The sequence below is a fragment of the Cornus florida genome, unplaced genomic scaffold (assembly GCF_030987335.1).
Source record: "Cornus florida cultivar Cherokee Brave unplaced genomic scaffold, ASM3098733v1 CherokeeBrave_3.0.0_Hap2_Chr01, whole genome shotgun sequence".
Lineage (NCBI taxonomy): Eukaryota > Viridiplantae > Streptophyta > Magnoliopsida > Cornales > Cornaceae > Cornus > Cornus florida.
The window spans coordinates 85,483,047-85,543,994 of NW_026775571.1; the positions used below are offsets into that span (position 1 = coordinate 85,483,047).

Consider the following 60,948-nt stretch of genomic DNA (forward strand, 5'->3'; position numbering starts at 1 on the left):
GTCTCGAATCAAGGGACCTTGCTGGCCAAACCCATAGCAAGCCTTTGTAGCTGAAGAAACTGAAGATGATCTCATAGGGCAACTAGACTTGTAATGCCCTGGCTGCTGACACTAGAAACATACGACTCCACTCTTGTCAGACCCAGCTAGCATAGGAGTGGTAGGAGCGGATCGTGCGGACTGCTGCCCCTGAAACTGAAACGAACCACCCTTGTTCTTTTTCCAAGAAGATCCTTCTGAAGATGGCCCTGCACCTCTCTTTTGCTTCTACTACTTGCTCCTTTCTTGCATTCTTATTTTTGATATCAGCCTCAAGCATCAAAGCCCTCTCTACTGCTTCAGAATAAACTTTGATAAACTGTGCCGTTATTAACGGCCTCATTCTATCATTAAGACCGGAAACAAATTTCCGAGTCTTGTCAACTTCATCTCTCACCATTTCCGGAGCAAAGCGAGAAAGTGAAGTGAATTTGTTCTCATACTCCGCTACTGACATGTTACCTTGGATAAGGCCAAGAAATTGGTCTTTTAACTCCCATCTTTTAGAAATCAAAAAATACTTCTCGTAAAATAGCTCCTTGAACTTGTCCCAACTCATCTCTTCCATCTTATACCAACTCGTGACCGATTTCCATCAAAGCTTAGCATCTTTAGCAAACTTGTAAGTTGCTAGGATGATCTTCAAGTGATACTCTGTCAAATCTATTAAGGTCAACTGAGTTTCAACTTGATCCACGTAGTCGTCTGTTACCATTGGATCTGCACTACCCTCAAACATAACTGGCTTCAACTGAGAAAACCCCTTAATGATCTTAAGACGCTTTTGAGCCGGCGCTTCCTCAACTTGAACTATAAGTTGTGGTACCAGCTGCGGCTAAGCAGCAATTGTTGCCCTTATGGCACTTTGCAATAAACGATTCAACTCCAGTGCCGCAGAACCTTCACCCACTTCTACGGGTGCTTCGACATTATCCCTCAATGTGGGGACATTTCTCGGGGGAATCAAATCTCTAAGAAGAGTGTCCTTATCATTTAGCTCCTCCGAATTGGAGGTAGAGCTCTCGGCAACATCACTCCTAGTTGGCCTAGGGCCAACTTCCCTGGGTTTCTCATGCCGTGACATTGTGCTATAAAATGAGAAAACGGTTCAATGACAAGACACTAAGGTCCCCTGTAGGTGACTCAACATGAAATGATGCCGTAGCGACACTTAGCATGCAAAACTACACAAGAAACATTTTACCATAAACATTTAAGCACGTAAGCACTTAAGCAGTTAAGCATGCTTCTTCAAGTAATAAGCAAGTAGCAAATAGTCACATAAACAATGTAATCAACATCCCATGCAATCCTATGTAGGCCTCTACCCATCATCCTAAAGGTGTTCGAACCATCGCTCTGATACCATTCCTGTAACGACTCGGACCCTGAGGTCCGAACCGTTGGCCGGGTCCTTACTCGAACCCGAGGTCATCTACATCAAACTCGACATTTCTAGTGTCACGACATCACCTATAAGATCATCATTAGGCTTTCACGAGGTTCCAAAACAAATTCCCAAGGTCCGAGAGAAGGATACATTGACGAGAAGAGCAAATTGGACCAAACAGATTCACTTCGGTCGACCGAAGTGGAGCTTCGGTCGGCCGAAGCAAACCCTGCCAAACCAGTCAACCGAAACCCCCTTTCGGTCGACCGAAGCAAGAGATCCTGAGAGCATGTGAATGGTTCGGTCGACCGAAACCTATTTCGGTCGACCGAAACAGGAGATCCTAAAAGCACCAACTTGGTTCGGTCAACCGATGCACCATTTCGGTCGACCGAAATGGCTCCTTCGAGCCCTGAAGCTGAAGCTGACCTGCTACCTTATGGAAATGAAAGAGGGACCAAAATGGAGACTTTGCAATGGTTTGAACTCGAGTTAAATCATCAATCACGAGTCACGCTACGATCAGAAACGAAAGCACTAACCCGTGATCACAGTAAACATCATTTAGAATCAATTGCATAAGTTTAAAACATCAACTTTACATCATCAATAATTTACATCAAAATGAGTTCAAACTTTCAGTTATATTCCTGTTTACATACAAAATGAACCTAATACATTTCTTCTCATGTGCTTTACAAAATAAGTTTAAGCTCTACAAAAAAAAAAAAAAATGCTTCCAAAGTGCCCTTCAAATTCCTTCAATTCAGTGGTGGATTTTCGTCTGCCGTTTTTTTACCATGACCTAAAAAAAATGATAAATATAGTGGGGTGAGCAAAAGCTCAGAAGGTGACACTTGAGACATGCTTCTTGTATCCCTGTGAATCCATACAAAGAATAGAGCAATGGGGATGGGGATCATACCATGTCGGGATCATACAAAATACTAATCAATCTCAAGAATGAACAATGTAATGCAATGGAATGCAATGCATGCTGATGTCACTCTCCAATTTCAACCTTCAAAACTATCACTTTCAAACGGTTAATATAACCCGCCCTTTGGTGACCTCGCAGCGACACCAAAGAAGGATTGGCTAGTGTCCCTGACCCTTGGTACCCCCGCGGCGTTATTTTGGGCCTAGCTAACTTAACCACGCTAAAGCAATCTCTCTAATTCCCTCTAGGCTATATTAACCCTCCGGCCCTTTAGTACCCCCGCGGCGACCGGGTTTTCATAAAACCAATTTGTCAAAACACTTTCCCAAAATTCCCCATTTTCTTTTCAAAACAATTCTCCCCATTCATGTCCCATGGTATACATGTACATCTCATGTTCTTAATGTCATGGATATGAGGGCTTTTATACTACACAATTGAGCATACTTTACAAGTACTCTAGAGAAATTACACATACTATCACGTATTATTTCTAGCAAGTTCTATAACAATATAGACATGGGAGATCAACTATTAGGCAAAGAATTTAACCAAACAAGCATGTTCTCATACAATTCACATAGAACAATTGACCACAACTTCACATGTAACATTTACATCATCTTTAGAACAATTAATTCAAAACAAACATGCTTTACAACAATTTTATGAGATATAAATCATCAAGGAGCAAGAAAAACATGAATTAAGAACCCTTACGTCAAATTGATGCAAAACCCTTAAAATGGGTCTCTAAATTCGAAGTCCCTAAGGAGGCTCAAAGCTGAAATTGATGGTACTCATGTGTAGAGCTCGTCATGCTCTCCGTTTTGCCTCAAACGGCATTTAAAAATTCAAAGTATTGAGGATGGAATCAAGATTTGAAGTCTTGAGACCGAAAGAAAAGAAAAATGAAGAAGGAATGAAGGAGAGGGAGAAACTTACGGGGAGGAGAAAATGAGGGAGCAAGAGTGGTCTCTAGACCACTTAAACAATAGTGGTGGGTCCCACCACCAACATTTTTGACTTTTTCCTTTTTCTTTATTTTAATTTCTACACTACACAAATAAATACATGTACCACTAAGTAAATGCCACTTAATTCACATAAAATAAAATATGTGAAATGCAAATGGACCCAACTAAAATTCCGTACGAAAAACGTGAAAAGACGAAAATGCCCTTGAGGTGACAAAATTCCAAAAAAATGACGAAAATTAGAAACATCACAGTCTCTTTATATAGTTTATATAGTTTTTATTGTAATCAAATTAGGAGTATTAATTTGTGTAAGAAAACTCTCTTTTTGTGAGTCTTAAGAAGAATAAGGAGAAACAACTTACAAGGGTATAAGAGAAAACTAATATATAAAGATACACCTTTCATGCGAAACTAAATTTTTTTGCGTATTTTATGAAGGAAACATTTTGAGAAAAATCAAACAGTTGCGGAAATATTCCTTTCTTGAAAAGTTTTCTTTTCACGCTAATCAAATTGTTAAAAATTTTAAAATTTTTCCAAATTATCCCTTAGACTTCGTTTGGTTAGATGGAATTAATTAGAAAAGAAGAAAAAGAAAATTATTAAATTTTTTTAGAGTTTGAATAGATAAAAAAAGAATCGTAAGAGAAAATATTTTTTTAGTGTTTGAATAGATGCAAAAATATTAAGGTTGCCATTTGCTAAACGATGTCCCAGTCAAAAAGAGGTGGGTTGCATATCACTATCATGAATCATGTGCCGAATGATAGACAAGAAAGTAAAAGACAATGTGAAAATTGAGGGTTGGGTTGCATATCACTGTCACTACGTGAAAATCAAATATTAGAGAAGGTCAATGTTAATTTATCCTAATAAAAATATTGTATTGATTGAGAAAGGCAAGAAAAGGAAGCCACTAAAGAACAAGACCAAGTCCAAGAAATAAGGGGCCAGACACAAAAACAATACAAGAAAGTTTGCATTTTACTTAAGGATGCCGTTTGCTAAACGATGTCTCGGTCAAAAAAAATTTGGTTGCATATCACTATCATGAATCATGTGCCGAATGATAGACAAGAATGTCAAAAACGAGGTGAAAATTAAGGGTTAGGTTGCATATCACTGTCACTATGTGAAAATTAAATAAAAAACGATGTGAAAAAAAGTTGAGTTCCCATCATTTTCATTTCTAGCCACTGAAACTTAAAAGGAACTTATTTACCAAAAAAAAAAAAAAACTTAACCGGAACTCATCAGTACCGAGACTCTCCTCTTGCACATTTGAAATGGATTCAACGATCTGTTTATGGCTATCTTGTCTCATCGCACTTCCTGCAATTCTCCTCACCTTTCTTGTGTTCATTTTGAAGAAGATGATCAACACTTCATCAGCACCTACAGTACCACCTCTGAACACTTCTTCATTGTGTTATTTTTTTGTTTTACGACAATGATGATGAATGAAAAACAATACATGAAAATTTTAACATAAGCATGTGTTTGCTTTGCTACTATGACACCTTCGTATAAATTGAAAATTTTGTATAATGAAGCTGATTTTTTTGATAAAAAGTAATATTGATATGTATCCTCTTCCACCTACCCAAAAAAAAATTATTATTTCTTCAAATTTTCAACACAAGCATGCGTTTGCTTGCTGACTATGACACCTTCTTGATGGTAATTTTTTTAATATATTCATATAAATAGTAATATTGATATGTAACAACCGGTCCCATACCTACCCGAATACAAATTATTATTTCTACAAATTTTCAACATAAGCATGCGTTTGCTTGCTGACCATGACACCTTCGTGATGGTAATTTTTTTTTAATATATTTATATAAATACTAATTTTGATATGTAACAACCTGTTCCATACATACCCAAATACAAATTTATTATTTCTTCAAATTTTCAACATTACCATGCTTTTCCTGACCATGACACCTTCACATAAGCTGGAAAATTTCAACTATGGTGATCTTAATATGTTCTTTCCTCCATTTGGTCCAACAATAGAGCTGTTATTTCTCAAACTTTTGACACAAACATGTTGATCTTAACTTTTGACACAAACAGATTTTAGTATTTTTTTATTTGGTTTATTTATTTATTTATATTTTATTTTTTTTAAAGAGTTTTTAATTTTAGGTAATTTTCTTTATATTTTTAGTTTTCTTAAGTAATTTGTTTCTTTTTTGTTTTTAGTTTCCTTTGTAGTTTTAGAGTTTACTTGGTTGAAGAGCTGTTTATACATTTGACAATATTGTAGATTGCTGCATCTAGCAAGATATGGCTGTCAAAAGGGCAATATAATCATAGATTATAACAAGACATTAGTGCTAGTTGCAAGGTTTTCAACTTTTCATCAATCCATCTTATGTTATCATTGGTTGTTTATGTGCAGAGAGTTGCTCCTAATGGATGTAACTGTTTGATAGATGTACTTGAAATGAATGTACATAGTTAGCGGCTTTGCAGTCAAAAGGCTGGCCATACGTTTTTGAAATAGCCAATTCTCTAAATCATTATATATTCCACTCTTGATTTGGAAAAATTGAAAATACATGTAGACTGTAGAGGTTCCATTGGTTAGTCATAAGTGACGTCACAATAATTTTTGTTTGCAAGAGACAATACTCTCATATTGTTCATTCAAAATCTTTATCCCAACCGGACAATTCCTTAGGGCAACATTTTATCAGTGTAATTTAGTTTGCTGAAACTTAAAATGGGTGAAAAGAGATTGAAATAAGAATGCCAATGTAAATGAAATTAATAAATAATAATAACTCTTGAAAAGGAGATATTAGTCTAAAAAAGGGTTTTAAATGAGAATTTTTAGTAAGGGTGACAATTCATGTTCGCATGTCATAATCGTGTCAACTTAAGAGTATTATATTGAAGAGGTCAACACTAACCCAATCCATTTAATAATCGTGTCAAGAACTCTTAACACTAACCCGACCTGTTTATTAAACGGGTTAAATGTATTAACTTGTTTAATGACCTATTTATCAAAACCGAATAGTATATTATTTAAATTATTTATAATACTCAATCAAATAATAAATACTATAATAAATATACATAATTAAAAAGCTTATGTATATTTTTGTTAGGACTTATGTTGAATTGACCTACGTATCTATAGTGATGGGATCTAAATAGGTAATAAGTTATACGGGTTATATTAATAAGATTATGAAACTCTTAATTAAACGGGTCTAAATAGGTTACACGTGTTGAATCTCTCAACCCTAGCACGACACTATTAATTAAACGAGTTAATCGTGTTGATCCGTTTATGACCCAAACCTATTTAAGATAAATTCAAATTATTTTATCTTGTGTCGTGTTCGAGTCGTGTTGACGAGCTGTGTAAAATCATGCCACCCTTAGTTTTAAGCCATCTGTCTGCCCATCTAGAATGGAGTTTGGTTAGCATGTTTCAATTTGGTTGATAAAATTGGTGATTTTTCACTAGTTCAAGACCAAACCAACTGGTAAATTCTTCCTAAATTTTACTCCCATTTATCTCTCTCTACCTGTATACATACACAGTCACATTTATATATTTTGTATTTGTATATGTTGGGATTGAGGTTTGAGGTCTGATTGCGGAGGAAGCTTCCTTCAGAGTTCAGACGAAGACGAAGGAAGTTGCAGGGAACAAACCTTTTCCCTTCCTAATCTTACCACGTTCACATTCAAAACAATAATGGTGAGCCCATTCTTCTTTTGACGCCAATCACCCTTGTTCTGTCAAATTACAGTGTGAAAATTCGATCAAAATCGGCCCACTTATTTATTATCATTGTTTTGGTTAAATTTCATTGCTTAGATTCTTTTTTTTTTTTTTTTTTTTTCGTGCATTTTAGTATTATGGGAAGAAAAGAAATTTTTTTTTTAATTCGTTTACTAATGATCAAATCAGACTCAAATTTATCTAATTTTTGTTAGAAACACAACTAATGACTACCAATTACTTGACATAAAACTTAAATTAGTTTTTACTTTCTCAACAATTTATTCACTTGAGTCTAACATTTATAAAACAAACAAATAAAACATCTTAACATAATTTGGGCGGATGAATAATATGATGACAAAAACTGGGACCCATTTTTTTGACGCATAGTGGTTGTGGAAAATTTTTTTTTTTGGGAAAGTAGTGGTAGTGGATTTATGTTCCACGAAATGATGGCCAATTGTAGGCCATAGAAAAGCTTTGCGTTTACATTCAAAACAATACCAGTAATGATAAGTAAGTGAACACCTACTGATAATTAGTTTCTCATCATTTTCATTTCTAACCACTCAAACATAACAGCAACTCATCACTGCATAAGTGTTTCCTCTCAACACATTTGAAATGCATACAAAGAACCCTTTATGGCTACCTGGTCTCATCACACACATGAAGAACAAGAAAAAGCTAGCTAAGAGGAAGAGAGATAGGGTGGTCATGAAGGTTGTGTTCAAGAATAAGAAGAGGAAGATTACCAAGAACACTTCATTACCACCTTCCAACACTTGTTCATCGTCCACCTCTCCACCTGCTGCTGCAGGATGGGACTATGAAGTCTTCTTGAGTTTCAGAGGCGAGGATACTCGTAAGAGATTCACTGATCACCTCTACTGCGACCTTCGGGAGAAAGGAATCCACACGTTTAGAGACGACAAGGCGCTTCGCCTTGGAGAGAATATTAGTGAGATTCTCAACGCAATCGAGCAATCAAAGATATCCATTCCCATCTTTTCCGAAGACTATGCTTCAAGTGAGTGGTGCCTGCGTGAGCTCACCAAGATGGTTGAGTGTATGGAGACTCGGGAGCACATCATAATTCCCATTTTCTACGACGTCAAACCCTCCGATGTGCGAGAGCAGAAGGGGAGTTACGAAAAGGCCTTCCAGGAACACAAGAAGAATAATATTGATGGTGATACTGTGGAGGGTTGGAAGGAGGCATTGAAGGAGGTCGGGGGATTGACGGGACGGGAAGTGAAGAAATTTGCTGATGGGTAATTGCATCTGTCTACCATCCATGCATATACATATTTATATTTATATATATATACACGGAGTAAGAAAAAGTATACTAACTCATTTTCAATTATAGTTGTAGGATCTAATCCTACCGTTAATATAATCTTGCACCGTTTTAGGGAAGTGATAGTATTTAAATTAATGATTAATTACAATTGAAGTAAAATTATTATAATAGACAATTTTATAAAAAGAAAAAAAAATTAATTTTGTTTGACATAACCTTTTAAGATTTGGTTGATTAATCGGAATTATATATGAATTTTTTTTTTAAAAATAAAAATTAAGGAAGAGTATAACAAGAAAAAATATATTTTTTTTCTGCTCTGATGGGTAATTGCATCTGTATATATCTACATTCATACATGTATATACATAGTTATAGTTTATATATATATATATATATTGATTCTGCTCTTGTTACTTTTCATGTTATTTACCACCCGATGGTATACTCCCAAAGGGGAGCTTGAGTTTTGGAGCCATGGGCAATATTATGGGTGTGTGTACATTGATTGAACTTTTAGAGAGAAAAATAAAATCATCATTATTTTCCTCCTTTTTCGAGCCAACTTTGAATTTGTTTGGTTAAGTTTAACTTAATTTACAAATTAGCAACAGTTTGTTAATCAAATGAATTTTGAATCTACTTTTTATTTTTAATTTTCTGAGAATAGAAAATAACTGTTGAAAATTTAAATAGGCGATATATATTTATCATTTTTCCGATATACATCTGACATCAATTATGTTTGGCAGGCATGAAGGAGCACTGGTAAAGGACATTGTTTCAGAGGTATGGGAAAAGCTGAAAATGAACTCATTGGATGTAAATCATGAATGCTTAGTTGGAATTGATGTTCATGTAGAAGGAATGATGAAATTGTTGAGTGTTAATTCCAAAGATGTAAGGATTGTGGGAATCCTTGGCATGGGAGGTATCGGCAAGACCACTATTGCCAGGGTCATCTACAACAATCTCTCCCAAAAGAAATCTGAATTTGAATCCTGTTGCTTCCTTGCAGACGTTAGAGGAAAAGCTCAACAACGCAATGGACTTGTTGATTTGCAAAACCAACTTGTATCTAGCATCTTGAAACAGGGACACTCTGTCTTAATTAGGTCTATGGATGATGGCCTTAATGCAATCAAACAGAGATTTTCTGGGAAGAAAATTCTTCTTGTTGTTGATGATGTTGATCACAGAAATCATCTTCATGCATTTGCACTTTTGGGGAAGTGTGATTGGTTTCGTTCAGGAAGTAGGATAATTGTCACAACTAGAAACGAAGAGGTCCTAAATATGCCTGAGGTAGATTGTAGGACTTACAAGCCAGAGGAATTGGATGATAGTCAATCTCTTCAACTTTTCAGCAGACATGCTTTTAGAATGGACCGTCCCCCACAAGACTATTACTCTCTCTCTAAAGATGTTGTGTCTACTACTGGAGGGTTGCCTTTGGCTCTTGAGGTTTTTGGCTCACTTTTTATTAGCATTGGAAAAGAGGAATGGGAAGATACAATAAACAAGTTGAAAAGAATCCCGCATAAAGATGTGACGGATAGGCTGAAAATAAGTTACGATGCATTAGACCATAATCAACAACAAATATTTCTTGATATTGCATGCCTTTTCATTGGGGTGGATGAAAGAATTGCTGTCCACATGTGGAATTTTCCCAAAGCAGAGATAGGAGTTCTTCGCCGCCGGTTGTTGGTGAAAATTGGAGATAATAATGAGCTAAGGATGCATGACCAGCTTAGAGACCTTGGTAGATATATTGTTCGTCAAGAAAATGTTGAAATGCCGGGGAAGTGTAGTAGGGTGTGGTTTCATGAGGAAGCCATCGACGTATTGGAGAGTCATACAGTAAGATCTAACTCCTTCATGATATCCTTGTTATGCATTAATTTTCTTGTCACCTTACTAACACAATTATGTGTGAGCTATGAACCCTTTATACATTCTCTTTCTACTTGGCCCATTTTACTATTTTTAATGTCAAGAATCTCAAGCAATTTCTCCTCTCACACGTTTTCACTTATATCGATCAACTCCTCCTTTCTATATTCTTCTAAACTCGTTATGTTTTTTACATGATTAAGCAGATTAGTTAATTATCTTTATGTTTAATTTCTAGGTGAGAAAATCTTGCATTTTTATAATTAAAACACTTTCAATAAATCTTGGATAAGGTCGGTTCTATTGTTCTTTAATTTACCCTTTTTTTTTTTTAATATGTAAATATGTTTTATTTAAAAATGTGAAGTAGAATTAGTAAAAATTTCTAAAAGGAAAAAACAAGGGGTTGGGATAATTAATTCCATTTTTGTTTTTTTATTTATTTAAAAAAGAAGCTCTTGTAAGGATTAACAAAATATTACCAAAAAATTAAAAAAATAGTAAATAAATAACAAAGATTTTAAACAAAAATTTATAATTTTGCATCTCAAGAAGAAAGAACAATATTATACACACACACACACACATTAACATAGAAAGTTAATGAATATTAATTATATTACCACATGAATATTCTCTTGTATTGCCTTAGCCTTAGCTTATATTGAGCCACTCCTGCTCAACAAGTCGGCCATTAAAAACCTATATAGCCTGCAAATGCCACTTATGGTTGTACCCAAACCATAGTTTTCAAGGACATTTATTATTGAGCATCCTGATATAGGTTTCATCTCATTATTAATGTTACATTCCCACTTTATGATAGATTACCTCTCAAATTCTCACCTTTTGCAGATCATTCCCCCTAATTATCAACTTATCTAAATGTTCTCTTTTGGCAGGGAACAACAATGGTTAAAGCTCTCAAAATCTCATCTTTTACAAATGAAGACTTTAAATTAGAGTCACAGGTTGCAGACTCAGAATCAGAGTCTGAGGTTGAAGACTCAGAATCAGAGTCTGAGGTTGAAGACTTTGAATTAGAGTCACAGGTTGAAGCTCTCTGTCTTACAAATGAAGAATTTGCAAACCTATCTAATCTAAGGTTCCTTCAAATGGACTTCGCAAAGCTAGATGGAGATTTTAATGGTCTTCTTTTAAATTTGAGATGGCTTTGCTGGAAAGGATGTCCTGAAATTTTTAGCCCAACCAATTTTCATCTAAAGAATCTGGTCATTCTTGATTTATCACAGAGCATGGTCACAGAAGATTGGGAGGGTTGGAATTATATCAAGGTTTCATCAATTTCTCTGCTTTTGTTTCGTGTATCTCATCACATAATTCTCCGTAATTGATTCTAAGAAATTCTCTTTTTCCTTATTTTGCAGATTGCAACAAAGTTGAAAGTTCTAAATCTCACATGTTGTATAAAGATGGTTAGGACTCCTGACTTCTCTTCATATGCAACTTTAGAAAGATTGATTCTTGAAGACTGTTGGAGTTTGGTTGATATTGACCCATCAATTGGGCATCTCAAGTGTCTAGTTTTCTTAAATTTGAAGAATTGTCATAAACTCAACAGGCTGCCTAGGGAATTTGATAAAGTGGAAGCTTTAACAGAACTCCTTATCGATGGTACTTGTATAGAAGAAGTCCCTGTTGGTAGAAGAGTTATGAAGAAGCTTGAAACTCTCAGTGCCACTGATTGTCTGTCATTGACTCAAATTTCGACCTTAATCGGTCACCTAACATCTTTGTTGGACCTTTCATTTGGTGATTCATTTGGTATCACTAAACTACCAGACTCGATTGGTTCACTAGTGAAATTGCGACGCTTGTCCCTAAGGGGCTGCAAATTAAAAGAGATTCCAGACTCCATTGGGAAATTAGAATCATTAATTGAGCTGGACTTGTCATCAACAGCCATTACAGAATTGCCAGATACTATTGGCAACCTAAATCGTTTGAGAATTCTTAAGATGAAATCTGGTTTGATAGTGAAGTTACCTAGTACCATTGGAATGTTGATGAAACTTGAAGAGTTACATGCCTCGCGTTGCAGTTTGAGAGGCAAAATTCCTAGTAATTTTGGGGGACTATCCTCTCTGAGAATCTTAAGATTAGATTCAACACATATCTGTGGTCTACCAACAAGCATTTGTGGGCTTTCTCAACTCCAAACCCTTGATTTATGGCGTTGCAAAAATCTTGAGTTTGTCCCAGATCTTCCCCCTAGTCTAGCGAGTCTAAAAGTCACTTGCAGGTCAATGGAGACATTTCTAAACCTTCCTAGCCTAGTGAGTCTAAAAGTCACTTGCAGGTCAATGGAGACATTTCTAAACCTTCCTAGCCTGGTGAACCTAAAGGAGTTGGAAATTATTGAATGCTATAAGCTGTTGAAAATTCCTGAAGGTATTGGTGTCCTTTCTCAGCTTACATCTCTCAATGTATATAATTGTGAACAACTTCAATGCCTTCCAGTTCTTCCCTCAACTCTTACGTCTCTCAATGTTGAAAATTGTGAACATCTTCAATGCCTTCCAGCTCTTCCCTCAAGTCTAAACTCACTATATGTTAGAGATTGTAAGTCAATGAAGAGGTTGCCAGATCTATCAAATTTGAAAAACTTATCAAGTCTATGTGTTGTGCAATGTTTAGAATTAAGGGAGATTCCTTGCCTTGGAAGATTAGAACTCCTAACAGAATTAAATTTAGATGGGTGCGAATCACTAGAAACATTACCCGATCTTTCCAACTTGAAGAAGGTAAGGAAATTAAGTATTGCAGAGTGCATGAATCTGAATGAAATTACAGGCCTTGATAGATTGGAATCCTTGAAGATGCTAGATTTGTCATGGTGCACGGCCTTGGAGAGGATACCTGATTTGTCGAAACTAACAAATTTAGAGGAATTGCAACTTTGTGACTCTGAGAAACTTATTGAGACCTTGAGGCTTGAAGAACTGGAACTCCTAAAAGAGGTTGACTTGTCATATTGCACGGCCTTGGAAAGGACACCTGATTTATCCAGATTAACAAATTTAGAGAGACTGCAACTTAGTCACTGTGAGAAACTTAGTGAGATTTGTGGACTTGAAAAACTCGAACTCCTAAGAGAGCTGGACTTGTCATCATGCACGGCCTTGGAAAGGACACCAGATCTGTCCAGACTAACAAATTTAAGGGAATTACGTCTTTGTAATTGTGAGAAACTTTCTGAGATTTGGGGACTTGAGGAACTAAAACTCCTAGGAAACTTGAACATTTCTAGATGCAAGTCACTAGGAAAATTACCAGACCTTCCAAAGCATTGTTTTGTTCAGCGTGGAGAGCACGCAAGTCACTAAGAAAATTGCAGGATGTCATGGTAATTATCTATTTTTTGCTAATCTATTTTGTCTTCGTATGATGGTTTTTTCCCCCTCAATTGATTGTAATTGTGATTGTTTCTCTGTTCTCTCTTAGTGTGTTTTCTTCTGTTAGGGCGTAGTCGCTCTCTCTCTCTCTCCTCCCCATCATTTCACCGTTCTTAAGAACTCTTCCACTTCGAGGTGATTTCGAGACTATGGCTCAGCTTGAAGCGCAAATGGAGTCATGGAGACATCGTTCTATAATTCTTGTGGATTTTAGGGCTCGCAATTGAAGCTCCAACTACACACATGCATGTCAAAAGAATGAATGAAAGATCAATTTCATAATCTCTTCAACTTCGAGAGGCCATTAATATGTTAGGGCTCCATTTCAAGCATTCAATCAATCTCTGAACATAGAGAGACAATCTTCGCTCGAGGTATTCTAATACCTTTGCAACACAACGATGAATTGATTATTTTGATATTTTAGTTGGTTTATTGGTTAGGGTTTGAGGTCATGTATTAAAGAACAATCTTCAAAGCTTTAAAGGAATCAAAATGTTTTCGTAAGATGTTTTGTTTCTTAAAATTGTTTGGATACAAAATTTTTGGCTCATATTAAAGTCAAAAAAATTTCTCATTTTACTTGTCAACTACTAATGTGCAGAAAATTTGTTATTTATCAAATTTAGATATATGTTAATAATGGTAATATATACCTAACATGTCCTCAATTGTGGTTTGAGAGCTGGGAAGGACCAATGATTCAATTTCTGCTTTTATGGAAAAAACACACTTTGTAGTAAGGTCTAATGTCTTCATAAATACTAGGAGATTCATGGTACAACTTAATTAAATCATATTGTTTGAACCACAATTTGAATTTTGCTGGCTAAAAATGAAAAAAAAAAAAAAAATGAAGTCAAAAGAGAAGCTCATATTTGATGAGATGGTTAATCTTTTATTGGCTTGTCAAGGAAATGAAAGTCTTGCTGATATACAGGAATGCATGGAGATAGAGGATAGTTCGAAATTTCGGGCAAGCGGTTCTCCCTTTACAAGCCTGAAGAAGGTGGACAAGGAAGGAGATGAAGAAAAGAAGCAACAGATGCCACCTACTAGTGTCGTGACAAGGCTCATTCTAATCATGGAAGCTCATAAAAAATCCCAACACCTAATCAAGCCTTTTGGGACTTATTTGGTCTCTAATATCATTCAGGTGCCTAATAATCTCTCTCTATGTGTCCACATGTGAAGTTCTATATTAACGACAATTAAAAACGTTGTATTATATCGATAATAGTCTCAAAGTGGAATTGGCCTGGCAGCCCTTGCTCAATTTTGGTGAAATTGATCATAGATGTCTAAATGAATGCTTGCTTTCATTTCCTAATGGCTATGCTATGGTTGAGTGGTATTTTTGGTTGCTTAACCAATTTTAATTTGGTTGCATAGATTTTGTTGCTGTTACTACTGTCTTGATTGTTGAAGCTCTGAGGGTTGGGTGCTGCCTGTGGACTTTGTGTTGGTGTCACTATTCGTTGGTGTCTGTAATGTTTGTGAATTATACATATATATAATTGTGGTGTACAAATAAAAAAGAAAAATTTTAATTTAGAAAGTGGTGGGACCCACCACTTATCTTTAAGTGGCATGAAGGCCACATATGGCCTCCCAGATCATCTCTCTCTCCCCTAATCCTCTCTCTCCCTCTTTTGTTCTTCATTTTTCTTTTTCTTTTGTATCAAAAACTAAAGTTTCAATTAATCTCTCATTTCTTAGAGTTTTTGGGAGTCGTTTGCGGCAAAACGGAGAGCACGGCGAGATTTACGTGTGAGTACAAGCAATTTCAGTTTTGGTCCTCCCTAGGATTTCGAGTTTTGAGACCCATTTTGAGGGTTTTTCTACAAATTGAGGTAGGGATGTTCTAATTCAAATTTTCTTTGATCTTTTGTGAATTTTCCCTTTTAATTTGATCCTAAGCATGTTTGATTTTAGCAATTTTGCCTATGTTGTTGTGGTTGTATGTAATTAAGGTAATGGATGTATTATATGTGTTAATTGAACCAATGATTATGGTTATATACTTGGTGGTGAAGACACATGCTCAGTATTGACATTTTAAGTGCCCCATGATTTTTAATTGTTAAGAAAAGTGATGTTTAAATTATGAAAAAAAATGTTGGAATTTCCCTTAATAATGTGATCATGATGTAGATGGAATGCATGGGATTTATTGTAATTTTTTCTTGAGAAATTGCCATAATGCTAGATATATGATGTGTATCTCTATGTGTGTTATGTGTAAATAATATATGTGTGCATAATTTGTTGATTGGATATGAAAAACATACTTTTGTGATTGTGTCCTTGTTTAATATGTGTAATTGTAGAAATTTTGTTAACTTAAAGCGTGCTATAAATTTATGAGAAAATTCTTCTTTAGTATGGAATGTTGTTAAGGTTTGATGATATGAAAATTATGGTAAATTGTGAAGCATGAAGCATTCATGCATTCACTGGGAAAGAAAAAGGGGAAAAATATTTTTTTTAAAAACCAATGAAATTGTTTCGGGGAAAAGTTTTTGAAAAGTATTTGTGAAAACCCGGACGCCTAGGAGGCGCCTAGTGGTCCGTGGTGTTAGTGTGATCTAGAGAGGGGACTAGGGAGAGACCCCAGTGTGGTTGAGGTAGCCAGGCCGGATGCGACACCTTGGAGGTGCCTTATGATTGTGGATGGTTAGCCAATCCCCCTTTCGTGATGCCTTGGAGGTGCCTTGGATCGAATTACATTAACGGTTTAGAAGTTGAAATGGTACGGTTCCAGAAACGAGTAGTGATATTACATGGCATGGCACATCATTAGCATACGTGATGCATTTGGTAATTGGTTGAGATATGTATGTTTGTTGATGATACAGTGGTTTTACTTGACTATGTTTGTTGATGATACAGTGGTTTTACTTGACTCCCGAGATATGATCCCGTTCTCTTGCTTTCTATTCTCTATGTGGATTCACGGGGTCATAAGAGGTGTGTCTTAAACACTTCATACTGAGCAATTTGTTCACCCCTTATATTTAACATTTTTCAGTACACGGACGGGAAGTGGCGGAAGATGCTCCTCCACAAGGTTCGATGGGTTAGTAGACCGTTTTGACATACTTTGTAGCTATGATTTCATTTTATTATTATTTATTTATTTATATATTATTATTTTTATTATTATTATTATTTTTATAAACCTTGGGATGACACGTATAATATGGACTGACATAGGAAATGATAATAGTGCCCTTAGTTGACCTCGGGTTCGGGTACGGACCTGGTTAACGATTCGGACCCTCGGGTTCGGGTCGTTACAGTGTCACTTGGATGGTACTCTTTAGTTAATTGCCTTTTGTGTTGTTACTGGATGATGTTGTTGTTTTTCTCTTGTATTATGCTAATTTAGCAGATCTGATGTATACCACATAGTATACTATTATGCTACTACACAGTTGTATATATATATTGACAGAAATTATACAAAACAGTTGTCATTGTTCACGTCAAATGCAGTTAATTCAATATTTTATTCAATGCATTTGCAACTTCCAATTCTTATAATGTTTTTCGTGTCAAATTCCAATTTCCAAGTGTTAATTCTATTATTATTATTACTTTTTTTTTTTTTTTTAATAAAAAATGGATGTACATGTTTTTTTTTTTTTTTTTAGTTGATAATTTACACACACATGACTCTACTGAAACTCGAATTCATAATCTCTCCTATTAAAGTACTAGTGGTTCGGTACCACTAACTATTGGTCATGTACATGTTCTCAATTGTTCATTTGATTATTATTATAAAGTTGAACCATGGAACAAAAGGAAAGTTTCAATCAAAGGGTAGCCATATGTTTTTTAAATAGCCAATACTTTGAGTTATTGTTAATTCCACTGTTGATCAAACAAGTGAAAAATGTATAATTTGTGTGTTGCAAGAGCCAATACTCTCATATTGTTCAATCCAGTCTTTATTAAACAACTGGAAAATGCCTTAGGGCAAAATTTAATCAGTGTCATTTAGTATAGAAACTAGATGATGAAGTTCCAATTGCATGGACAAGCCAAATCAAGTAACAAATAGGAAAGCCAAAACAGTAGAGCCAAACTTTTCGAGGAAAATTTTTACACTCATTTCAACTCTATACTTGTTCTTCAAGATTCTGAAGTTCCTTTATTTTCAAATTGAAACTCCAGTAAATGAGAGGCCAATGATTTAATCCGATTATTGTAGGAATTTTATCAAGGATAGCTAACCACAATGTGAAAAATTGCTTAGAAATAGTTTAGCTTGTCTTCGTGTCAAAACCAGCCTATACGGCTTTGCACACTCTCCAGTGTTTACTATTTTCTTCAAAACACTGCGTCTTGTACAATTTAGAAGTGTTTACACATGTAAATGCCTACCCAAAGCTTATATAATAAACATTAATGGAGAGGAAATCTTTCCTGCACAAAATACTAACTAGACATCAGCAAACATAATATAATTTAATTTTAGTTTAAGCATATTCTAAGTTGTATTTAAAATTCTCCTGTTGAGTGTCAATGCCTTAGCAGTAGAAAATAGTGTCTTCTATCATTGGAAATACTTATTACCAAAATGATTTTTATTTTAACTACCAATTTTTTTTTAGCAACACTTGCTTGTTATCTTATTTGTTTAAAGTGTTTTAGTGCCAAAATTTGTGCAACACTTTTACTGTTATCAAATATATTTTTATATTCTTGTTTTAAAAAATCCATATTACAAATTTTACATTACTAAACATGTTTTCAATCTCAAATATATACAAACCACAACAATATATATATATATATATATATATATTGAATGGAAATGAAAACACAAAACAACAACGTTGCCTTCACGAGCATATTTGACTTATTTGCTTACACTTGATTTGTCCCCATTATTATTTAAGGATTTCAAATTTTCCTCCTTTTTTTTTTTTTTTTTGAATTGTTTTGTTAATATAAATCCTAAATAAAAATGAGATAAATAAATAAAAAAGGCGTTAGAAAAAGTCGACAGTTTTCAGTTGGCCCAAGAAAATTATTCGGGCTTATTCATTGGAGCGTAAATTCGGTGATCGTGGATGAAGTTCATAAATGGGGATAAAGGATCCGAGATCGGAACCGTTGGAAGTATCAATCACAGCTGTCGCGAGTCAACGGTAGATCATCTGAAGAGGCAGATTCATCAGCACCCTTGCTGCATCAAATACGATGGACCTTCCTTCCTTTGTTTCTCACTACTTCATGATTAAACCAACTGGTAAATCCTTCCTTAATTTTACCCCATTTCTCTGTATAATCTATTTGTCACGTATATATTTTGTATTTGTATATGTTGGGATTGAGCCTTGAGGTCTGATTGAGGAGGAAGTTATAAGGAAGAACACAACATTTTCCCATCTCAGGGCTATTCTGGTAATTAAAACGGAGTTTCCATTTTTAATATCATGAAAATTTTCTGCTCTTACTTTTCAATCAGTTGCTCATAATTTCTATTTTATTTGATTTTTACGCATTATTATAATGCTTTGTTATTTAAAGGGAAATATAAGGAATGAATAGGAAATTAATTGATCTCTAAATCCATAGTTATTGAAATCAAAGATGGAGATTCTTATATTCTTTTAGCAGTAGGGATTTAAAATGAATTAGATAATGGGATTCTACTTTTAAGATTTTTTTAATACTCATAATAATTAGCATTATGCCTCTAACTTGCAAAAGGATATGTAATTTTTTTTCAAATTCTCCTGACCTTAAAGTAAGAGTGAACCAAACCATACTATGCTACTTCTTGTCAAGGCCTTTTCCCTTCCTAAGGGCTATTCTAGTAAATAACACTCTTCCTTTCTTTCTTTGAATGTAACATTATCACTTTCAGTCCAGCGAATCTTGCCACGTCCACTTTATTGAAGAATTTCTTCAATTTCATAATTTCCATAAGCATTATCAATTGAGAAAAATATTTCAATTTCATAATTTCCACACGCTTTATTGAAGATAATTGAAGAAATTTTTTTAATTTCATAATTTGAAATCAATAAAGTTTATAAAAGAAGAAAAAAGAAATGAAATAAGAGAATAGTATGAGGTACTTATTGTGTTTGGTTGACTTATAAATGAAAAGAAATGAAAGATAGTAATCATATTTGGAAATTATTTTAATGAATTTATTACCATACATGTTTTTTCTATTTTTATAGATTTTGTCTTTTATAAAAATAAAGACAAATTTAAAATTAATAAAGTTTCTTTAAAAATGATAGTCTTTTGCTCTCCTGTTTCATTTTTTTTTTTTTTTTTGAAGAATAACAAATTAACTTAATATTTGTATTAATAGCTTCATAGGCAAGATGCATTTTGGCTACATTCGAGGCTTAATGTCTGATTGTGGAGGAAGATTACTTGAAACGAAGCAAGTTACAACGAACAAATCTTTTTCCCCTTCTTCAGGCTATTCCGGTAAATAACACTATTCCTTTGATTCTTTGAATGTAATGTAACATCACTTTCAGTCCAGCCAATCTTTCCGCATCCACATTCAAAACATTAATGATGAATGATGATAATAAGTGGAACCCATTCTTTTGACGCCTAGTGTAGAAATAATGAAACAACGTGTTCCTTTTTTTTTGAAAAATATCTATGGCTCACCAAATTCTAGACACCACTTACAATATTTCAATAAATTTATTTTCACCCAATTTATGTGGCGTGATAGGTAAGCTTTTATATAGATTAATTGCATAGATGGAAATTTAGAATAAATGTCTAGATTCAAAGTTTAATATTATTAAAAACTTATGTCCTTACTTATCAATCAATTACTTATAATTTCTATTTCATTTTGTTATTTAAAGGGAAATATAAGGAATGAATAGGAAATTAATTAATCTCTACATCTGTAGTTTTAGAACAAAATTTACAATCACTAAACTTGATTGGCTTGTCCAATTATGATGTATAAATGAAAAATTTATTAGATGACACTGAATTATTTGGTATTTAACTTCTAATTTAATAAAAATTAATATAAAAAATTATTTATAATATATTTATATATTCTTGTGGAACCCATTCTTCCAACAAATGGTACCAAACACGAATTGATGCCCACTTATATGGGCTAGGTTATCTTGGCCCTCTTACCTGTGGTGAAGGAATTGCATTGTCTGTTACACTGTATTTTTGTGTCGGTTTGCACTAAATCATGGAGAAATTGCGTACGAAGAGGCAAAAGTGATATATATGTATAGTTTGCACTAAATCATGGAGAAATTGCGTACGAAGAGGCAAAAGTGATATATATGTATATAAATTGCGTACGAAGAGGCAAAAGTGATGTATATGTACATATACATCACTTTTGCCTCTTCGTACGCAATTTCTCCATGATTTAGTGCAAACTATATATATATATAATTTCAAGGGGGTAACATTAAATTTTCATATATATATATATGTTCGGCTCGCAGAAAAGCGCTAGTTCCACTTTCCAGGTGAGTGGAAAGTATGAGTGGATGTCGGGCGTGCCAGGAACTGTTGTCGTTCCAAAGTGAGTATCCGAACAACTATCCAGTAGGAAATTGCAGGGATTAGGTGATTGAATGAAGGACTGGAATTACCACCTTCAAGGGTTCTTTTTGCCTTGAAAAAGGACTTTCGGACTGAACTATGGCTAGTGGAAAGGAAAGCGGTATTGAAAGTGCAGGACTTCAAAGAAAAGTGCTGGAAAGTAGGAATAATAAGTGCAAGACTTGAATTAAACATATTGAAGGTGCATTACATGAATGTAAAGATATTGAAGTGCTGTTTTGCTGTGTGATTTGAACAGGGTTTGCAAATGAAGCCTAAGTGCTCTATTTATAGAACTTTTCATGCATGCATCACCTTGGTGTGGCCACTTCAGCAGCTTCCACGTGGAATGACTCCGGACTGCTACATGTCCCATGATTCCTCATCAGTTATAAGTTCTTCCATCTCATCCATCTTCTATTGTAGCTTTCAACCATGTCCTCTTTAGTCTTTAACGAATTTGTGTCTTGGGTAGTTTCAAAGTGAATTCGCACGTGTCTTCTTTGTGACTTGGCAAGTGTCCCATGATTTTGTTCTTCTTCCTCACGCCGTCAACTCATCTTCTTAACTTCAGACACGATTTCACCAACTGCTGCCCTGTCATCCATGACCCTTGATAACTTCCCTTGATTAATGGTAGTTTCCTTATAGGTTTCCACCATTTTCAACCGATGTATTCCTGTTTAGCCAAGTGTCCCATGACTTCTAGTAGTCTTTCACTTCTGTTAGAGCCCTCCTTTCACTATACGACTCTATATATATCATGCACATATAAGGAATTTATTTGTAGACAACGTTCTCCTAGCTTTGGGTAACTTCCTTCTAGTTGAGCTTTCCTTTCTAGGCTTTGGAGTTCATGGTGCCATGACCTCCTTAATTTTAGCAACTTCTCCATCGTGGGTAGTTTATCCAACCCACTTCCTTTCCTTTTGTAGACCTCGTCCCTGATCTTATGCCGAACCTGCCATATCAATTTCACGGCATCGTGGTTTCCTCCCACTATTCTACTGACTTTACATCATGGATTATGGTCGTAGCACACTTCCTTAATTATAGCAGCTTCCCTTCAATCTTATTTCATCTAGATTTAGAACTCATGGCTTCATGGACTCCTTTTTCATGGTGATTTCTCCATCGTGGGTTAAACCTAATAAATATATATATATACTTGCAAATATATATATATTTATAGAACAAATTAAATCCCGCGTCTTGTTGAATTTTAGTAACAGAGGTTGACCTGGCTTGGGCAATTGCTGAAGTCTCCTAAAAATAAGGAGAAAATATCGTCTCCACGTCCCTTTTACGTGACTTGGTCAACTTTGATTTAAATGGAAAATACCCATTTTAATTGGGATCCTATAAAAATAGGATCTTCCAATTAATTCATCTTTAACAGAATTAATCCACCGTGACAAGTTTAATAAAGCTTGCCATATGTTGATAAATTATTGGTTGGTTAAGTCTTTGACTTGCATCCATGGTAATAATTCCATGCCACCTTCTCATCTTTTTAGGACATTATATCCCAAGTTTGGTAAGTCCTAATAGGACTTTCCATTCTCAATTGATTCTCCGTTAATATTCCAAAGGAATATTTATCAGTATTACACTCTGACATGGCAAGTTCCATGGAAACTTGCCATGTCACTATTTTTCATTAATAAGCCTCACTAACAATTCCACGTCATATCCCTATATTCTTGAACAATTAGAATACTAAGCCAATATGGTAAGCTTGTCAAATCTCGCCACTTATCTTATTTCCATTGGGCAAAATAATGGGATAAACATATGCCCCCCAAATTCCATGCCTTGTGGATCTTTATGAAAATAAGGCATGGGATTTGAATTTCGCCATCAAAATCTGACCATCATTGTTACTCACCCTTTCCATACTTAACACAATTAATCTCCTTGGTTCCTACCATATTAATTACTTCAAATCGCCAACTTCCTAAGTATCATGCGCCCCCAAATGGATTTACTTGATTCCCCATAAAAACCTCTTTACTTTCCTTTTGAATTTCAAAATTCCAACCGAATCCCCTTTGAACATGCCTTGGACTCTCGGAAGACTTAAGATAATCATTATATAAAAATGCTTATAACATGTGGCTATTCCCTCGATTCCCTCTGCAAACAAACTCTTTCTCCAAAGATTCCGTATCTCAAAGGAAATCCTATCCATTTATGGCTAAAAGCTGTCAAGCTTCCCAATCCTAGTTATTACTCCTTTTGAATTTTGAAATACCTCAACTACTCACCCTCAAGAGGTGTACCTAGATCTTAATACTTCTTTGACTGCTTCTATATATATCTCATCCATCCTCATCGTTCACCAATAACCTTCCGTCTATCTTCTTTCCTTCTTCTTCTGAAACCCTAAAGGAAAATCTCCACCCACGAAAAATTACAGATCATGGCCCCTACGAAACCTTCTAAGCCAACTACTAGCTCATCCCTGCCAACTCCTTCTATTCAAACTAAAGTGAAGACACAAAGCCATAGTCACCAAGTTCAAATACTCTTGACATCCTTAAACCCTGCCAGACTTCATCTTGATCCTTTAATTCACTTTAAAGATTCTTCAGTTGGATTGGGTCCAGTCTTCACTGATGTAGCTCTCTCTGAACTAGCCGAATTCTATCCTTCTGGTAAATCCCCTCTTCCCTTTGATTCAGATTTCCTTCTCATCTCAAAAAAGGGAAAAAAAAGTGAAGCCTTCTTTCAGCATAAGAAATTGGCCAACCTACCGTTCATCCTGGTCCTCTTGGGTGAACCGTCTTTCCAAAGACGAAAAGATTTCTTCTCAGTGGAAAAAACAAGGCATCTATGACATTATTCAAATCAGTAAGTCCTCCATTACACTTGATCCGAACCTTCTCTTTCCAGTTCTTTTCTTTTGGTCGTCAACCACTAATTCCCTCCACCTTAAATGTGGAATGATGTCCCCACTTTGAGAGATATATGCTGCATTACAGGTCTTAAGCCCCATGGAGATGATGTTAGCGCCACCCTCTTCATTGAACAATTCATTTTCCCCACCAAAACTACTGGGAGTAAGAAATTTATTTCCTCCCATCTTCCTTTCATTAAATACTGTAAGAAAATTGGCCCAATCCAAGAAGATGAACATATTGCCTTCCTGATTTGTTGGCTTCCCGGCCATTTGCTGTGTGTTCCATCCGGCGAGGTCACAAAGGACTTTGTTTAAGTGGCCGTTTCCTTAGCCAAAAATGGAGATTTGGCACTGGCTCCCCTTGTGCTTTCTCATTTATACAGAGGTCTTCACGATCTCCTTACTTCTAAGTTTTTAAGGTTCCAAGGCCCCTTCTGGTTGTTCCAAATGTGGCTTAAAGTGTACTTCCAAAATAGAACTTCACCCCTAGTCACTCCAATTGGAAAATCCCTTCTGTGCCATTCCTTGGCCACTGCAGATCCTTCTCCTTTTAGCTTTGCTGAAAACTTTGAATATTTCTACAATCAATGTGAGACTGGTAATGATGTGTTCTTTGATCCATTTACCGCTATTGGTCACATGCCATCATAGTTGGTTCCATCTCCTGGGGTGTCTACCAAAAAACATTCCGAAGATTGGAAAAATATTTGGGCTAACTTTCTGCTTGCTCGTGACCTCCATTACAGCACTGCCCAGCCTACTTTAAAGAATAGCTTCTGTGGCGTTGAGTTCTACAATCCAGCCCAGCTAGCAAGGTAAATGGGTTTTACCCAAATGATTCCTTTGCCACCCTACAAATATTACAACAGAATCTTTGATCAACGTGTTCGTCTCACAGATGCTAAACAATTTGCAGCGATTGATCAAGCCTATGCAGCTGAAAGAGCAGCGTTTAATTTCCAAGGCCATACTAACAAGCCTCAATCAACTAATGAATTTGATGTGTGGTGGTCAGCTTATATTTCCTCCACCCGAACCAGGAATCATAAGGCTGTCTGTGATTCCATACTAGCATCCTTCAAGCCTTGGTCTCCAGGTATAAATGTATCTACTGTAAATTCCATTTTCCACTTTCTTTTTTTGAAATTCGTCCACTCTCCATATATTGAGACTTAGTTAATTTCAGATGGAGAAGAAGAAGTTCTCGAAGAAAGTGAGGAGGAGGAAGGTGGAGAGAAAACCACTATAGTGACTAGCAAGATTGAGGGTGTGGCCGAAAGTGGTGATGTAAGTATTGAAAGTCTTTCCTCAAGTGATGATGAAGAGGAGGAAGAAGAAGTGGAAGAGGAAGAGGATGATACTTTATACTAGGCAAAGGGAAAAGGAAAAACCTCTCAGGTATTTCAATGTTGCCGAACTTAACCGTTCCATATTCTGGACCTTACTTATACTTCCTCTTGCAGGGACTGGCCATTGTTAAAAAAGAATTTCAACCCCAACTTTCCTCATCTGACGAAGATTCTTCTGACGCTGAAGTCGGCATTTCCAAAGGACTGACCACCACTCAATATTCCAGCAAAGCCCTCATGGTGCGTAACCCTTCTGGAAAAGTTGTTGTAAAGGCAAAAAGGAAAATCATGCCGGAACTGGAAAAAACTGAAGAATTTAAACAACCTAGAGACTCTTCAAAACACAAGAAACCAAAACCATCCAAAGAACTTGTTTTGGTAAGTCTCAAAACCTGTCCTTCTTTAATTTCATTACTTTTAAAACATTTGTAACTTTAAATTTGACCAACAGGGCTCTACTATGGGACACAACTTTATGAATATCAATTTGGATCAACAAATCACATAAGGAGATGACTTAGCCCTTTAAGCTTCAATCATGGAGAGTTTGACCCACAAAAGTGAGAAAAATCTACCCGTTCCAACTTCTACAATTGGAATGTCCATCCTTTCTAGAACTGGTGGAACTTCTACCGGCCATACTCCTTCCATCCTAGAGACAAGTCTTTATTCTTTCAAATTTTGCCTCCTTTCTTTCTTTCTTTCTAAGAGAAACTTGTTTTCACTTCAGGTCATTCCTTCCTTGTCCACCTCAACCTCCTTTATGGTGCAGAGAAGAGCCCTTCCTGCTTTGGCTGATCTTTACAAGGTGATCAAGGCGACCAAATCTTCCAGTGCTTCTACTTCAAGTGCAAGTGTCCTCACACTTCCAGAACCTTCAGATGATGCTATCATGGTGGCTAAAGAAAAGTTGCTGTCTTATCTTACCCACGATGTGGAGGATGTAGTCTCTTTCCATTCAAGTCTAGCCAGTACTATTGTGACCCTCAAAAAACATTATGAATTTCCTGAGTCCATCCAGGCTTCTTTGACCAAGCTGCAACACCAACTCCAATTCATTGTTGCCCATGTGAGCTCCAGTACTTCTATAATTTTCGAGTATGAAAAGGAGACCAAGCTCAAAGATAAGGCTCTTGAGGATTTCCAACTCTCATTAGAGTCCTACCCAGAAATCAAAGAAAAAGTTGAAAAACTTATGGCCAAGAAAGAGGAATTGAACGAGGAACTGGCTAAAATTCAAAGAGAATTGGAACAAGTGGAATGTGAAGAGTTTGAATTGGACCAAACAGCTAGTGCCCTTGTCAATGCATCTAAACCCTTAAGGAAGGAATGGGAAAAACGGGTTGATGAGTTTCCCAAATTCGAAGAGGCTAAAGCTAGAGCATTGGTTACTCTTGAAGAAGTGAAAAAAATTTGGATGGAACTTGGAGGTGTTCTTGCAGCTATTTGATCTTATTTGGTTCTCTTTGTGGTTGTTTCCAGAAAACTCATGGGTTTTTATTTTGAATAATGGTAGGAAATAAGTAGTAGATGCTTGCATGGCCAACTCTAGGTTTCAGCGGTCATTTTTGGACTTTGTAATGACATCAAGTATCTAATGGGATGATATTTTATTTCCCAATCCTTTGCATGTGCCTCTTTTACGATTTATATGAAAATTTTTTAAGTCACTGAAATTGGAAAACTCCTTCGCATATATTTACAATAAGGCATCGCCATAAAATGGCTTTCCATAACAAAGGAATTCAGAGAAATAAAAGAGACTGCCACAATGGAAATGCATGTATATACAAGCAAGATAAATAATTTCCAGTATGAACAAAACCTGGACCACGTAGCTTAGCCAGTTCCTCAATGAAGTCTTCCATATTTAGGAAATCAGCTGATCTTGGAAATTCAACTAAGTCTGTTTCCTAACTTTAGCCAATGTACATTTCCAAGTACTTAGCCACTTACTAGAATGAATCCTTCCTCCATTTTGACTTAGCTACCAGAATGACCAAAGTATGGTCAACATTCCTCCTTTCCAACTTTCTGGTAACTTGGAAAGGAGAGGTACCAGCCATATTATGTGGCCGGTTGAATGAGTGTTGTTTTCCAATCTTCATAGATGGAAGGGTGGTACTCTTTTAAGTACACCCCATTCACAGGATGCCTATGAGACCCTCTATCTATATCTGTCAATCTATAAGCCCCTTTTCTAAGGACTCGTTCTACCAAGTAAGGACCTTCCTAATTAGGAGTCCATTTTCCATACTCCAAACTTTTAACTCCAGGTGAAAATTTGACCTACCATACCAAGTCTCCTTCTACAAATGTCTTTGCCTTGACCTTCTTGTTGTATGCCCGCATGACTTTCTTCTTTTGAGCAATAATATGATTCAAAGCATTGAGACGAACTTCATCAAGGTCTTCTAATTCTGCTAACATGGCATGGTTGTAATCTGCTGGAATTAGCCTATTTTGGAAAGCCACCCTTGCAGACTTGATAGTCATCTCCATTGGAAGGACAACATCATGTCCATATGTAAGCACATATGGTGTGACGCCTGTACTTGACCTTTTTGAATATCTATAGGCCCAAAGAGCTTCATAAAGCAAGTGATGCCACTCCCTTGGATGATCCTCAATCATCTTTTCAAGAATGTTGAGAATTACTTTGTTGGAAGTTTCTGCCTGTCCATTTGCTTGGGCAAACTATGGAGTGGAACTGATCACTTATATATCACACTTAGCACAATAATCCAAGACCTTGCTCCCAACAAAGGAAAGACCTCTGTCAGTGGTAATAGTCTCTGGAATTCCAAACTTGTGTATAATGTGCTTCTTGATGAAATCAATCACTGTTGACTACTCACAGGTCTTTAATAGAATAACCTTAACCCACTTCGTGAAATAATCTGCTGTGACCATTATGTGAATATGGCCATCTGAAGATGGAGGCCTTAGTTTTCCAATAAAATCCAAAGCCTACCATTTAAATGGCCATATTTTTACTATCGGCTGCATATTAATAACTGGAACTCTTTGGATCGGGCCATGCTCTTGACATGCAATACAAGTTTTGGCAAACTCTACGCAATCTTTGAATATGCCTTTCCAATAATAACCATACCTTCTAAGGAGCCACCTCATCTTGATTCTAGCTTGATGTGCTCCGTATATTCCAAGGTGTGATTCCGCCATTACCCTCATGGACTCATCCTTTCCGAGGCATCTTAACAAAAGTCTATCTTCTTTACTCTTCTTGTAGAGGTCCCCATCAATCAGAATGTAATGTGGTGCCAAAAGCTGAATTCTCTTTTCCACTTTGGAGCTAGGCTCCTGCAAGAATTGAATAATTGGTGTTCTCCAATCATCCAAATCTAATCCATCTATATAAATACTGAAAACCTCCCATGGCTTATTGGCAGGTTTGACTCTTTCTGGCTTTTCAGATTGGAAATGACTTGCCATCTCATACCGTAACTCTACCGAAGGAAGAGTTCTTCTTTTAACTGTGATCAAAGCTTCTTCCACACCCGGTGGGACTTTCACTTGAGAGGCTAATTGAGCTAGATCATCAGCCTCCGTATTTAAATGTTTAGGCCAATATTTGAGTTGGAAATCATCAAACTGGCAAAGTAACTCTAAGGCCAAAGAGTGGAAAGGCCTCAGATGCTAGTTAAGACATCTATATTTTTCAGATAGTTGGCTAAGTATCAAGTTGGAATCTCCAATAATCTGGACCTTCTCCACCTTTAGCTCTAACAGAATCTCCAGCCCAATAATTAGTGCCTCGTACTCAGCTTGGTTATTTGTACACTTGAAATCCAAGAAGAAAGAAAATTTGGTTTTCCTTCTTTTCGGAGAAATGATGACTATTCCAGCTCCACCTCCATCATAAATGCTTGATCCATCAAACATGAGAGTCCAAGGTGTGTAGTCAAGGTAGAGATTATCTACCTCATCACATATTTCTGAATCTATCTTAGTGGATGGATGATCTGCTAGAAATTCTGCTACCGCCCTTTCTTTGACTGCCTTTTGTCGAATATACTTGAAGGAAAACTCCAGTAAGGCCAATGACCACTTTCAAATACATCCAGTGATCAAAGGCCTTGAAAGTATATACTTAATCAAATCTATTTAAGAAATGATATATACGGCCATTGGCAACATATAGGTTCTTAACTTCATAGCCACATAGTATAAAGAAAGGCATAACTTTTCAATGGAAGTATGCCTACATTCCACTAGAGTGAGCACCCTACTTAGATAATAGATGGCTTGCTTTTTCCCCCATTCATTGTTCTGAGCTAATAGAGTTCTAATGGACTCATTGGAGGCCGATAAGTATAATATTAAAGGCTGCTTCTTGATTGGAGGCATTAACACTGGAGGGTTGGCCAGGTAGCTTTTCAAACCTTCAAAGGCTTGCTGGTGCTGTTCTGTCCACTTGAATTCCTCAGAATCCTTCAAGCTCAGCAATGGGGAGAAAGCATGAGTCTTTCGAGCATGGTTGGCAATAAACCTCCTTAAATATCCAACCTGGCCGAGGAATCGCTGCAACTCTTTCTTGGTGGACGGTGGCTTTGCTTCAATAATTGCCTTTGCTTTATTTTAATCTATCCCAATACCCTTTTGGTAGACAAAGAAACCTAGGAAATTTCCAACTGAAACCCCAAAAGCACACTTCAAAGGATTCATCTTCAACTTGTGCTGCCTCATCCTTTCAAAAGCCATCTTCAAATTGTGGAGATGTTGATCTTTAACTGAGGACTTGATGACCACATCATCAATGTAGACTTCCAAGAAATGGCCAATCATGTCATGGAATATGGCATTCATGGCTCTTTGATATGTTGCTCCAGCATTCTTCAGCCCAAATGGCATGACAACCCATTCAAAGGTTCCAATGGAACCTGGACATCTGAAGGCTGTCTTGGCAATATCTTCCTCTGCAATGTAAATCTGGTTGTACCCAGAATGTCCATCCATGAATGAAAGAATTTCATTCTTGGCAGCAGAATCTACTAACTGGTCAGCAACAAACATGGGATACTCATCTTTTAGAATTGCAAGATTGATATTCCGGAAATCCACACATACCCTTAGCTTGCCATTTTTTTTAATAACTGGAACTATATTGGAAATCCAGTCAACATACCTGGCGGTTCTTATAAAACCAGCCTTGTGTAGCCTTTCTATCTCTTCTTTGACCTTTAGAACAACTTCTTGGGACATCCTTCTTGGAGGCCGTTTGAAAGGCTTGAAACCTTCCTTAATTGGCAACTTATGCTCTACCAGCTCTCTGGAAAGACTTGGCATTTCCTCATAGGTCCATACAAAGCAATCTTTGTATTCTTCAAGTAAGGAAATCAATTCTTCTCTAAAGGTTGGTTCCAAAAGCTTACTAATGTAGGTATGCCGAAGGTCTTGTTCTGTTCCAAGATTAAATTCTAAAAATGGATATTGTACTTCGGCCTTCAGATTGTCTAACTGCATTGGCTCCACCTTCAAGTCTGTCAGCTGGATAACATCCAACTTGTTTTCAGTATCTTTCATAATCTCCAAAACATTGGTTAAAAATGAAGTACCAGCAACAGTAGCCCTTTCCAACTGTAGTTCGGCAAGATATGCTTTGAACCTAGCAAGGCAGCAATTAACCGCCTGGCCAAGTATTCTATTTTCTTTAGGTTTCTCTTCCATAAAAACTTTTGTTTGAGATGTATTACTGAACACCGGCCTTGGATAAAATTGTTGGCCTTGGTGTTTCTTGGAAAAGCTCCCTTACATCTTCTTTCGTAAAAGTCCTTCTCATGGTGGCCTTCCTTGGACGGCCCTTGCTATCCTTTCCAATAAATCTGATTGGAACAAATTCTTCACTATATAACTCAGCATCTGCATGGCAAACCCTTGCCACAAATGGCCGGCTATCAGCTTCCACCACTTTTACCTCATTTCCATCCCAAAATATTAGCATTTGATGGAGCGAAGATGGAATGCAAAAATTTGGGTGAATCTATTCGCGGCCTAAAAGCAAATTATAGGCCGATGTAGACTCAATAATAAAGAAGGCTGTGATGGACATTCTATCTCTTACCGTTAACTCCAATGGTAGGATTCCTTGTGTCTTCACTATTCCTCCCGTGAATCCACTAATGGACACATTAGTTGGAATGATATCTTCAGGAGACTTTCCAAGCATACGCATAACATTGACTGGAACAACATTTAACACCGAACCATTGTCCACCAGAACTCTTGCCAAGGGCCTCCCTTCCACTAGCACCTTAATGTACAAAGGTTTGAGCTGCTGAGTCATGCTGTATGGTGGCTTTTCCAACACAATTTTCCTTGGCCTCGTGGGGCAGTTCTTTTCAATCACAATCCCCTTTAATTTTTGGAGATGCTCAGTTTCATCTTCAAAGACCTCCTCTATATGAATACCATTTTTTGGTTCCATAATGGTTAGCCTAGAACTAGACTGTCCAAGACTTTCCATGGGAGGACTTGTATCTACTATATCTTCTTCCATTGAATTGGGCTGATTTGGCTGAGGCTCAAAAAATAAAGGAAGAACCACTACCATATTGCAAGTAAATTCACCTGGAAGGCTCCCAAAATAGATTTTCTTGCGCCTACTGGAACTGCTGGGAATTTCCAAATCTGTTTTATTTTTCGTAGGAGGATTGTCTGTAGTCAAGGAATTTCCAACCTCTGAATCAAGATTTAGCAAATCATTAGGATCTCTCTCATTTCCTCTAGCTTGAAGTTCTGATAAGTCTGACGGCTTAGTAGTCTTCTTTGACCAGCTGGACCAGCCATGGTTTTTCTCCCATAGCCTTCTTCTATCAGCCCTCTTCCTTTGCTGCCTTCGCTTTTGTGTGCGGGTCATATAGGAATCATCATGGATAGGGAACTTGGGATGATCAAGCCTCTCCCACCTGTTACTTTGCAAGATGGGAGGCTTAACCATTCTTGGTCGGAGACGCTCATTCTCCCTTCTAACCCATACCTCCGAGGCCATTTTTGGCTTGGAATGCCTGTCACCTTCAGAATCTCTGTCTTGCCATCTATTATTTTTAAACTTTCTGTTAGGAGGACGAGAACCTGGCTGATAGGAAATTCTATTCCTTTCCAAATTCTTTGGAAGGATTTCAGATTTCCTCTCTGCTGCCTTTTTTTCTGGATGAACCCGGCTTTCCTTCTCTGGAATGGTTACAGTAACTGTGTTTTCCACCTTTTGGAAAGTCAGCCGATCATGAACCTTCCTTTCTGACCCCGGTCACTATTGGAGGGCTTTTCATTCTGCTTTTCTTTTGGAAAGTCTTTACGGCAACCTTCATTCTGAACTTTACACTTGGGGCAACAACCTTGTTGGATTAAAGCAATCTGGGCCTCTCGGAGTTGCCTCTCCAACTCAGCTACTATCTTCTCCATAGATGTTACTGCCTATGGAATTTCCAACCTTCCACTGGTTGCTGGATTTACCAAGTCCACCTCCTTTTTGGAATGCTTCGAAACTATGGAAGCAACGTTTGTTGCAACAACCTTGGGGAAAGGATTTCCATCAACACCCATGACTTCTGATTTTTCTGGAAACTTCAAACGGCCATCTTCGATTGCCTTTTGCACAATGTTGCGGAAGATAACACAATTATTAGTAGAATGCTTCCACGAATTTTGGAACTTGCAATACTCCTTCTCGGCCATTTTTGAAGCTGACGGCATCTTATGGCCCGCTGTGAAAATTAGTTGCTTGTCAGCCATGAGCAAATCAAAGATTTGCATGGCTTTAGAAATGTCAAAAGAGTAACTTCTGGAAGAGTCTGTCCCCTTCCACTTGGAACCAGAGGCGTCCTGCAAGTAGGCCATGGCTAATTTTGGTTTTGTCAAGGCCTTACAAGTATATGCCTTCTTTATGTTGAGCTTGGCTACATTTACTTCAAACTCCCCTTTAGTTTCAGTGGTATACACCTCATAGTTAGGATCACGATAGTAGGTGCCCTTGGAAGAGTTCTTCCTATCTTGCTCCTCACGAATGAGCTCTTCATACTTAGCCACTTTGCCAGCCAAGTCGAACAAGTCATGGAACTGTACACCTTCAAACTTCTTGCGAAGTTCAAATCCTAGGCCGTTCACAATCATCTTCATATATTCTTCCGGTGGCAAAGACAAATTACATTTGAACTTGGCCCGCCTGAATCTGGAAAGGAAGCTTATCACAGATTCTCCAGGTAGTTGATGAAGTCTGGAAAGGTCTGCCATGGACACTTCAAGCTCAGCTCTATAGAACTGAGTATGGAATAAATCCTCAAATTGCTGCCAACTTTTAATGGAGTTAGCTGGTAAGTTAGAATACCACCTGAAAGTATACCTAGTCAGTGTATTTGGAAATAAGCGTACCTTTAGCCTTGGATTGGCTGCTGCTTCTCCACACTGAACAGTGAACTGACTGATATGTTCTAAAGTAGACTGTTCGCCCTCTCCATTGAATGTTGCAAACTCTGGAATTCTGAAATTCCTTGGAAATTCAACTTCATCAATGAACTCTGGATAGGGCTTTCTGTAAGTTGGCCTTCCACCCTTTCGAGTTAGGCTAAATTCCTGCTGAAGTAATTCTGCAAATTGACTTCTATCAAGTGCCATAGGTTATGGAGGGTTGTTGTCTGGCCAACCTTGAGGTTGATTGGCCACCTGATGCCCCCCACCCGCCATAAGTAGGGGGTTGGCATCTGCATAATTGTTCCTACCACGGTTCCTTCCTCCTTGGTCAAGAAGTGGCTCCCTTGGAAAAGGTTGCCCCCCAACCGCTATTGGAATGACCATAGGTGGTGGCCTTGCTGGAACAAGTGTGGTTAGCTGAATGTTCACAGGTGGAACATTTTGTTGTGCTTGAGGGTTGTGGTATGGCCATGGTTGGCCAGGCTGATCATGCCAAGTCTGTTGTGGAAATGCCATATGTGGAAGATTCTGAACTTGCTGGATGGTTGGCATGGGCGCAGCTTGTGGAACAGTCATTTGTACCACTGGAGCAGTCACAGGTGCAGTTGGAATATAAGTCTGTGCCATTGGAAGGGACTGCACCAGCTGCTGAGTTGGAGGGAGTGGCCCTGCATGTTGCTGAGAGGAACTTCCTTCAACAAATATGGCCGGCCTACTCGTTTGGAAGGCCGACTGTTGAGACCCTTCAGAGTTGTTTGGCCGAGGGGCCAATCCCTGGTTTAAGCTTTTAAGGGTTTGTTCCAACATGGACTCGAACCTTCGAGAGATTTGGTCCACCATTTCTGCTAAATTCCGCTCTTAAGAAATAACAGCTTTAGATTGGTTTTGAGCAACTCTGGTTAAGTCTTGAGCGACTTTAGCTTGGTCTTGCGCAAACCTATTTTGCTGCATTGCCATCATGCGGATGTTGTCCATGATGGGTCCATTTGCCATTGTTTGAGCAAATTTTTCCAAGCCTGAAGAAGTTGGACAAGGAAGGAGATAAAGAAAAGAAGTAACAGATGCCACCTGTTAGTGTCGTGACAAGGCTTATTCTAATAATGGAAGCTCATAAAAAATCCCAACACCTAATTAAGCCTTTTGGGACTTAATTGGTCTCTAATATCATTCAGGTACCTAATAATCTCTCTCTATGTGTCCACATGTGAAGTTCTATATTAACGACAATTAAAAACGTTGTATTATATCGATAATAGTCTCAAAGTGGAATTGGCCTGGCAGCCCTTGCTCAATTTTGGTGAAATTGATCATAGATCTCTAAATGAATGCTTGCTTTCATTTCCTAATGGCTATGCTTTGGTTGAGTGGTATTTTTGGTTGCTTAACCAATTTTAATTTGGTTTCATAGATTTTGTTACTGTTACTACTGTCTTGATTGTTGAAGCTCTAAGGGTTGGGTGCTACCTGTGGACTTTGTGTTGGTGTCACTATTCGTTGGTGTCTGTAATGTTTGTGAATTATACATATATATAATTGTGGTGTACAAATAAAAAAGAAAAATTTTAATTTAGAAAGTGGTGGGACCTACCACTTATCTTTAAGTGGCATGAAGGCCACATATGGCCTCCCAGATCCCCTCTCTCTCCCGTAATCCTCCCTCTCCCTCTTTTGTTCTTCATTTTTCTTTTTCTTTTGTATCAAAAACTAAAGTTTCAATTAATCTCTCGTTTCTTAGAGTTTTTGGGAGCTGTTTGCGGCAAAACGGAGAGCACGGCGAGATCTAAGTGTGAGTACAAGCAATTTCAGTTTTGGTCTCCCCTAGGATTTCGAGTTTTGAGGCCCATTTTGAGGGATTTTCTACAAATTGAGGTAGGGGTGTTCTAATTTATATTTTCTTTGATCTTTTGTGAGTTTTCCCTTTTAATTTGATCCTAAGCATGTTTGATTTTAACAATTTTGCCTATGTTGTTGTGATTGTATGTAATTAAGGTGATGGATGTATTATATGTATTAATTGAACCAATGATTATGGTTATATACTTGGTGGTGAAGACACATGCTCAGTATTGACATTTTAAGTGCCCCATGATTTTTAATTGTTAAGAAAAGTGATGTTTAAATTATGAAAATAAATGTTAGGATTTCCCTTAATAATGTGATCATGATGTAGATGGAATGCATGGGATTTATTGTAAATTTTTCTTGAGAAATTGCCATGATGCTAGATATATGATGTGTATCTCTATGTGTGTTTTGTGTAAATAATATATGTGTGCATAATTCGTTGATTGGATATGGAAAGCATGCTTTTGTGATTATGTCCTTGTTTAATATGTGTAATTGTAGAATTTTTGTTAACTTAGAGCATGCTATAAATTTATGAGAAAATTCTTCTTTAGTATAGAATGTTGTTAAGGTTTGATGATATGAAAATTATGGTAAATTGTGAAGCATGAAGCATTCATGCATTCATTGGGAAAGAAAAAGGGGAAAAATATTTTTTTTTAAAAACCAATGAAATTGTTTTGGGGAAAAGTTTTTGAAAAGTATTTGTGAAAACCCGGACGCCTAGGATGCACTTAGTGGTCCGTGGTGTTAATGTGGTCTAGAGAGGGGACTAGGGAGAGACCCCAGTGTGGTTGAGCTAGCCAGGCCGGATGCGACGCTTTGGAGGTGCCTTGTGGTCATGGATGGTTAACCAATCCCCCTTTAGTGATGCCTTGGAGGTGCCTTGGGTCGGATTACATTAACGGTTTGGAAGTTGAAACGGTATGGTTTCGGAAACGAGGAGTGACATTACATGGCATGGCACATCATTGGCATACGTGATGCATTTGGTAATTGGTTAAGATATGTATGTTTGTTGATGAAACAGTGGTTTTACTTGACTCCCGAGATATGATCCCGATCTCTTGCTTTCTATTCTCTATGTGGATTCACGGGGTCATAAGAGGTATGTCTTAGACACTTCATACTGAGTAATTTGTTCACCCCTTATATTTAACATTTTTCAGGACACGGACGGGAAGTGGCAGAAGACGCTCCTCCACAGGGTTCGATGGGTTAGTAGACTGTTTTGACATACTTTGTAGCTATGATTTCATTTTTTTATTATTTATTTATTTATTTTTATTATTATTATTTTTATAAACTTTGAGATGACACGTATAATATGGACTGACATAGGAAAGGATAATAGTGCCCTTAGTTGACCTCGGGTTTGGGTAAGGACCCGGTTAACGATTCGGACCCTCGGGTTCGGGTCGTTACAGTGTCACTTGGATGGTGCTCTTTAGTTAATTGCCTTTTGTGTTGTTACCGGATGATGTTGTTGCTCTTCATTTGTATTATGCTAATTTAGCAGATCTGATGTATACCACATAGTATACTATTATGCTACTACACAGTTGTATATATATATTGACATAAATTATACAAAGCAGTTGTCATTGTTCACGTCAAATGCAGTTAATTCAATATTTTATTCAATGCATTTGCAACTTCCAATTCTTATAATGTTTTTCGTGTCAAATTCCAATTTCCAAGTGTTAATTCTATTATTATTATTACTTCTTTTTTTTCTTTTTCTTGTTTTAATAAAAAATGGATGTACATGTTTTTTTTTTTTTTAGTTGGTACTTTACACACACATGACTATTGAAACTCGAATTCATAATCTCTCCTTATAAAGTACTAGTGGTTCGGTACCGCTGACTATTGGTCATGTGCATGTTCTCATTGGTTCATTTGATTATTATTATAAAGTTTGACCATGGAACAAAAGGAAAGTTTCAATCAAAGGGTAGCCATATGTTTTTTAAATAGCCAATACTTTGTGTTATTGTTAATTCCACTGTTGATCAAACAAGTGAAAAATGTATAATTTGTGTGTTGCAAGAGCCAATACTCTCATATTGTTCAATCCAGTCTTTTTCAAACAACTGGAAAATGCCTTAGGGCAAAATTTAATCAGTGTCATTTAGTATAGAAACTAGATGATGAAGTTCCAATTGCATAGACAAGCCAAATCAAGTAACAAACAGGAAAGCCAAAACAGTAGAGCCAAACTTTTCAAGGAAAATTTTTACACTCATTTCAACTCTATACTTGTTCTTCAAGATTCTGAAGTCCCTTTATTTTCAAATTGAAACTCAAGTAAATGAGAGGCCAATGATTTAATCCGATTATTGTAGGGATTTTATCAAGGATAGCTAACCACAATGTGAAAAATTGTTTAGAAATAGTTTAGCTTGTCTTCGTGTCAAAACCAGCCCATACCGCTTTGCACACTCTCCGGTGTTTACTATTTTCTTCCAAACACTGCGTCTTGTACAATTTAGAAGTGTTTACACATGTAAATGCCTACCCAAAGCTTATATAATAAACATTAATGGAGAGGAAATCTTTCCTGCACAAAATACTAACTAGACATCAGCAAACATAATATAATTTAATTTTAGTTTAAGCATATTCTAATTTGTATTTAAAATTCTCCTGTTGAGTGTCAATGCCTTAGCAGTAGAAAATAGTGTCTTCTATCATTGAGAATACTTATTACCAAAATGATTTTTATTTTAACTACCAAATTTTTTTTAGCAACACTTGCTTGTTATCTGATTTGTTTAAAGTGTTTTAGTGCCAAAATTTGTGCAGCACTTTTACTGTTATCAAATATATTTTTATATTCTTGTTTTAAAAAATCCATATTACAAATTTTACATTACTAAACATGTTTTCAATCTCAAATGTATACAAACCACAACAATATATATATATATATATATATATATATATATATAGAATGGAAATGAAAACGCAAAACAACAACGTTGCCTTCACGAGCATATTTGACTTATTTGCTTGCACTTGATTTGTCTCCATTATTATTTAAGGATTTCAAATTTTCCTCCTCTTTTTTTTTTTTTTTTTTTTTTTTTGAATTGTTTTGTTAATATAAATCCTAAATAAAAATGAGATAAATAAATAAAAAAGGCGTTAGAAAAAGTCGACAGTTTTCAGTTGGCCCAAGAAAATTATTAGGGCTTATTCATTGGAGCGTAAATTCGGTGATCATGGATGAAGTTCTTAAATGGGGATAAAGGATCCGAGATCGGAACCGTTGGAAGCATCAATCACAGCTGTCGCGAGTCAACGGTAGATCATCTGAAGAGGCAGATTCATCAGCACCCTTGCTGCATCAAATACGATGGACCTTCCTTCCTTTGTTTCTCACTACTTCTTGATTAAACCAACTGGTAAATCCTTCCTTAATTTTACCCCATTTCTTTGTATAATCTATTTGTCACGTATATATTTTGTATTTGTATATGTTAGGATTGAGCCTTGAGGTCTGATTGAGGAGGAAGTTATAAAAAAGAACACAACATTTTCCCATCTCAGGGCTATTCTGGTAATTAAAACCTTTGTTTCCATTTTTAATATCATGAAATTTTTCTGCCCTTACTTTTCAATCAGTTGCTCATAATTTCTATTTTATTTGATTTTTACTAATGCTTTGTTATTTAAAGGGAAATATAAGGAATGAATAGGAAATTAATTGATCTCTAAATCCATAGTTATTGAAATCAAAGATGGAGATTCTTATATTCTTTTAGCAGTAGGGATTTAAAATGAATTTGATAATGGGATTCTACTTTTCAAGATTTTTTTAATACTCATAATAATTAGCATTATGCCTCTAACTTGCAAAAGGATATGTAATTTTTTTTCAAATAACATATCAAGGCCTTTATTTCCATACTATGCTACTACTTGTGAAGGCCTTTTCCCTTCCTAAGGGCTATTCTAGTAAATAACACTCTTCCTTTCTTTCTTTGAATGTAACATTATCACTTTCAGTCCAGCGAATCTTGCCACGTCCACTTTATTGAAGAATTTATTCAATTTCATAATTTCCATAAGCATTATCAATTGAGAAAAATATTTCAATTTCATAATTTCCACACGCTTTATTGAAGATAATTGAAGAAAATTTTTTAATTTCATAACTTGAAATTAATAAAGTTTATAAGAGAAGAAAAAAGAAATGAAATAAGAGAATAGTATGAGGTACTTATTGTGTTTGGTTGACTTATAAATGAAAAGAAATGAAAGATAGTAATCATATTTGGAAATTATTTTAATGAATTTATTACCATACATGTTTTTTCTATTTTTATAGATTTTGTCTTTTATAAAAATAAAGACAAATTTAAAATTAATAAAGTTTCTTTAAAAATGATAGTCTTTTGCTCTCCTGTTTCATTTTTTTTTTTTTTTTTTGAAGAATAACAAATTAACTTAATATTTGTACTAATAGCTTCATAGGCAAGATGCATTTTGGCTACATTCGAGGCTTAATGTCTGATTGTGGAGGAAGATTACTTGAGACGAAGCAAGTTACAAGGAACAAATCTTTTTCCCCTTCTTCAGGCTATTCCGGTAAATAACACTATTCCTTTGATTCTTTGAATGTAATGTAACATCACTTTCAGTCCAGCCAATCTTTCCACATCCAGATTCAAAACATTAATGATGAATGATGATAATAAGTGCAACCCATTCTTTTGACACCTAGTGTAGAAATAATGAAACAACATGTTCTTTCTTTTTGAAAAATATCTATGCCTCACCAAATTCTAGACACCACTTACAATATTTCAATAAATTTATTTTCACCCAATTTATGTGGTGTGATAGGTAAGCTTTTATATAGATTAATTGCTTAGATGGAAATTTAGAATAAATGTCTAGATTCAAAGTTTAATATTATGAAAAACTTATGTCCTTTCTTTTCAATCAATTACTTATAATTTCTATTTTATTTTGTTATTTAAAAGGAAATATAAGGAATGAATAGGAAATTAATTAATCTCTACATCTGTAGTTTTAGAACAAAATTTACAATCACTAAACTTGATTGGCTTGTCCAATTATGATGTATAAATGAAAAATTTATTAGATGACACTGAATTATTTGGTATTTAACTTCTAATTTAATAAAAATTAATATAAAAAATTATTTATAATATATTAATATATTCTTGTGGAACCCATTCTTTCAACAAATGGTACCAAACACGTAGTGATGCCCACTTATATGGGCTAGGTTGTCTTGGCCCTCTTACCTGTGGTGAAGGAATTGCTTTGTCTGTTACACTGTATTTTTGTGTCGGTGTGCACTAAATCATGGAGAAATTGCGTACGAAGAGGCAAAAGTGATATATATGTATGTATATATATATATATATATATATATATATATATATATATATATATATATATATATATAATTTCAAGGGGGTAGCATTAAATTTTCATAGATATATATGTTCGGCTCACGGAAAAGCGCTAGTTCCACTTTTCAGGTGAGTGGAAAGTAGGAGTGGATGTTGGGCATGCCAGAAACTGTTGTCGTTCCAAAGTGAGTATCCGAACAACTATTCAGTAGGAAATTGCAGGGATCAGGCGATTGAATGAAGGACTGGAATTACCACCTTCAAGGGTTCTTTTTGCCTTGAAAAAGGACTTTCGGACTGAATTATGACTAGTGGAAAGGAAAGCGGTATTGAAAGTGCAGGAGTTCAAAGTAAAGTGCTGGAAAGTAGGAATAATAAGTGCATGACTTGAATTAAACATATTGAAGGTGCATTACATGATGTAAAGATATTGAAGTGCTGTTTTGCTGTGTGATTTGAACAGGGTTTGCAAATGAAGCCTAAGTGCTCTATTTATAGAACTTTCCATGCATGCATCAACTTGGTGTGGCCACTTCAGCAGCTTCCACGTGGAATGACTCCGAACTGCCCCATGTCCCATGATTCCTCATCAGTTATAACTTCTTCCATCTCATCCATCTTCTGTTGTAGATTTCAACCACGTCCTCTTTTAGTCTTCAACGAATTTGTGTCTTGGGTAGTTTCAAAGTGAATTCCCACGTGTCCTCTTTGTGACTTGGCAAGTGTCCCATAATTTTGTTCTTCTTCCTCACGCCGTCAACTTCTCTCCTTAACTTCAGACACGATTTCACCAACTGCAGCCCTGTCACCGATGACCCTTGATAACTTCCCTTGATTAGTGGTAGTTTCCTTATAGGTTTCCACCACTTTCAACCGATGTATTCCTGTTTAGCCAAGTGTCCCATGACTTCTAGTAGTCTTTCACTTCTGTTAGAACCCTCCTTTCACTATACGACTCCATATATATCATGCACATATAAGGAAGGTATTTGTAGACCATGTTCTCCTAGCTTTGGGTAACTTCCTTCTAGTTGAGCTTTCCTTTCTAGGCTTTGGAGTTCATGGTGCCATGACCTCCTTAATTTAAGCAACTTCTCCATCGTGGGTAGTTTATCCAACCCACTTCCTTTCCTTCTGTAGACCACGTCCCTGATCCTATGCCGAACCTGCCATATCAATTTCACGGCATCGTGGTTTCCTCCCACCATTCTACTGACTTTACATCATGGATTATGGTCGTAGCACACTTCCTTAATTATAGCAGCTTCCCTTCAACCTTACTTCATCTAGATTTAGAACTCATGGCTTTATGGACTCCTTTTTTCATGGTGATTTCTCCATCGTGGGTTAAACCTAATAAATATATATATATATACTTGCAAATATATATATATATATATATTTATAGAAACAAATTAAATCCCACATCTTGCTGAATTTTAGTAACAGAGGTTGACCTGGCTTGGGCAATTGCTGAAGTCTCCTAAAAATAAGGAGAAAATATCGTCTCCACGTCCCTTTTACGTGACGGTATCCTATAAAAATAGGATCTTCCAATTAATTTATCTTTAACAGAATTAATCCACTGTGCCAAGTTTAATAAAGCTCGCCATATGTTGATAAATTATTGGTTGGTTGAGTCTTTGACTTGCATCCATGGTAATAATTCCATGCCACCTTCTCATCTTTTTAGGACATTATATCCCAAGTTTGGTAAGTCCTAATAGGATTCTCCAATCTCATTTGATTCCCCGTTAATATTCCAAAGGAATATTTATCAAAATAACACTCTGACATGGCAAGTTCCATGGAAACTTGTCATGTCACTATTTTTTCATTAATAAGCCTCACTAACAATTCCACGTCACATCCCCTTATTCTTGAACAATTAGAATACTAAGCCAATATGGTAAGCTTGTCAAATCTCGCCACTTATCTTCTTTCCATTGGGCAAAATAATGGGATAAACAATATATTTAAAAAAAAAAAAAAATACAATTGTATGATACTAAGAAAAGTGAGAGTGAGTGGGGAAATACAATAGTTTCAAAGATTGAAATTGAAAGTCACTAAAACTTGCCCACTCGAATCATCTTTTTAAAATTGAACATGTGTGTTTTATATCTTATATACATGTAGGATTATATCAATTTATTAAATACTGTACTATTTTATAGTGCGGTGAAAACTTTGTGAACGAGATTATATAAGTTCCATGTCATGTCATGTAAGTTCCATGAAACAAGTCTGAGAAAGTGACAGGGCCTGTGGAAATTATGAAATTGAAGAATTCATTTATTCAATACTCACTGATTGATGATAACGTAGGTTCTCCTCATTTTCATTCCTAACCACTCAAACTTCACAGGAACTTATATTCAATACTCACTGATTGATGATAACGTAGGTTCTCCTCATTTTCATTCCTAACCATTCAAACTTCACAGGAACTCATCACTGCATAATCCTCTTTTCTCTTCTCACACAATTGAAATGGATACGGAGAACAACACTTCATCTTCCACCCCTTCACCTGATGGAGGATGGGATTATGAAGTTTTCTTGAGTTTCAGAGGTGCAGACACCCATCATACCTTCACTGACCACCTTTACAACGGCCTGTGGACGCTGGAATTCACACGTTTAGAGGCGACGATGAGCTTTACATTGGAGAGAAGATAGGTCCGGAGCTTCTCAAGGCAATACAGCACTCAAAGATATCCATCCCAGTCTTTTCCGAAGACTATGCTTCAAGTAAGTGGTGCCTAAATGAACTCACCAAGATGGTTGAGCGTAAGAGGACTTTGGGGCAATTGATATTACCCATTTTCTACTGCGTCGAACCGACCGACGTGTGAAACCAGAAAGGGAGTTACGAAGAGGCCTTCCAGAAACACGAAGAGAAATATAAAGATGATATTGCTACTGTGGAGGGATGGAAGAACTCCTTGAGGGAGGTTGCAGAATTGAAGGGATGGGAAGTGAAGAATGTTGCTGATCGGTAATTGTGCATATTTACTTATATATACTGATTCTGAAATTTTAACTTCTGTCATTATTTTCCTTTAGTAAATTTTCCTAATTATTAGCACCAACTATGAACTTGTTTGGTTCCGTTATCTCAAATTAGACAATACACTAACTTAATTTACAAACAACAGTTTTTACAAATATACACAATTATGGAGTGTGAACAATATTAGGTAACTATGTATATTTATTAATTTATTTATATATAATGATTCTGCTATTTTAACACTTCTGATTATTTTCTTTTAGGCTCCTGAGTGTTTGGGTGTAAAATATTTTTTTATTTTATGATATGAGGTTGTCGTTATTTACAAAGAAAGAAAATATTTACATCTAATAAATATAACATGCTCATTCATTTTTAACAAGTTATTTTACACGTTATGTCTCGTCTGATGAATTCGACCTCATCTGCTCGACCTAGACATTTGCCAAATAAAGTAAAAAAAAAAAATATATTTTACCTAAAAAGAAAAAAAAATTCCTAAAAAAATATTTTACTTCGAAACAAACACAACCTTAATGTAGATTTTCCATACTAGAACCAAACCAACTATATATGAACTTGTTTGGTTCAGTTATCTCAAATTAGACACTAGTTTAACTTAGTTTACAAACAATAGATTTTTCACAAATTGTTATCAAATGAATTTTGAAGCTACTTTCTATTTTTCAGTTTTGTGGGAATAGACAACTACTACTGTTGAAAATTTAAATCTAAGTAGGCGATCTATATTTGTGGGCTTTTCCATATATATATATATATATATATATATTTGACATCAATTATGTATGTTGGCAATCCTCAAGGAAAACTGGTAAAGAAGGTTGTTTCAAAGGTATGGAGAGAGCTGAAAAAGAATTACTCATTGGTTGTGAATGAATGCTTAGTTGGAATTGATGATCATGTAGAATAAATGATGAAATTGTTGGTGTTAATTCCGATGATGTAAGGATTGTGGGAATCCATGGCATGGGAGGAATCCGCAAGACCACTGTAGCCAAGGTCATCTACGACAAACTCTCCAGACAATTTCAAACCCGTTGCTTCCTTGAAGATGTTAGAAAAACAGCACAACAGCACAATGGTCTTGTTCATTTGCAAAGCCAACTTATATCTAGCATCTTAAAACAGGGACGCCCTGTCTTAATCGGGTCTATTGATGACGGAATTATTGCAATCAAACATAGATTTTCTGGGAAGAAAGTTCTTCTTGTCATTGATAATGTCGATCATATAGATCATCTTCGTGCATTTGCCCTTTTGGGAAAGCGTGATTGGTTTGGTTCAGGAAGTAGGATAATTATCACAACTAGAGACCTAGATATTCTAAAACAGGCTGTGGTCAATTCGACTTATGAACCAAAGGAATTGGATGATTATCAAGCTCTTCAACTTTTCAGCAAGTATGCTTTTAGAACGGACCATCCCCCACAAAGACTAACATACTTTATCTAGAGATTTTGTGCACGCAACTGGAAGGTTGCCTTTGGCTCTTGAGATTATTGGTTCTCGTTTGTTTAGCATTGAAAAAAAGGAATGGGAAGATAAATTAAAGGAGTTGAAAATAATACCAAACGAAGATGTGCAGAAGAAGCTGCAAACAAGTTACGACGCATTGAATGATATACAAAAACAGATATTTCTCGGTGTTGCCTGTCTTTTCATTGGAGTGGATACAAGAATTGCTTCCCGCATGTGGGAAAGTAATATTAATATTGGAGTTCTTTTGCGCCTGTTCGTTGGTAAAAATTGGAGATAACAATGAGCTAATGATGCATGAATAGCTTAGAGATCTTGGTAGGAATATTGTCCGTCGAGATAAAATCAACGATCCAGGAGAACATAGTAGGGTATGACTTCATGAGGAAGCCTTCCACATATTAGAGAGTAGTACGGGAAGATCCAACTCAATAGATGTTCTTTATTAAGAATTAATTTTTTCTGTCTTTTTTTATATTTTTAATGTAGGCCCCACCGTAGGTTTGCCAATTTTAGCATTTCTAATGTTAATAATCTCTAGCAATTTATCCTCCACTCACACGTTTTTTATATTTTCTTCATCTCTATCTATCAAACTCATGTCTTTCCACATTTTTCTAAACTTTTTCTCATGTGTTTCTTTGTGTGATTAAGCATATTAGATAATTATCTCTACTTTTCTAGGTGAGAATTTTACATTCTAATAAATGAGATATGGAATTTGTAAGAAATTCAAACACTTGAAATCAGGCAAGGCTTTTTACTAATTTGCATAAGGCCGGTTCTATTGTTCTTTAATTTACGTGTTTTTTTTTTTTTTTCTTACTATAGTTTATCGTTAAATATGTGTTCGGCTCGCGGAAAAGCGCTAGTTCCACTTTCTAGGTGAGTGGAAAGTAGGAGTGGATGTCGGGCGTGCCAGGAACTGCTGTCATTCCAAAGTGAGTATCCGAACAACTATCCAGTAGGACATTGCAGTGATCAGGTGATTGAATGAAGGACTGGAATTACCACCTTCAAGGGTTCTTTTTGCCTTGAAAAAGGACTTTCGGACTGAACTATGGCTAGTGGAAAGGAAAGCGGTATTAAAAGTGCAAGACTTTAAAGTAAAGTGCTGGAAAGTAGGAATAATAAGTGCATGACTTGAATTAAACATATTGAAGGTGCATTACATGAATGTAAAGATATTGAAGTGCTGTTTTGCCGTGTGATTTGAACAGGGTTTGCAAACTAGCTCTAAGTGTTCTATTTATAGAGCTTCATGCATGCATTAACTAGGTGTGGCAACTTCAGCAGCTTCCACGTGGAATGGTTCCGGACTGCCACATGTCCCGTGATTCCTCAACGGTTGTAACTTCTTTCATCTTATCCATCTTTTGTTGTAGACTTCAACCACGTCCTCTCTAGTCTTCAACGAATTTACGTCATGGGTAGTTTCAGAATGAATTCCCACGTGTTCTCTTTGTGACTTGGCAAGTGTCCCATGATTTTGTTCTTCTTCCTCATGCCGTTAATTCCTCTCCTTAACTTCAGACACAATTTCACCAATTGTTGCCTTATTGTCTATGATTCTTGATAACTTTCCTTGGTTAGTGGTAGTTCCCTTATAAAGTTCCACCACTTTCAACCGACGTGCTCTCATTTAGCTAGGTGTCCCACGATTTCTAGTAGTCTGTCCTTTCTATAGAACATTTCTTTTATGGCATCGTGATTTCTAACTTCTGATAAACTCCTCATTGTGAATAACTTCCATCTTGAGACTTTCCTTCTGAAGTTTGGAGTTCATGGTGCCATGACCTCCTTAATTTTAGTAACTCCTCCATCATGGGTAGTTTCCCAGAATATATTTGTACACATCTTTATTTCTCCAACCTACCTCCCTTTCTTCTGTAGACCACGGTTTCCTTTATTTTAGGCTGAACCTTCCATATTAATTTCATGGCGTCATAGTCACCGAGTTTACATCGTGGGTTATGGTTGTTGCTCACTTCCTTAATTTTAGCAACTTCTCTTCAACCTTACTTCCTCAGGATTTAGACCTCATGGCTTCATGGACTCCCTTTTCACGGTGATTCCTTCATCGTGGGTTAAGCCTAATATATATATATATATATATATATATATATATATATATATATATATATAAATTAAATCCCACGTCTTGCTAAATTTTAGCAACAGAAGTTGACTTGGCTGAACCATTGTTGAAGTTTCCTAAAAATAAGGAAAAAATTGCCTCCACGTCCCTATGACTTAGTCAACTTTTATTTAGATGGAAAATACCCATCTAATTGGTATCTTATATTAATAGGATCTTCCAAATAAATTCAAACAGAATTAATCTACCGTGGCAAGTCTAATAAAACTCGCCTTGTGTCAATAAACTATTGGTTGTTTGAATCTTTGACTTTAGCCTTCTCATGAAGTTACACTCATGGTAATATCTTCATGCAATCTTCTCGTTCTCTTAGGACTTTATATCCTAAGTTTGGTAAGTCCTAGTAGGACTCACCACTCCTTTTAATTTCCTGTAGAATTAATATTCCAAAGGAATATTTATTAATATCTTACTCTAACATGGCAAGTTCCATTAAAACTTGCCATGTTACTTCTTTCTATTAATAATCCACCTTAACAATTCCACGTCACATCCTCATATTCTTGGATTATTAGAACACTAAATCAATATGGCAAGGTTTGTAAAAAACTGGCCACTTGTCTTCTTTCCATTGAGCAAAATAGTGGAATAAACATATGCCCTCCAAATTCCATACCTTGTGGATCTTTCTGAAAGTAAGGCGTGGGATTTGAATTCCGCCATTAACATACCACCATCATGCTCGCTTGATTTTCCAACCCTAACCACAACTAACTTCTCGGCTTCCATCACATTAATTTCCTTTAATCACCAATCTCCTAGATGCCATGTGCCCCTAAAAGACCTATTCGCTGCTTCCTATAAAAATCTCTTTACTTTCCTTTTTTGAATTTCAAAATTCCAACTAAAACCCTTCTAATAGTACCCTTAGGTTTTTGGACACTCAAGATAACCATTAAAAGGAAACACGTGGCTGCTCCCCCTGCATATTCTGAGAACATCTTCTCCAACCACTGATTTTCGTTTCTTCAAGGAGATTCAAACCATTTATGGCATAGAGTTGTTAGCCTTCTCAATCCTCATTATTTCCTTTTCCTTTTAAAAGTCCTCCTTTAACTTCCCCTCCTCAAAAGGCATCCTTGGACTTTGAAAGATTTCACTATAAACGATAAAATCTTCTACGTGTTATTCTGTTGGTCTCTTGATTCTACCCATGTTAATCTTTCTAGCCGCCAAACACATTTCGTCTCCCAATAAACCTCTCATCCATTTATGGTATTACACTATCCAGCTTCCAAAACCTTTTAAAACTTCCTTTTGAATTTTGAAAACCCAACCACCCATCCTAGGAAAACGCCCTCAGCCTTTACTTCCTTCCTTATCGTTTCTATATATATATTACCTCCATACTTATCGTTTGCCACCAACTCTCCTTCTATTATCTTTCCTCCTTCTGAAACCCTAAAGGACATCTCCACCCATGGAAAAATTACAAACCATGGCTCCCAAGAAGCCTTCCAAGCCAACTATTAGCTCATCCCTGCCAGCTCCCTCTATTCAAACCAAAACCAAAATTCGATACTCTTGAAGTCTCTAAACCCTGCTGGACTTCATCTTGAACCTCTGATTCACTTCAAAGGCTCCTTAGTTGGATTGGGTTCAGCCTTTGCCAACGTTGCCCCCTCTGAATTAGCCAAATTCTACCCTTCCAGTAAGTCTTCACTCCCTTTCGATTCAGAGTTCCCTCCTATTTCAAAGAAAGGGAAGAAAGTAAAATCCTCATTCAGCATAAGAAACTGGCCAATATATCGTTCATCCTGGTCTTCATGGGTGAGTTGTCTTTCCAAGGACGAGAAAATTTCTTCACAGTGGAAGAAACAGGGCATCTATGACATTATCTAAATCAGTAAGTCCTCTACAACACTTGATCCGACCCTCCTTTTTCCAGCCCTTTTCTTTTGGTCTTCAACCACCAATTCTCTGCATCTTAAATGTGGAATGATGTCCCCCACTTTGAGAGATATTTGTTGCATCACAGGTCTTAAGCCTTATGGAGATGATGTAAGTGCCACCCTCTTTGTTGAACAATTCTTCTTTCCAACCAAGACCACTGGAAGTAAGAAGTTTATCTCCTCCCATCTCCCTTTTATTAAACACTATAAGCAAACCGGCCCAGTTCAAGAAGATGACCACATTGCTTTCCTGATTTGTTGGCTTTCTGGCCACTTGCTATGCGTTCCATTTGGCCAAGTCACAAAAAACTATGTTCAAGTGGCGGTTTCCCTAGCCAGAAATGGAGACTTAGTATTAGCTCCCCTTGTACTTTCTCATTTATACAGAGGTCTTCACGATCTCCTTACTTCCAAGTTTTCAAGGTTCTAAGTTCCCTTCTGGTTGTTCCAAAAGTGGCTTAAAGTGTACTTCCAAAATAGAACTTCACCCCTAATCACTCCAACTGGAAAATCCCTTCTGTGTCATTCTTTGGCAACCGCTGATCCTTCTCTTTTCAGCTTTGCTGAAAACTTTGAATATTTCTACAATCAATGTGAGACTGGAAACGATGAGTTCTTTGATCCATTCACTGCCATTGGTCGCATGCCATCATGGTTGGTTCCATCTCCCAGAGTGTCTACCAAGAAACATTCTGAAGATTGGAAAAATATTTGGGTCAGCTTCCTTATTGCTCGTGACCTCCATTACAACACTGCTCAACCTACTTTGAAGAACAGTTTTCGTGGCATTGAGTTCTACAACCCAGCCCAACTAGCAAGGCAAATGGGCTTTACCCAAATTATTCCTTTGCCACCCTGCAAATCTTACAACAGATTCTTTGACCAACGTGTTCATCTTACAGATACTGAACAATTTACAGCGATTGACCAAGCCTACGCAGCAGAAAGAGCAGCTTTTAATTTCAAAGGCCATACTAGCAAGCCTCAATCAACCAATGAATTCGATGTATTGTGGTTAGCTTATATCTCCTCCACCCGAACCAAGAATCAGAAGGCTATTTGTGATTCCATACTGGTATCTTTCAAGCCTCTGTCTCCAGGTATTAATGTATTTACTGTAAATTCCATTCCCTTTTGAAATCCATCAACCCTCCATATACCGAGACTTGGTTAATTTCAGATGAAGAAGAGGAAATACTTGAAGAAAGTGAAGAGGAAGAAGGTGGAGAGAAAACCACCACAATGGCTAGTAAAATTGAGGGTGTAGCCGAAAGTGGTGATGTAAGTATTGAAAGTCTTTACTCAAGTGATGATGAAGAGGAGGAAGAAGAAGTGAAAGAGGAAGAGGAGGATGCTTTATACAAGGCAAAGGGAAAGGGAAAAACCTCTCAGGTATTTCAATGTGGCCGAACTTAATTGTTCCATATTCTGAACTTTACTTATACTTCCTCTTGCAGGGACTGGCAATTGTCAAAAAGGAATTTCAGCCCCAATTATCCTCTTCTGATGAAGATTCTTCTGATGGTGAAGTCGGCATTTCCAAAGGGCGAACCACTACTCAGCATTCCAGCAAAGCCTAAAAATGCGTAGCCCTTCCGGAAAAGTTATAGGAAAGGCTAAAAGGAAAATCATGCCTGAACTGGAAAAAACAGAAGAGTTCAAACAAACCGGAGACTTCCCATAACACAAGAAACCAAAGTCATCTAAAGAGCTTGTTTTGGTAAGTCTCAATCCTTATCATTCTCCATCTCATTACTTTATACTTTAAAATGTTTGTAACTTTAACTTGACCAATAGGGCTCTACTATGGGACACAATTTCATGAATATCCACCTGGATTGACAAGTTGCACAATGAGAGGATTTGGCCCTTCAAGCTTCAATTATGGAGAGTTTGACCATCAAGAATAAGAAAAGTCTGCCCATTCCAACTTTCATTATTGGAATATCCATTCCTTCCGGAACTGGTGGAACTTCTACTGGTCATACTCCTTTCATCCCAAAGGCAAGCCTTCATTCCTTTACAGTTCGCCTCATTTCTTTCTTTATATCTAATAGAAACTTGTTTCCATTTCAGGCAACTACTTCCTTATCTACCTCAACCTCCTTTATGATGCAGAGGAGAGCCCTTCCAGCATTAGCTGATCTTTATAAAGTGATCAAGGCCACCAAATCTTCCAGTACTTCTACTTCAAGTGCAAGTGTCCTCACACTTCCAGGACCTTCAGATGATGCTATCATGGTGGCTAAAGAAAAGTTGTTGTCTTATCTTGCCCACGATGTGGAGGATGTAGTCTCTTTCCACTTAAGTCTAGCCAGTACTATTGTGACCCTTAAAAAACATTTTGGATTTCTTGAGCCTATCCAGGCTTCTTTGACCAAGCTGCAACACCAACTCGAATTCATTGTTGCCCATGTGAGCTCCAGTACTTCTATAGTTTCCAAGTATGAAAAGGAAGCCAAGCTCAGAGATAAAGCTCTTGAGGATTTTCAACTCTCCTTAGAATCCTACCCAGAAATCAAGGATCGGGCTGAAAAGAATGAAGAACTGGCCAAAGTTCAAAGGGAATTAGAACAAGTGCAACGTGAAGAACTTGAATTGGACCAAACAGCTAATGCCCTTGTCAATGCGTTCGAACCTTTAAGGAAAGAATGGGAAAAATGAGTTGAAGCCTTTCCTAAATTTAAGGATGCAAAGTTTAAAGCAGTGGTTGTTCTTGGAGAAGCAAGGAAAATTTGGAATGAACTTGGAGGTGTTCTTGCCTCTATCTGATCTCATGTGTTTCTCTTTAAGGTTCTATCATGTGGTTGTTTTTGGAAAACTTGTGGATAGGAAATAACTAATGGGTACTTTTGCATGGCCAATCCTAGGTTTAGGAGGCCATTTTTGAGTTTTGTAATGAAATCCAGTATCTAATGAGATAACGCTCTATTTCCCAACCCTTTGCATGTGCCTCTTTCACACTTTATATGGAAAAGAAATTTCTAAGTCACTGAAACTGGAAAATATCTTCACATATATTTATAATAAGGCATAGCCATATAATTGGCTTTCCATAACAAGGGAAATTCAAAGAAATAAAAGAAATTGCCACAATGGAAATGCATGTATATACAAGCAAGATAAACAATTTCCAGTATGATCAAAACCTGGAACATATAGCGTAGCCAATTCCTTAATGAAGTCTTCCATACTTAGGAAATCAGCTGATCTTGGAAATTCAACTAAGTCTGCTTCCTAACTTTAGCCAATGTACGTTTCCAAGAACTTAGCCACTTACTGGAATGAATCATTCCTCTATTTTGACTTAGCTACTAAAATGACCAAAGTATGGTCAACATTCATCCTTTCCAACTTTCTGGTAACTTGGAAAGGAGTGGTACCAGCCACATTATGTGGCCGGTTGAATGAGTGTTACTTTCTAATCTTCATAGATGGAAGGGTGGTACTCTTTCAAGTACATACCATTCACAGGATGCCTATGAGACCCTCTATCTATATCCATCAATCTATAAGCCCCTTTTCCAAGGACTCGTTCTACCAAGTAAGGACTTTCCCAATTAGGAGTCTATTTTCTATACTCCAAACTTTTAACTCCAGGTGGAAATTTGACCTGCCATACTAAGTCTCCTTCTACAAATGTCTTTGTCTTGACCTTCTTGTTGTATGCCCGCATGACTTTTTTCTTTTGAGCAATAATATGATCCAAAGCAGTAAGACGAACTTTATCAAGGTCTTCTAATTCTGCAAACATGGCATGGTTGTAATCTGCTGGAGTTAGCCTATTTTGGAAAGCCACCCTTGCAGACCTGATAGTCATCTCCACTGGAAGGACAACATCATGTCCAGATGTAAGCACATATGATGTGACGCCTGTACTTGACCTTTTTGAATTTTTGTAGGCCCAAAGAGCTTCAGAAAGCAAGTGATGCCACTCCCTTGGATGATCCTCAATCATCTTTTCAAGGATGTTGAGAATTACTTTGTTGGAAGTTTTTGTCTATCCATTTGCCTGGGCAAAATATGGAGTGGAACTGATCACTTGTACACCACACTCAGCACAATAATCCAAGACCTTGCTTCTAACAAAGGATAGATCCCTATCAGTGGTGATAGTCTCTGGAATTCCAAACCTCTGTGTAATGTGCTTCTTGATAAAATCAATCGTCATTGACTGCTCACAAGTCTTTAGTGGAATGGCTTCCACCCACTTTATGAAATAATCTATTGCCACCACTATATGAGTATGATCATCTGAAGATGGAGGCCTTATCTTTTTAATAAAGTCCAAAGCCCACCCTCTAAATGGCCATAGTTTTACTATCGGCTGTATATTAATAGCTGGAACTCTTTAGACCGGGCCATGTTCTTGACATGCAATACAAGTCTTGGCAAACTCTATGCAATCTTTCAATATGCCTTTCCAATAATAACCATACCTTCTAAGGAGCCACCTCATCTTGATTCCAGCTTGATGTGCTCTGCATATTCCAAGGTGTGATTCTGCCATTACCCTCATGGACTCATCCTTTCAGAGGCATCTTAACAGAAGTCCATCTTCTTTACTCTTCTTGTAGAGGTCCCCATCAATCAGAATGTAATGTAGTGCCAAAAGCTGAATTCTCTTGTCCACTTTGGAGCTAGGCTCCTGTAAGAATTGGATAATTGGTGTTCTCCAATCATCCAAATCTAATCCATTTATATCAATATTGAAAACCTCCCATGGTTTATTGGCAAGTTTGATTCTTTCTGGCTTTTCAGATTGGAAATGACTTGCCATCTCATACCGTAACTCTACCGAAGGAAAAATCCTTCTTTTAACTGTGATCAAAGCTTCTTCCACACTTGGTGAGACTTTCACTCGAGAGGCTAATTGTGCTAGATCATCAGCCTCCGTATTTAAATGTCTAGGCCAATATTTGAGTTGAAAATCATTAAATTGGCAAAGTAACTCTAAGGCCAAAGAGTGGAAAGGCCTCAGACGCTAGTTAAGACATCTATATTCTTCAGATAGTAGGCTAAGTGTCAAGTTGGAATCTCCAATAATCTGGACCTTTTCCACCTTTAGCTCTAGCAGAATCTCCAGCCCAATAATTAGTGCCTCGTACTCAGCTTGGTTGTTTGTACACTTGAAATCCAAGAAGAAAGAAAATTTGGTTTTCCTTCCTTTCGGAGAAATGATGACTATTCCATCTCCACCTCCATCATGAGTGCTTGATCCATCAAATATGAAAGTCCAAGGTGTGTAGTCAAGGTAGAGATTATCCACCTCATCACATATTTCTGAATCTATCTTAGTGGATGGATGATCTGCTAGAAATTCTGCTACCGCCATTCCTTTGACTGCCTTTTGTCGAATATACTTGAAGGAAAACTCCATTAAGGCCAATGACCACTTTCCAATACGTCTAGTGATCAAAGGCCTTGGAAGCATATACTTAATCAAATCTGTTTGAGAAATGATATATACGGCCATTGGCAACATATAAGTTCTTAACTTCATAGCCGCATAGTATAAAGAAAGGCACAACTTTTCAATGGAAGTGTACTTACATTCCACTGGAGTGAGCACCCTACTTAGATAATAGATGGCTTGCTCTTTCCCCCATTCATTGTTCTGAGCTAATAGAGTTCCAATGAACTCATTGGCAGCCGATAAGTATAATCTTAAAGGCCACTTCTTGATTGGAGGCATTAGCACTGGAGGGTTGGCCAGGTAGCTTTTCAAACCTTCAAAGGCTTGCTGGTGCTGTTCTATCCACTTGAATTCCTCAGCACCCTTCAATTTCAGCAAAGGGGAGAAAACATGAGTCTTTTCAGCATGGTTGGCAATAAACCTCCTTAAATATCCAACCTGGCCGAGGAATCACTGCAACTCTTTCTTAGTGGACGGTGGCTTTGCTTCAATAATTGCCTTTACTTTATTTTGATCTATCTCAATACCCCTTTGGTGGACCAAGAAGCCTAGGAAATTTCCAGCTGAAACCCCAAAAGCACACTTCAAAGGATTCATCTTCAACTTGTGCTGCCTCATCCTTTCAAAAGCCATCTTCAAATTGTGAAGATGTTGATCTTTTACCGAGGACTTGATGACCACATCATCAATGTAGACTTCCAAGAAATGGCCAATCATGTCATGGAATATGGCATTCATGGCTCTTTGATATGTTACTCCGGCATTCTTTAACCCAAATGGTATGACAACCCATTCAAAGGTTCCAATGGAACCTGGACATCTGAAGGCTGTCTTGGTAATATCTTCCTCTGCAATGTAAATCTAGTTGTACCCAGAATGTCCATCCATGAATGAAAGAATTTTATTCTTGGCAGCAGAATCTACTAACTGGTCAGCAACAGGCATGGGATACTCATCTTTTGGAGTTGTAAGATTGATATTCCGAAAATCCACACATACCCTTAGTTTGCCATTTGTCTGAACAACTAGAACTATATTGGAAATCCAGTCAGCATACCTGGCGGTTCTTATAAAACCAGCCTTGTGTAGCCTTTCTATCTCTTCTTCGACTTTTAGAACAACTTCTTGGGACATCCTTCTTAGAGGCTGCTTGAAAGGCTTGAAACCTTCCTTAATTGGCAAATTATGCTCTACCAGCTCTCTGGAAAGACCTGGCATTTCCTCATAGGTCCATGCAAAGCAATCTTTGTATTCTTCAAGTAAGGAAATCAATTCTTTTCTAAAGATTGGTTTCAAAAGCTTACTGATGTAGGTAGGCCGAGGGTCCTGTTCTGTTCCAAGATTAACTTCCAAAAGTGGATCTTGTACTTAAGCCTTGAGATATTCTAACTTCGTTGGCGCCACCTTCAAGTCTGTTAGCTGGATAGTATCCAACTTGTCTTCAGTATCTTCCATAATCTCCAAAACATTGGTTGAAAATGAAGCACCGGCAATAGCAGCCCTTTCCAACCGTAGTTCGGCTAGATATACTTTTAACTTGGCAAGGCAGCAGTTAATCACCTGGCCAAGTATTCTATTTTCTTTACGTTTCTCTTCCATAAAAACTTTTGTTTGAAATGTATTGCTGAACACCGGCCTTGGGTAAAATTGTTGGCCTTAGTGTTTCTTAGAAAAGTTCCCTTACATCTTCTTCCGTAAGAGTCCTTCTCATGGTGGCCTTCCTTGGACGACCCTTGCTATCCTTTCCAATAAATCTGATTGGAACGAATTCTTCACTATATAACTCAGCATCTGCATAAAAAACCCTTGCCACAAATGGCCGGCTATCATCTTCCACAACTTTTACCTCATCTCCATCCCAAAATATTAGCATTTGATGGAGCGAAGATGGAATGCAAATATTTGGGTGAATCCATTCACGGCCTAAGAGCAAATTATAAGTCGCTGTGGACTCAATAACAAAGAAGGCTGTGATGGAGTTCTATCTCCCATCGTTAACTCCAACGGTAGAATGCCTTGTGTCTTCACTACTCCTTCCGTGAAACCGCTAATGGATACATCTGTTAGAATGATGTCTTCAGGAGACTTTCCGAGCATGTGCAAACATTGACTGGAACAACATTCAACACCGAACCATTGTCCACCAGAACTCTTGCCAAGGGCCTTCCTTCCACTAGCACCTTGATGTACAAAGGTTTGAGCTGCTGAGTTATGCCATATGGTGGCTTTTCCAACACAATTTTCTTTGGCCTTGTAGGGCTGTTCTCTTTAATCACAACCCCCTTTAATTTTTGGAGATGCTCAGTTTTATCTTCAAAAACCTCCTCTATATGAATACCATTATTTAGTTCTATAATAGTTGGCCCAGAACTAGACTGTCCAAGACTTTCCATGGGTGGACTTGTATCTACTACATCTCATTCCATTGAATTGGGCTGATTTGGCTGAGGCTCAAAAAGCAAAGGAAGAACCACTACCATATTGCAAGTAAATTCACTTGGAAGGCTCCCAAAATAGATTTTCTTGCTGCTACTGGAACTGCTGGGAATTTCTAAATCTATTTTATCTTTCGTTGGAGGATTGTCTGTAGTTATGGAATTTCCAACCTCTGAATCAAGATCTAGCAAATCATCAGGATCTCTCTCTTTTCCTCTAGCTGGAAGCTCTGATAAGTCTGACGGCTTAGTAGTCTTCTTTGGCCAACTGGACCAGCCATGGTCTTTCTCCCATAACCTTCTTTTATCAGCCCTCTTCCTTTGCTGCCTTCGCTTTTATGTACGGGTCATATAGGAATCATCATGGATAGGGAACTTGGGATGATCAAGCCTCTCCCACCTGTTACTTTGTAAGATGGGAGGCTTAACCATTCTTGGTCAGAGACGCTCATTCTCCCTTCTAACCTATACTTTCAAGGCCATTTTTGGCCTGGAAGGCCTGTCACCTTCAGAACCTTTGTCTTGCCATTTACTCCTTTCAAACTTTCTGCTAGGAGGACGAGAACCTGGCTGATAGGAAATTCTATTCCTTTCCAAATTCTTTGGAAGGATTTTAGATTTCCTTTCTGCTGCCTTTCTTTCTGGATGAACCTGGCTTTCCTTCTCTGGAATGGTTACAGTAACTGTGTTTTCCACCTTTTGGAAAGTTAGCCGATCATGGACCTTCCTTTTCTGACCCCGGTCACTATTGGAGGGCTTTTCATTCTGCTTCTCTTTTGGAAAGTCTTTACGGCAACCTTTATTCTGAACTTTACACTTGGGGCAACAACCTTTATCCATGATGTAGCCCAAAATTAAGCTAAGCAATTTCAACCTTTACAACAGTTAACAATATGCACAGTTTTGTACTTTCATTCTGTTCTATCCTTTAACATAGCAACATAAAACCATCCAAACAGAAACTTAATTAACACTTAACATGTGAATTAAGAAATCCAGTATACTCTTAACTCAGTTCAGAAAAAAAGTAAAACACCTATAGTCCAAACAGTATTCCAAAAACAACCCTGTACGCATCAAAATGGAAGAGCCTGCTCTAAAACTTTGGAGCAGGCTTTTTTTAGAGCATGGAGCCGGCTCTAGATATCCTAGAGCCGGCTCTTTTGATAGTAAAGCCTGCTCTTTCCTCTATAGAGCCGGCTCTCCTTTTCTCTAAGAGCCTTCAGTCCCCTGTGTTGCGTTCCAACTTCTCTGCTCCTTCTCCGGCTGATTCCTATCACTCTGTGGTATTTAAAACTGACCTTAGGAGTTTTGTTTGAGTCTAGAAGCATCCCCAAGATTGGTTTACAATAATTTGAAAACAATTACAGAGTTTAAACTAAACCAATAAACTAGCACGCTTGAAGAGCAACACTGAAACCAATTTGCAATATCAGTTATGATCCAACCTCTCTGTTCCTCTTCACCCCTTCACTTAGGAGTCTTATATCATCCCAATAACATCCCCATGATCCATTTACAGAAGATAAAAGCAGGTACGGTAACTAAAACTACAACAGATTTTAACATGCTTTAATGAATAGAACTGGAAACAAACATACACAAACTGTAAACATATTTGATTTTAAAGCAAACAGATCATCAACAAAGCATATAATAAACACGTAAGTTTCAATTACTAGTTAGTTCAACCCTAGAGATTATCTAGGTGCACAGAACACGAGCCAAGGGAAAGAGGAAGATAAGAACTTGCCTGTGATTTCAGTTATAAAATATCGGCGTCGTCTCTAAGTTTTCCGGCAAATACTGAACACCGGTAAACCTTCTATTGCTCTGAATCTAATCCTCAATCAACCTCCTTGGTCCTCTCTGTAAAATTCCCCCTCAAGCCTTGCTCTGTTTTCTCTCACGTCTTTGTTTTCTCTTTGTGTTTCTTTTTGTGTCTTTGATACGTGAATAGGAGTGGTATAAAGTCTTTTTAAAACCCTAAGTCGTCTTAATGATATATTTATAGGTTTTAAACTAAAACCCTAATCCAAAATTTCTATCCGAGAAGGAAACACAACTAATGTTATTCTCTACCTTGGCTAAATACGTGAAACCCTAAAAGAAATAAAACCCTACGATAAACATTAATTTAATTAAATTCAATAAAACAAATAATTAACAATACAATTAATTAACAAACAAATATAATCAAAATGCAATTCATTCAAACAACAAGCAAATAAATTTCAAATAAATCAACTAATGAAAATAAAACAAATAATACACACAATTAAATCAATTAAACAAATAATATGCAATTTAAACAATAAATTAAATACCAGGCCTATCCTTTTGATATTAGGGGTATTACACTTTCCAATCTTTTTAGCACTTACTCACCATGTTTTGGCCTTGAAAAAATTAGAATTGTAGATGGTAGTTTCTCACCTATTGCAGGAAAAGGTTTGATAAAATTATCCGAGAATATAAATCTTAAAAATGTTCTCCATGTCCCTAAACTAGCTTGTAACCTTTTGTCTGTGAGTAAACTAACCAAAGAATCTAAATGTCGTGTAATTTTCTATGATTCTTACTGTGAATTTCAGGACCGGAGCTCGGGGAAGAAGATTGGCAGTGCTAAGATAATAGATGGACTTTACTACTTTGATGGGGACTTCTCCAGTAATAAAAAGGCTCGAGGCCTTAGTAGTGTTAGTTCTAACTCTGTTTATGAACAAATAATGTTTTGGCATTTAAGACTAGGACATCCTAACTTTCTATATCTTAAACATTTGTTTCCTACTTTATTTAAAGGTTTAGATTGTTCATCATTCTATTGTAAAAGTTGTTGCTTATCTAAGAGTCATCGTACTACTTATTTGCCAAACCTTATACTTCTTCAAAACCATTTTATTTAATACATAGTGATGTTTAGGGACCTTCAAGAGTTACTATTATCTCTAGGAAAAAATGGTTTGTTACTTTTATAGATAATCATACCCGTTTATGTTAGGTTTATTTGATGAATGAAAAGTCTGAGGTTGGAAATTTTTTTAAGGATTTTTACACAATGGTTGAAACTCAGTTTCAAGCAAAAATTAGCATTTTTCACACCGATAATGGAACCGAGTAATTTAATGAAATTTTGAGGAGTTTTTTTGAAAGAAAATGGTATTCATCATCGGTCTACGTGTGTGGATACCCCTCAACAAAATGGAATTGCTGAAAGAAAAAATAAACATTTACTTGAAGTGGCTCGTGCTATAATGTTTTCAATGAATATTCCAAAATATCTTTGGGGGGAAGCTGTTTTAACAGCTTCGTA

At 36.8% G+C, this 60,948-nt stretch overlaps 3 protein-coding genes and 2 long non-coding RNA genes across 10 annotated transcripts; all 5 read left to right on the forward strand.

Annotated features, from left to right (window-relative positions):
- Positions 1 to 7,624: 7,624 nt before the first annotated feature.
- Positions 7,625 to 17,220, forward strand: LOC132304043 (disease resistance protein L6-like). 5 transcript variants are annotated; one of them, XM_059801559.1, is made up of 7 exons: positions 7,632 to 8,380; positions 9,165 to 10,275; positions 11,211 to 11,603; positions 11,697 to 11,744; positions 14,665 to 14,880; positions 15,444 to 15,577; positions 16,756 to 17,220. In XM_059801559.1, exons 1-6 carry the CDS (start codon positions 7,731 to 7,733, stop codon positions 15,528 to 15,530), a joined length of 2,505 nt encoding a protein of 834 aa, XP_059657542.1. In that variant the 5' UTR covers positions 7,632 to 7,730; the 3' UTR covers positions 15,531 to 15,577; positions 16,756 to 17,220. The 5 variants fall into 5 exon arrangements, 4 of the variants coding, with proteins under 4 accessions (XP_059657535.1, XP_059657527.1, XP_059657542.1 ...); XM_059801565.1 differs by lacking the exon at positions 15,444 to 15,577 and having other exon boundaries at positions 7,633 to 8,380; positions 16,756 to 17,219; XR_009481483.1 differs by lacking the exons at positions 15,444 to 15,577; positions 16,756 to 17,220 and having other exon boundaries at positions 7,625 to 8,380; positions 11,697 to 14,098; positions 14,665 to 14,804.
- A 1,363-nt stretch (positions 17,221 to 18,583) lies between these two features.
- Positions 18,584 to 38,883, forward strand: LOC132304068 (uncharacterized). The gene is made up of 4 exons (XR_009481500.1): positions 18,584 to 18,987; positions 20,068 to 20,189; positions 35,719 to 35,852; positions 36,998 to 38,883. It is a non-coding gene; the product is annotated as an uncharacterized LOC132304068 (long non-coding RNA).
- Positions 38,884 to 38,931: 48 nt separating this feature from the next.
- LOC132304881 (uncharacterized) lies at positions 38,932 to 42,016 on the forward strand. Of its 2 annotated transcripts, XR_009481612.1 has the most exons (4): positions 38,932 to 39,238; positions 39,318 to 39,393; positions 40,303 to 40,424; positions 41,351 to 42,016. It is a non-coding gene; the product is annotated as an uncharacterized LOC132304881 (long non-coding RNA). The 2 variants fall into 2 exon arrangements; XR_009481611.1 differs by having other exon boundaries at positions 38,932 to 39,393.
- Positions 42,017 to 43,714: 1,698 nt separating this feature from the next.
- Positions 43,715 to 46,014, forward strand: LOC132276662 (disease resistance protein RPV1-like). The gene is made up of 4 exons (XM_059778211.1): positions 43,715 to 43,870; positions 44,086 to 44,222; positions 45,164 to 45,658; positions 45,777 to 46,014. The coding sequence occupies exons 1-4, from the start codon at positions 43,715 to 43,717 to the stop codon at positions 46,012 to 46,014; spliced, it is 1,026 nt and encodes a 341-aa protein (XP_059634194.1).
- Positions 46,015 to 50,223: 4,209 nt separating this feature from the next.
- LOC132304076 (uncharacterized) lies at positions 50,224 to 59,886 on the forward strand. Its single transcript, XM_059801598.1, has 4 exons — positions 50,224 to 50,884; positions 50,965 to 51,176; positions 51,242 to 51,504; positions 51,582 to 59,886. The coding sequence occupies exons 1-3, from the start codon at positions 50,428 to 50,430 to the stop codon at positions 51,362 to 51,364; spliced, it is 792 nt and encodes a 263-aa protein (XP_059657581.1). The 5' UTR covers positions 50,224 to 50,427; the 3' UTR covers positions 51,365 to 51,504; positions 51,582 to 59,886.
- Positions 59,887 to 60,948: the final 1,062 nt, after the last annotated feature.

What these genes read in the sequence shown, in the direction of transcription:
- LOC132304043 (XM_059801544.1), top strand. Translation starts at nt 7,731, where the DNA reads ATGCATACAAAGAACCCTTTATGGCTACCTGGTCTCATCACACACATG. An exon ending in ACGTATTGGAGAGTCATACA is followed by an intron (nt 10,276 to 11,210) that starts GTAAGATCTAAC and finishes CTCTTTTGGCAG; the next exon opens with GGAACAACAATGGTTAAAGC. An exon ending in AGGGTTGGAATTATATCAAG is followed by an intron (nt 11,604 to 11,696) that starts GTTTCATCAATT and finishes CTTATTTTGCAG; the next exon opens with ATTGCAACAAAGTTGAAAGT.
- LOC132276662 (XM_059778211.1), top strand. Translation starts at nt 43,715, where the DNA reads ATGGATACGGAGAACAACACTTCATCTTCCACCCCTTCACCTGATGGA. An exon ending in GTGAAGAATGTTGCTGATCG is followed by an intron (nt 44,223 to 45,163) that starts GTAATTGTGCAT and finishes ATGATCATGTAG; the next exon opens with AATAAATGATGAAATTGTTG. An exon ending in GCTCTTCAACTTTTCAGCAA is followed by an intron (nt 45,659 to 45,776) that starts GTATGCTTTTAG and finishes TCGTTTGTTTAG; the next exon opens with CATTGAAAAAAAGGAATGGG.
- LOC132304076 (XM_059801598.1), top strand. Translation starts at nt 50,428, where the DNA reads ATGCCATCATGGTTGGTTCCATCTCCCAGAGTGTCTACCAAGAAACAT. An exon ending in TTTCAAGCCTCTGTCTCCAG is followed by an intron (nt 50,885 to 50,964) that starts GTATTAATGTAT and finishes GGTTAATTTCAG; the next exon opens with ATGAAGAAGAGGAAATACTT. An exon ending in GAAAGGGAAAAACCTCTCAG is followed by an intron (nt 51,177 to 51,241) that starts GTATTTCAATGT and finishes TTCCTCTTGCAG; the next exon opens with GGACTGGCAATTGTCAAAAA.